At 34.8% G+C, this 71,161-nt stretch overlaps 5 protein-coding genes and 1 pseudogene across 6 annotated transcripts; 3 read left to right on the top strand and 3 right to left on the bottom strand.

The window, feature by feature from the left end:
- Positions 1–23,210: 23,210 nt before the first annotated feature.
- Positions 23,211–25,828, bottom strand: LOC132621869 (putative UPF0481 protein At3g02645). Its single transcript, XM_060336360.1, has 2 exons — positions 25,506–25,828; positions 23,211–24,760 (listed from the first exon to the last, which is right to left on the bottom strand). Exons 1-2 carry the CDS (start codon positions 25,724–25,726, stop codon positions 23,326–23,328), a joined length of 1,656 nt encoding a protein of 551 aa, XP_060192343.1. The 5' UTR covers positions 25,727–25,828; the 3' UTR covers positions 23,211–23,325.
- An 11,068-nt stretch (positions 25,829–36,896) lies between these two features.
- Positions 36,897–39,162, top strand: LOC132621739 (putative UPF0481 protein At3g02645). Its single transcript, XM_060336142.1, has one exon. The coding sequence runs from the start codon at positions 37,064–37,066 to the stop codon at positions 38,735–38,737; it is 1,674 nt and encodes a 557-aa protein (XP_060192125.1). The 5' UTR covers positions 36,897–37,063; the 3' UTR covers positions 38,738–39,162.
- A 6,913-nt stretch (positions 39,163–46,075) lies between these two features.
- LOC132621660 (uncharacterized) lies at positions 46,076–47,084 on the top strand. Its single transcript, XM_060336038.1, has one exon. The coding sequence runs from the start codon at positions 46,134–46,136 to the stop codon at positions 46,746–46,748; it is 615 nt and encodes a 204-aa protein (XP_060192021.1). The 5' UTR covers positions 46,076–46,133; the 3' UTR covers positions 46,749–47,084.
- A 7,253-nt stretch (positions 47,085–54,337) lies between these two features.
- LOC132621584 (uncharacterized) lies at positions 54,338–54,890 on the bottom strand. Its single transcript, XM_060335938.1, has one exon. The coding sequence runs from the start codon at positions 54,856–54,858 to the stop codon at positions 54,391–54,393; it is 468 nt and encodes a 155-aa protein (XP_060191921.1). The 5' UTR covers positions 54,859–54,890; the 3' UTR covers positions 54,338–54,390.
- A 1,322-nt stretch (positions 54,891–56,212) lies between these two features.
- On the bottom strand, positions 56,213–57,333 carry LOC132598878 (uncharacterized; annotated as a pseudogene).
- A 4,734-nt stretch (positions 57,334–62,067) lies between these two features.
- On the top strand, positions 62,068–69,575 carry LOC132598865 (proline--tRNA ligase, cytoplasmic). 2 transcript variants are annotated; one of them, XM_060312004.1, is made up of 13 exons: positions 62,068–62,220; positions 62,866–62,942; positions 63,053–63,180; positions 65,011–65,103; positions 65,528–65,644; positions 66,133–66,320; positions 66,559–66,625; positions 67,056–67,178; positions 67,304–67,456; positions 67,553–67,837; positions 67,996–68,214; positions 69,071–69,164; positions 69,349–69,575. In XM_060312004.1, the coding sequence occupies exons 2-13, from the start codon at positions 62,921–62,923 to the stop codon at positions 69,411–69,413; spliced, it is 1,554 nt and encodes a 517-aa protein (XP_060167987.1). In that variant the 5' UTR covers positions 62,068–62,220; positions 62,866–62,920; the 3' UTR covers positions 69,414–69,575. The 2 variants fall into 2 exon arrangements, with proteins under 2 accessions (XP_060167987.1, XP_060167997.1); XM_060312014.1 differs by having other exon boundaries at positions 62,106–62,220; positions 62,838–62,942.
- Positions 69,576–71,161: the final 1,586 nt, after the last annotated feature.

The following is a 71,161-nucleotide window of genomic DNA, read 5'->3' as shown; positions in this document are numbered from 1 at the left end:
CATGCGTAGCTAATGCACTTCTTCCTGAATTTGCCACACTTTTAAATACCTAAATGTGGATGTCTTGTCCCTTAAATTGTTATGGTTTGCTTTCTTTGTGTCTAGAAAATATGATGGATGTCTCTTGCCTTGAGCTGTTAGTGGCCAGTTTGCTCATATGAAAGTATGAAGCTTATAGATTTTCACATGTTAGGAACCTTGTATTATGAACCATGCTGAAACTGCTCCAATTATTTTGGGCCTACTGTATTTGTTTCTTTTGTTGCTTGGACACATTAACGGGCCAGTACTTGTTTTCCTTTAACTGTTTGTTGGTATTGGGCCTTACCGCCCATTTTTTTTATTTTTATATGTCATCGGTTCAGCTGTTTAGCTATGTTTTGGGGCTGGACATTTCCTTCACATATGATAATTATCTTTAAATTTTCCATATATGATCGCGTATCTTATAAAATTATGCTGCATTCTAATCCTACTTTTTCTTTTCTTTTCTTTTCTTTTGCATGACACACTGGAGTCGAAGAGTCTTACTTTAAGACTCGACGTCCACCGCAAAGGCTTGAATGCGCATCTACTCTACCATTCCAAGCTCTCATTCTTCGACACTCATCTGAACAGAAAACAAAGAGAGTGGCTAGCCAAGTGGCGAATCACCGAAAACTTCTTCCTCCTACGGGAGCCAAATATGGCTCTAATCATCTCATTTACATTCCCTGATACTTGTTTATATGTTTGGTGTGACTAACATTTTTCTTAGTTGTGTGACTTTGATAAATATTTAATTGCTTACTTTAACCGAGCTTATTTTCTATTAGGATGTTTTAGTCAGCAAATTTAGGTCTTAAATCGAGTGAAGTTTAATTGTCCCTCGTGAGTTTAGCACTTTGTTTAGTTAGAAAAAAGATTAAAAACATACTCAGATTTCCATTAATGACCCGTACATGCACATATTTATACGACGTGCATATAGTTTAGGAATATTGGAATATTGGGAGAATGAATTAACAAACCCTTTAAAGTATTAAAAAAAATAAGCTGTATACAGAGATCGGAATCGAAAAGGAAGCACGGTAGAATATATGAGGTTATATATTTTTTTTAAAATTTCCACTAGTCGTTTATCTATCTTATCTGGTCATTCAACATATTTTCTAAGCTGTCAAAATTAATTGAATTGTTTTCAAATATTTACAAAACATTGTACATTCCTGCACCTTTTTTTAGTTTACTTATAACTAAAGTCTTTTATGCAAAAAATATTATCTTTTCTATAAGCCTTGTTTTAAAATAACATATTTATATTTCCACTATAACCTTAGCTACACTTACGAGATATTTTCTTAAGTATTTAAAATATTATATTTGCATTTTTAGCCGTAATTAATTAACATAAGTCCGGTCGGTTAACCATTAGTAATAGATCTTAGAGGATGCCTAATACCTTCCCTCTAGATTAGTTGAACTCGTACCTAGAATCATTTGGTTTCGTAGACTTTAAAATAAAATCAACTTTAGATAATTACTTTAATTAACCTTATGTGCCCTAATTCACCATAAATAATTAGGTGGCGACTCCTAAACTTTAATTAACCCCAGAATTACCGGAATGTTATAAACTATTCTGACTTCGGTTAAAATAGGGTATAACAATCATCACCTAGTTCGCAGGTCCTACCCATTACTTCAAAGATGTTTACTGGAGTGAACGATATAACACGATTAATATCTCTAAATTGGTCAAAAAATGACATCGTAACTCAATTTTGTGTGGAATGTTGTGTTGGTAACAATTATTCGTCAAATTACGTTATATAAAGTTTGATTCGAATCATGACGTTTTTTTGTTTGACAGTTGAGGTGACAATATGATGTAGCGGCATAGCGCAGTAAAATACTGCGTTATACCAGTATAACACATTAAATTAGTGCATTATTCTGACATAACGCATTATTTTACTGCGTTGCGAGGCGCTGTGACAGAATAACGCAGTAATTTACTGCGCTATTCTGACATAACGCAGTTATTTCATGCGTTATGCAACACTCCATACTTAATTTGATTTGACTTAACATTGCAAGACACTGTAATTGCATGCATGCGTTGGTTCTATATTCAAACTTCAAATCCTATTAATACCGAGTTCATATAAGGCAAAAAAAAGCATAAAATTCTAAGTTTCAACTAGTTTTAGCATTTTGTATTCCTCCTCAATTATTCAAAATATGGAAGATGTTCCAAGAATTAGAGTTTCTTTATTCTGGGACGGACAAATTATATTCGAGGAAAATAATTTGCGCTATGATTCTCCCCCCAAATACCATGTTAAGTTTTCACTTGACTTAAAATTCTCAAAACTACTCCAAGCCTTATATAATAGACTACAAGTTAGTAGAAGTGATTTTGATCTAAATATAATTGGAAAATATCCAATGTCATTTACGCCGCAAGGTGTAACTAGTTATGGACAGTGGTACATTCAAGACGATGATTCTTTGACTGATTATTTGAAGGCGCCTTATGATTATAGGCAATGCATAACTTTAAACGTCCTTGAAATGTATATAGAGAAGGTTCCCATTAATCGACTTGAATTCATGGCTTGGGCTCCTCAGGAAGCCTGAAATAGACCTCGTCGGGAAGCCCCGTCTATAATTCAGGCCGAAGTCACTCAAGCGGAACCTACTTATCAACACAATTACCCTGACATGAGTACCTATGAAAGCATTTTGACTAGCTAAATGCTTCTGGATAGTTTAAGTCAGCAATTTGACGGGCAGTGGTAAATATTCATTTTTTACATTATTATTATTATTATTATTATTATTATTATTATTATTATTATTATTATGTGTAGTGGCACTTGAATGCTACTAATGATGTCGATTATATTATTTAGGGGTTATACACCTGATATGGATCATATCGGACGGTCTCCTCAATCGGGATGGGGGAATCAGGTTGGAACATCCTCAGCCTATCTAACAACTCAAAGCGATGGTCCTTCCTCAAGTTTCGGTGCAGTTGATTACTATCGGTACGTCTATTTTTTTAACATCAATAGTGTTATTTGATGTGTAGTAGTTAAAACACACTAATTTCTTATGTAGGGAGAATGTGGTGGTTGCACCAAATTATGGGCAAAGGACTTCTATGGATGGTCCAGATTATCCGAATTATATAGTGATATCATCCAGCGATAGTGAGGAAATACCTAATGCGGAGGAAAGTGACGATGAGCAAAGTGACGATGAGATTGAAGTTGGAACCAATCCTCAACATCAAGTAGAACTGTTGCAAGACATGATGGACAGTCCGGCACACGAGGAGGAACTGAATTCACAGCAACCATTTGAACAGCAAGAGTCGACTCCCGTTCAGCCGCAAAGCCAATTTCAACAGCAAGAGTCGATGCCGATTCAGTGGCATTCCGATGAGATCCCCTATCTTGATCATCTTCAAGATCGTCCAGATGCCTTTGTCTTTACTAAGGATGATGATCATATTCGGCGAAGTTTGTGGAAAGAGCCCGTGGATATTTTAAAACAAAAGGCTCATATTGAAAAAGGGATGATTTTCAGTTTGAAAAAATCATTGCAAAGGGTTGTTAAGATTTATTGCATCCAGGGGATAAGGGAGTTTAAAGTTGACGATTCCACACGAAAACTTTGGCGATTGGCCTGCAAGCGAAAATATCAAGGCTGCGAATGGCTGCTTCGTGGTAAGGAAACTGCTGAAAAGATGTGGACTATTTCAAAGTTCTACACAAAGCACACTTGTGATATCGGTGACCTCCCAGATGATCATTGTAATCTAGATACTAATTTGATTGCGCGTGTATTAGTTGGCAACATTGGAAAAAACCCAAGGTATCCCATTCGCCTAAGTTTATTTTATTTTTGGTGTTAATATAATGTTCCTCGTTGTTATATGCTGATATTTTAACTTTTTCAGGTTCCCTATTAAAGATTGTATTACAGTCGTCCTAAAAGTTTATAGCAAAACTGTTACTAGGAGGAAGGCGTATCTTGGGCGTAGGCGTGCACATGAGATAGTCTACGGCAATTGGGAGGGCCCTTTCAAGAAGTTGCCGAGATACATGGCGGCTCTACAACACTTCAATCATGGTACTATTGTTGAATGGAAGCTCAAATCGAAGTCTGGTGTGCCCCGTAATATTTTTGATTTTGTGTTTTGGGCATTCAAACCATGCATTGATGATTTTGCTCATTGTCGGCCTGTAATATCAATAGATGGAACACATGTGTACGGGAAGTATGACATAAAGCTGCTAATAGCAGTTGGAATTGATGCAAATGGAGCTATATTCCCTCTAGCTTTTGCAATTGCAGCTAATGAGAGCATTAGTACGTGGGGTATATTTTTGGACTACTTAAGGCAACACGTTATTAAGGATCTCATGGGAATATGTGTGATTTCAGACAGAAATGCTGGCATATTGCACAATATGTTCAATTTGCAGGGGTGGCAGCCACCCTTTGCCTACCATCGTTATTGTTTAAGGCATTTGAAGGAAATCGAATCCCAGCACTTTGCAATTAGATGTGGGCGGCTGCAACAGAGCATCAGGAGAAGAAGTTTAACCTGCAGATGGACATTATTAGGCGGGCGAATGAGGAAGCCTTCCACTGGTTGAATGCAATTGATAAAGACAAATGGACATTACACCAGGATGAAGGTAGGCGATGGGGTATACTGACAACAAACAGCTCTGAGTCATTCAATGGCTTGTTGAAATCTGCACGCGGACTACCCGTCACCACAATGGTGAGAATGACATTTAAGCAGGTTGTGGAGCGGTTCGTCAGTAGATCAAAAGAGGCCAAAGCACATGCAACAGAAGGTCTAAGATGGATGCCAAAACCGTCAAAACTGTTCGAGTACCACAAATATAAGGCTCAGAAACATGACCGGATAGAGTATAACCCTGCAGAGCGCATATTTGAACTCACAACAAGTGTGCACCATGGTGGTGGCACATCTCGCGGTGGTGGCGGAAGATAAACTCAAGGGCATTAATTGGTGAATGTTTTTTAAGCTTTTTTCCTACTTTGATGATTGTATTTTAAAAAGTTTGGCTTTCTTATTAATTAGTATGTTAAGTATTTTCATCTACTCAAGGTTATGAATGAATGATGCAATTTAATTAAGTTTATTTTTTTTTGTATGAATGTTGCCATTTTGACTAACTTTTGACTAATTATTAATGAACAAGTTTAAGTGAACTTCAAGCTAATGTCACCGAGCCTTCAAACGAAAATGGCGTTCGAGCACTTTTCAACCACTAAAACGGCCATCCGAACTTTTATGTATTCTTGATGTATTGATCCTACCTTATTAATCGCACAAAAATATGTAGGATTCTATATAAAATATTGAAGTTTCGGGGTCCCGAAGCATGATTAATCTATGGTCAAAGTACGTTAAAAAGTGTAATGGAAGAAGGGTTAACCAAAAGGGCCGGAAAAAAAAAGGGAGGGACTATAGCGCAGTAATTTACTGCGCTATAGCAGTTAACGGAGCCGTCCCCGCTAACTGCTTTAGCAAAGTAAATTACTGCACTAAAGGCATTTTGGTAACATTTTTTTTTTGTTGGGGTATTTTGATTCAAAATATTTTTTTTTTGGGCATTTTGGTTCCGGAGCCTTGGTGGAATGAAGGTGTTACTCTAATTATATCAAGATTAAGTGTTGTTGATCTTCAATTTGATCCAACATAAGCAAGTCAACACAAAAGCCAACAAAAATTGAATTGAGATACAACTTGATCCAATTGAACCACTAATGAATTCACTATAACAAAAAGTGTGTGGACTCCAAATTGATTCAATTATATGTTAAAGTAAAATAATTTTAGTCAATTAACTCAAAAATAATATGTTTCAGTAAAATCATTAATTTAGTAATATGTTACAATTTTTTAGTACATGATGTCATGACTCCAAATAAATCATTCATGATTTAGTCATAACAAACTTAATAAAGGTTGTAATTTATGATTATATTAAACTGTTGAGATTTCATATTTACCAACTTCAAAAAAAAAAAAATTAGACTATAACAAAAACCAGGGATAAAAATGAGCGGTTTTTTTTTTTTTTTAATTTAACCAAACAGTGCCTTTCTCTAATTCACAACAACTATATAAATGACATTCTTCCAACAAGACCACTCATTTCTAACTTTTCGAGTAAAGTACCTTTTAGAAGATACATACCAAGGTACTCTAACAGTTCATCTTCCACTTTTTTTGCCGATTAATAAACTTTATAAATTGCTTTCTTCTGTTAGTTAATCCTTTCTACTTGTTGTTTTTGCAGAAAAATGTCTTACGAAGCACAGTGACCTACATCAAGCATTTACGAAAACATCCTCAGGCCACCCAAATCTGTTTATGAGCGTCTTATAAACGTTCATTTTATGTTGGTAGACATGATGCACAAACTAGACAAGATGATGGAGGAGACTGCTGAGTTGAAAAGAAAACGGGAGAAAATGGAGATGATGAGCAATGCTACATGCGGAGGCATTGGCCTCGAAGTTAATGAGAACTTGCCCCCTTCACCCAACCGTTTTCTTAATTTTAGGAATGATTAGGGTTTCTTGTTGCGCCCCCCACCCCACCCCCACCCTGCATGTCAATGTTTAGGTAGGGTTAGTATGTATTGCGGGTTTGATTTTGTTGTTTTGGTTTCGATCGGAGGGGGATGGTTTGTTTATGTAATTGGGGGGGGGGGGGGGGGGTTAATTAATTTTATTATATATATAAACTTATGTCTTATTATGCCTAAATTTATGTTGTGCTAAATATTATTTTTTGAGTACTATTTGTTAAATACAACTATCACGAAAGTTACAAATATAAAGTATAAAATAAAAAACAAGATATTTTAGATTCTTTAATCGGATTAATACTCTTATTTAAGTTAATGGAATATTTAATTTCACATATTATATCCAAATGAACCTTTCAGTTTCCCTCTGAAGGAAATAACGTGTAAAAATAAATTTGCGAGTCAAGGGAATTAAAAAAAAAATCAAACTAAAAATTTATTATTACTCAATTTAATGATAAAATATTCAAACTAAAAATTTATTACTCAACTACTTTTGATTATTACTCAACTTAATGATAAAATATTCAAACTGAAAATTTATTATTACTCAACTTAATATAATACTTTGATAATTTCTTCATCTACTTGCATTTGCAAATAGTTTATGATTAATGGAATCAATTACATTGACAATAAATACGAATATATATGAACGGTTACATTAACAATAAGTATGGATATTTATTTCACAGATTTCGAGACTATTCAACTATACAACCCTTCATTTCCAACTTTTCATTTACATCGTTCCAGAATATACCTACCAAAAGGTATTCATAAATGTTCATCATTCTTTTTCTTTTCTTTTTTTCAGAGAAAAAAACAGTATAACTTGCTTTCTCCTTCTTTTAGTTAATCCCTATACTATTTATTCTTTGTGCAGAAATGGGTGACAAGCGGTAGTTTGGTGGACATAGCAAGTATGCAATCCTCATCAATCCGCCCAACAACATGAATGAGCGTCTTATGGACGTTCATTTTCTTTTGATAGAAATGGCTGAGAAACTAGACAAGATTATGGACGACCAGGCTGAGTTGAAAGTGAGGACGGAGAAGTTGGAGGCGATGGCCATGGCTACAGTCGGAGGCGTTGGCTTAGAACTTGATGAAATCTCACCCCCCCTCACCCCCACCTTTTCCCAAGGCTATGTGAATCTTTTGTCAGGGTTAGTATAAGTATGTTTGGGGATTGATGTTGTTGTTTTGGTTTGTATTGGGATATTAAATATAAAATTATGAAAATTTTAGTTTGTTCGCCAAAAATTCTTATATAAACAGATGTATTATACTCAAATATGGATTTTATTTGAACCATCATTTGAACTTATAACTTACACTGATAGAGATAACCTTATTATTATAAGAACTTATTTCTTATGACTTACAGTGTGATATGTTGACACCCGATTTTGTCCCGCCTTCCTCCAAAATATTTATTTACGCTTCTAGTATTTTTGGAACCTTAAAAAATAAATATTTTTACTTTATTACCGTTACTACTACCATTATTATCATTATTATTATAATAATAATAATAATTATTATTATTATTATTATTATTATTGTCCTTATTATCATTGCCGGTATTATGATAATTCGCATTTTTATCATTTCAGCATTTTTTTACCATCCTATGCACACGCATCGCATTTATCTTCGCACAATTAAATAATAGCGTTTATTTACTGTTGACTTTCAAAATATTATTTCACGGCTATTACGACGTGATATAATTTTATTTTTTATCTGAGCATTAATAATTACATACTTTTATATTAAATAATATTTGGGCACCCGTTAATATCTAATTAATTAAAATAGGTCTTTTACTTAAATTCAGAAGCCCAAATTATTTCTTTCATTCAGCCCATATTTTTAATTCATCTAACCCAAATCCAAGCCCAATCAACAACAATATTTTTCGGACCAGCCTACATGTTAATTCTTTCGCCCAGCCCATTATTTTAACCCAATACCCGGCTCACTACCCATAAACCGACCCGGCCCAGTCGTCTAATTCTTTATCCTAATACTAATGAACCAAAAACCCTAGCCGCACCCCCCCCCCCCCCCCCGCTCCTCTCTCTTCCCTTTCCCTCTCTCACTCCTCGCAAAAATAGTGTAGATTGCAGTCTATTTCGCCTTCCCTAGACCGTGCACGGTCGATTTGGGAAGGGAAATTAATGCCCTATACCCTCCCCCAGTTCAGATTCAACCATGAAAAGAGGTTAAATTTTTGTTCTCTTCTTCTCTCTTTTCTGTTTGTGATCTGAAAGGTTTTTAATGGATTTCGTCCATTTGTGAAACTTGAAATCTTTTTTATCAGCTCTTTTTATTTTCGGGTACAAGGTTTTAATGTGTTTTGTCCATTTCCCTTCTTTTTCTGATCTAGTGGGTTGGAATACCTACAAAAAATCTGAACGTTGAACAAAACCCCGCCCGATTTTTGAACCCTAGCAAAACCCTAGTTAATCCCCTATAAATAATCATTTTTCGGAAGTAGAACGAGAGTTTTTTTGGAGTTGCCGAAATCCTCTAAAAAAAAGAGTTCTTCAGCCGCAAGAATCCCCTACAAAAACATAAGTTTTAGCCGCCTAGAATACCCTAAAATATTAGTCCTTTTAGCAGTCGTAATATTGTTTAATATCGAGTCAAAAATACTAAATCAATTTTTTTTGTTTTCGTTTGCCTTGGTATTGCTTCGAATCCGAGCATCGCAAGCTTGGATTTGATAGTGTTCGAGTGAATCGAAGACCCCGCACCCACTTCGCTGCACCCGAAGAAGGTAAATTTCCTTCCTTTAAGTTATTTTAGTATTTGTTTGAGTGTTTGAAACTGTTTGTGTGATTTGTTTGCTTAGTTGTATTTCAGTTTTGTTTGTAGTTATTCTAGTTGTATTAAGCATGTTTAGTCCTGTTTAGTTTAGTTTTTGTGACTGCTTTAGCTTCATATGCAAGTTTAGATTATCCTTGTGCTTTAAGTTTACCTTGGTTTGCTTGTATGTCATTGGATTAATCATATGTTAGTATTGATTTAGGTGACCTGTTAATCCTGTTCGTGTGCATTAGCCTTTTCTATGATTAGTTAGCCTGAACAAATTTATTTAGGTTATGTTTTGATTTAGCCGTGTGTAGTTTGGGTCTACAACTACTTCGTTATGCTATAAAAGATTAAATTTATTTAGTTGCATTCTAAGTTAGCCCACAGCCTGCCTAATCAGACTTTCACATGCTTAATTTTCTGCTAAAATAGTAATTTGAGTCCATTACTGTTCTATATGCTTGGTTCTGGATCCTACTAGTAAGTTTATTGTTTCATGTGTTCAAGTATTGTGACCTGGGCTCAGAATAGGTGTGTTTTGATTGCTATGAGTTTGTTGTAGGCTAGCATAACCTTTGAAGTTCATTGGCACTTGCTTGTACTCGGTTTTAATTAGTTTCAGGCACCTATGACTTGTTTAAATGAAGTTAATATGATTTAACCTGTTATTAGTTAGTCCATGAGTCTTGTTTGATATTAGAGTTACTTGGGAATGTATGTTTCTTGAGTGTATTTTCTTTTTTTTGTTCCCTAATGTCCAGTTAGACTTCCTTTTCCTTTTTTTTTTTATTCAGTTCTGTCCATGAGAAAATGTGATAATGACGTCTGTTTGAGGTTGTAAATGTAGGCTAGGGAATCAATTTTTGTTTAAAAAATGTACATGGGTTGACTGTTATTAGAACTTTGGTAAGCCTGTGCACTGTAATATTTCTGCCCTTCTCCTGTCGATAGTTTATCATCTTGTGACCCTTGGATCTTTAGTAAATGAATGTACCTTTGCATAAGTTGGTCGTGGGAAAGTAATAATATGCCTAAAAGTCGTGAGGTGATTGTGTTATTCTGTGTTTTACTTAAATGATTTAAGGCCATCTCGGAAATTTAAGGTTTGACATGTCTGAGATACTATATGATCTGTTGTGTTGTATTGTTGGTGAGTCTTAAGTTGATAAGCATGCCATGTTTTACCCTTCCTTTTCTTTGTTAGCTCGATGTGCTTTCTGAGTATATGATGCCTCCTCCCTCGATATTTAGTGTTGGTCCTTACCTCATTCTTTTGGGTTTGCAGATTCTGATTTGGTCTTATTTCAACTTTGGACTGTAAAGAAACTGTTTTTTTTTTACCTTTTTAAAATCTACCTCAATTAAACTGAAAATTATTTACCTCTTTAGTTCATTAAGATAAGTAACTGAGCATGAATCTGCCTCTATATGTTTTGCTTTACAAATGCTTTCTGATGTTCTCTCGTTGGTCTAAAAAGATTGAAATCTAATTATGCTTGGCCTCAAGTTTTGGATAAAATGTGACAAATCTCATTGGACGACATTACCATTATATCGTAATTGGCATCTAGGCCACATCAAATGTACATGTGCCAACGTGGCCGACAAAATGATATACAAAACATGGGCCGACAAGGCCAGACATATCTAAACATATACACGTGACTACGAGCCTCTAAGAAGAGTATGACATAACACATGAGCGAGACAGGACCCCGCTATGCCCATAACTATATACACAAAAGAATGAGTACCCAAAAGCTATGGCTCCGGAAGAAATGGATCTTTGCTATGTAATCTCTGAATAAGCAGCTATGGATCAAGTTTGTCTCCCTGTGCACCTGCGGGCATGACGCAGCGTCCACAAACAAAAGGACGTCAGTACGAAGAATGTACTGAGTATGTAAAGCATGATCAACATCGATATATAAGCATAATGAACAACATATGAAATAGCATAGGAGGGGGAGACAATAATATCATCGTCATAGCACTTACTTGCCTTTCATAGGGACTTCCCATTTCTCATACGTATTTGTACACATACGTCATCATCCGTATTCCATAATAGTACTCGTACCATACTTGTGCTTGTATTCGTATACATGTCCTTATTCGTATTCATATACATAGTCTTATCACATTCATATTCATATTATATACATAGTCATTTCATATACATAGCATTTATATAGCATACCCGACCTCATAGGATCGGTGTCTCATACATACTTGGCCAACCAAGGCTCAAGGTTACTCATACCTGGCCCTACCAAGGCTTCAGGGTTATCTGTACCATCTGCAGAGGTGTGCGCGCGTTTCGTAATCGTATACATACTCTATACATAATCATATACATATATTCTACCCAGCATTATAAGCTCGGAGGGGGGGGGGGTTTCATTATAGCCCTTCATAGGCACATATAAGTATAATAGCCCGTAGGCACCTTTAGCATCATTATTATTACCATCATCATTACTATTATTATCATTATCGTTATTTCTATATCGTAGGCTTACTCGTCACATGAGGTGCGTAGTATAATCGTAGTACCTATCAAGGATCGTGAGCTTATGAGCTCGGAATATCAATCATTTGGAAACAGCATACTCATATAGAGGAATTAGGAAATTGGCCAAGAACCATGCCTTATGAAAGAAGGGTTAGCCTTACATACCTTTTCGTCGGACTATTCTACACTTGCACGTTCCCTTCCAATGTTAGCGTTTCTACCTTCATTAATATCATAACAATGGCCATTAGTTATTCACATTATCCACATTATCTAGATTTCTCAATTTGCTTCTAATTCACCCATATTCATGGTCATAACACCCAACTTCATCCATTCATCTAAAGTGTCTAGTTCATGATCTTAATACCATTTATAACACATTCTTATCACAACACAACAACATTCATGATTCAATTCAAATTATTCCTCAAAATGTCACTATTCATCATTCATGACCTACTTGACCATATTTTCTACAATCCATGTATTTTAATTCTCCAATACCTTAAACATCATGTAAATATCATGAATGAGAAAATACTCAAAATACCCCCCCCCCCCCAACGTTTGACCAAAATCCCAACTACACACCTAACCTTTGCGGGGGGTCCTATTACCCCCCTGGACAATTTTTTTCAGTAGCAAAATGACCCTTTTTTGCTGATGTGGCAGAGTGCGTGAATACACCGCCCAGTGGCGCGTAACGGCCTTCAAAAATCTGTATCTGACGTGTTTTGGACGCCAACTAAGCTGCCACATATGATGCCACGTAGATAAATTTGAACTCCCTCCATTTTTAAGCTACTTCATCTTCTTCTTCACCATTTTTAGGCCACATATATCCATCTCCATTTTTTTTTGTCAACATAATATCCATTATAAATTCATAAATTAAACTCCGTTGCTACTTGTTGCTTGGTTGGAGATTCTTTGAGTTGATTTGGGGAGAAAATTAAACTCCATTGTGGAGAAAGCTATGAAGAACACCAAGTGAGTTTCTTTAAATTCTTGATTGTTTGATCAAATTAACCTTGGTTTCTTTCACATTTGGGTTTATTTGGATTATAATCATTGTTTCCCAAATCAAATTAAAAATAAAAAAACTGAAGAAAAAAAAACGACAGATCTGGAAAAAAAAAAACCAAGGTTGAAAAATCTAATCTTGTTAAAGAGATTTGAGATTGGAAGTTGCTTGTTTGGAGTTGCTACTTGTTGCTTGTTTGGAGTTGCTACTTGTTGCTTGGTTGGAGATTCTTTGAGTTGATTTGGGGAGAAAATTAAACTCCATTGTGGAGAAAGCTATGAAGAACACCAAGTGGGTTTCTTTAAATTCTTGATTGTTTAATCAAATTAAGAGAAAATACTCAAAATACCCCCCAACGTTTGACCAAAATCCCAACTACACACCTAACCTTTGCGGGGGTCCTATTACCCCCCTGGATAAATTTTTTTCAGTATCAAAATGCCCCTTTTTTGCTGATGTGGCAGTCCAATATGACAACCCCCAATTTAGGACAGGCGCTTGTCTACACGCACCTGGCCCACCTGCCACGTCATCATCGTCTTCATTAGGAGTTGGAAAAAAAATCACACCAAATCAACTCAAAAAAAAATCTCAATTTTCCATACTCCATTTTTAGTAAGGATCCGAAAACCCATACCCAATTCTCCTTCATCTTCATCAACATCATCATCATCATCTTCATTAGGAGTTGAAAAAATAAAATCACACCAACTTCCTCAAATCTAATCCAAACAAACCCAAATGTGAAAGGAAGCTTCCTAACACCAAATAGAACAAAATTTATCCATTAATTTGATCAAACAATCAAGAATTAAAGAAACCCATTTGGTGTTCTTCATAGCTTTCTCCAAATTCCTGGCAATGGAGTTTAATTTTCTCCCCAAATCAACTCAAAGAATTAGTGCTTAAACAACTCCAACCAAGCAACAAGTAGCAACTCCAAACAAGTAACTTCCAAACATATTTTCTTTAACAAGATTAGATTTTTCAACCTTGTTTTTTTTTCCAGATTTTTCATTTTTTTTTCTTCAGATTTTTCATTTTTTTTTTCAGATTTTCGTTTTTTGTTTAACAAGATTAGATTTTCGTGGGGGTATTATTTTTTATGTTTTATGAATTTATAATGGAAATTATTTTGACAAAAAAAAATGGAGGTGGCTATTAAATAGGGTGAAGAAAAAGATGAAGTAGCCTAAAAATGGAGGGAGTTCAAAATTAATCCATGTGGCATCTATGTGGCAGCTGAGTTGGCGCTTAAAAACACCTCAGATGCTGTTTTTTAAAGGCTGTCACGCGCCACTGGGCGGTGCAGTCACGCTCTCTGCCACATCAGCAAAAGGGTCATTTTGATACTGAAAAAATTTGTCCAGGGGGTAATAGGACCCCCGCAAAGGTTAGGTGTGTAGTTGGGATTTTGGTCAAACGTTGGGGGGTATTTTGAGTATTTACTCATCAAATTAACCTTGGTTTCTTTCACATTTGGGTTTCTTTGGATTATAATCACTGTTTTCCCAAATCAAATTAAAAAAAAAAACTGAAGAAAAAAAAAACGACAGATCTGGAAAAAAAAAAACAAGATTGAAAAATCTAATCTTGTTAAAGAGATTTGAGATTGGAAATTGCTTGTTTAGAGTTGCTACTTGTTGCTTGGTTAGAGATTCTTTGAGTTGATATGGTGTGATTTTTTTTTAACTCCTAATGAAGACGATGATGACGTGGCACGTGGGCTAGGCGCGTGTGGACAACCGCCATTTAATATTTGGGGATTGGCTGATTGATCTGCCACATCAGCAAAAAAGGGCCATTTTGCTACTGAAAAAATTTGTCCAGGGGGGTAATAGGACCCCCGCAAAGGTTAGGTGTGTAGTTGGGATTTTAGTCAAACGTTGGGGGTATTTTGAGTATTTACTCTATCATGAATCTTACTTTAGAAGTTGTAGGAACAACCTTTAGTTGATAATACTCCACTTTGAGCAAAACCCTAGTTTATCTCCATTTGGATTTCTTGACTTTGAATGATCTTTGATGGTTTCCTTACCCTTGATTCACTTGTTTTTATGTTGTTGATCCTCAAATATCCTTGAAAACTTGTATAATAAATGTAGAGAGATGTTTTTGAGAGAAGGTGTGTAATGTGGAAATGAAATAAAACAAGTCTTGGTCCCCTTATTTAATGACTTGGAAAATCTGTGTTGAAGTGAACAGTGGTCGTAAACTGAGTTTACGACCCGTATTCCATTTTACGGACCGTCCATCGCAGTCGTCTTTAACCATTTCAATGACCAGAAACTTGGACTGCTTGCATGGTGATTTACGACCATGGTTTACGGGCCGTAAATCACTTTACGGTTCGTATTCCAGGTCGTATTATACCATTTCCTCGACTGGCAGACACTTGAAGTCTTGCATGCCAATTTACGACTGCCAGTTTACGGACCGTATACCATTTTACGGTCCGTATTTGCACTTTACGACCACTGGGCAGATTTCAAATCTGCAACTTTTCATATTTCTTAGGCTTTTCATTCTAATCACCCACATCCATGCACATGCATTAATCACCCCACCTTGTCTTATCTTAGCCAACTTTCTCGTCTTACGTCGGATTCCTTTGAAATCTCGCCTAAGGTCATCAAACGTCATTTCTTACTCATGGACATCATACACTCATACTCATCACTAGTTCATTCACTTGCGTACCAATGGAAAATTTCCGAGGTGTAACATAAAGCATGTTGAGTTTTCTGTACTTGTTTGAAATTTTATATGCTTTCACATTGTAAATATACCATGTTTGATTATGTATATATTTATGTATATTACTAGTATACTTTTACTGAAGCACGTTAATGGGGAGGTTAGATTGGTCATTATGGATCAAGCTTGAACCCTCCCCGGTGTTAGCCATGCCTGAGATTCATGAAATCCCTTGGAACTTGTGCAACATCGGGAAGACGGGGGCGAAAGCTTTCCAATATTAACCTTCTATACATCCTTATGAACGTGTATACATGAGGTATACTTAAATATACACAGTATATACATAATCTACTGATCTGTTTTAAGTTTGCATTTTATATGTTTAGCCTTACTTATGGTTTATGTACTAATCCTTTTTCTTTCATTTTATGCATGACCATCGCATACGAGTCCGAGGGACTCGTCTTCTTCCGCATTCGGTGTTTGGCTAAGGCCCAACGAAACATTACTTCTCTCTCTATCCAGCCCTGTCCGCAGCAAAAACAAAAAAAGAAAGAAACGAAATTCTGGGCCAAAGCCCAATAGCATGAACAGTTCGCAGCAGTCTTAAAAAAATGGGCTGAGCCCATTCCCAACAGCACCACTGATCGCAGCAGCCTTAAAAATGGGCTGAGCCCATTTAATATTATTTGCTCCTTTATTTTATTTTGTGCATTTAATTTGTATTATGCAACTAATACTTTACTTTGTTTGTTTTCTTAGCTAGAATGAACCTTAGCGGAATTAGTGGGTTAGTTTTAATATAATGGTTAGTTAATTTAAAGGAGAAATTAACAATTAGTTCCATAGGTTTCATTCCCCTTTTTTTTTATGTTAAAATTATTTATAGTATCTATAATGTTTATTTTTATTAGAATAATTGATTTTCAAAACAGCATGACTACATATTTTGAGCTAAAAGAATCATGATCTATTCTTACTATCTTCGAAATTTAAAAAACGTCACTAATACGCAAATATGAACTCAAGTACGTTTTATAAACAATTTTTCAAGAGTTGTCCAATTATACACATTTTTTTAGCCGAATATAGTTGAATAAAGTAATAAAAAGAGAAAGAAACTCACGCCCCCCTTTGCATCGTATTATAGAATAAATCTAGATTTTTCTACATCGCCATGTTCATATAATTTTATCCCAAGTTCAAATTTGCTAAGTCTTCTCTTAAAAGTTATTACTTATATGCAAATTATTATATTTTCTGTAAGTCTTATTTTGGATAGCATTATTATATTTTCATTTAAGGCCTTGGCAACATTTATAAGTTTTATCTTAAATAGAATTTAAAATCTTCTTTTATGCAAATTATTATATTTTCTACAAGTCTTATTTCAAATAGCATTATTATATTTTTCATTTAAAGCTTTAACAACATTCATAAGTCTTATTTTAAATAGCATTTAAAGTCTTCTTTTATGCAAATTATTATATTTTCTATAAGTCTTATTTTAAATAGCATTATTACATTTTCCTTAGCAACATTTACAAACCATCTTCTTAAAATTTAATTGCTATATTTGCATTATTTAGCCTTAATTAACTAACCTAAGTTTGACCGGTAAACCGTAGTTAACGGATTCTAAAGGATGCCTAACCCCTTCCCTTTAGGATAATCAAGAACCCTTACCTAGAATCATAAGTTAAGCAGACCATTAACGAAGGTTTAGTTAGGCTTTACCTTAGTTAATAAATTAGGTGTCCTAATTCACCGTTGAACTAATTAGGTGGCGACTCCTTAAAATAAACAAAATAGGAATCACCAATATATTGTACTCCTACTTTAACCCGTTTAAATGGGTATAACATGATATGTATAATTAGAGAAAGTTATATAAATGTCATATGAACTTATTTTTTAGACTTACACTAATATGTTTAAACTTACATGTATATGAACTTATTTTTTGATTAATTAATTACACTGATAGAGATAAACTTATTAGTAAGTGATATATAATAGTATTAAAAATTGTGTGAAGTTATTAGTATGTGATTAATTAAAGAACGTTATATACACAAAAAAACATTGAATTTTGTACGACTATTCGTTTACAATTTTGACAAATTTCCAAGAAGGATAATAATGTTGACAACACGGCATACAAGATGCCCTCTTGTTTATTTCCAATGTCCACCTCTTAAATTGGCCAATGAGAGTTTAGCTAATGAAATGGGTAACCAAATCTAATTGGTGAAGGGTTTAGGCGAAAGTAATTATATCAACTAATGCATGATCACTATATAATCACTAGATGGGTTGCATGCAAAAATTACCCTAAATACGTACTAAGCTATCAGTAACCTAAAAAAAAAAAGGAGAGAACACCTAAGAGAAGAAGACTAAGTTTAGGGTTATGTGCATCTCCGGATGTCATAAAGAAGTTGTACCATACCAAAAAAGAAAACTATGAAACCATGGAGGATGAACTAACTGAGCTAATACACAGGCTAATCAAGCTTAGAGGCAGAGACTTTTCTGAGATGATACTCTTGCTTGACCCCCTTCCCCTTACCAAATCGTATGAAATATACGAGAAGCTCCTGAAGAATAACCCCCCTCAAGTCTATGATACGGATGGTGACAATGAGTCATCAAAGGATAGCCCCTTACTTGATACTAGGGGCGTTGCTTTTGGTGATGCATGCACCAAGGTTCTTGATCTTTGAGGTGGTCAAGATTACTGGTAGGAATGGTTGGTGTGGGTGTTTTTGTCTAGATGCTATGTCATCTCTGTATTTAGTTTTGTTGTATTTTGTTTTAGCTTGTTTTATCTTTGTTTGGAATGAAATGTTTGTTTTGCAATTACAATTCGCGTCTCTTTTAATATTTCTATGCTTAATAGCTAACACAATGGAATAATTTAACTTGAAAATGCTAAGACAACACAAAATAATTAATTTTGATTTTACAGATTCTTATATTTTTTATTATTTTATGCATATTAGATAATTTGATTAAAAATTGGCGAAATGCACTCAATGTAAAAAAGGAAAAGAAAAAAAATAAGGTAGTAAAACGGAAAATGTTCATAAATATGAGTAAAAACTCAATTCCATTGATCAAAGCAGATTTACATAACAAAGATGAGTAAAAAACACTACTCCATAAATATGAACATGCACCAGTTAGGAACTCAAGGGAAACTGTAATTTTTTTTTAAAGGCGCGTAACTAGACTCGAACTCTGGACCTAAATGTTCTAAACTTAAGGCGAAATCATTATACTAGGGCAGATCAACCGCGTTTAAGAATCATGGTTAAATAGTTTTAGTCTCTACGTTAGGCCTAACTATCATTTTACTCTTCAAAATGGAAAAGGAAAATGTTTATAAATATGAGTAAAACCCCAATTCATTGATCAAAAACAGATTCACATAACATAGATGAGTTAAAAACACTACTGCAGTGGTTGAATACTCAACCATTTATAAAATGCACCCTTCAATAAAAGGCAAACCGAAAATCCACTAACAATAGGAAAAACATGTCTTACAAGGCCAACTAAATCACAATGACAATAAACAAAACACTACTACATTGGCCTAACTACTAAATTAGCAACATAACAGAAACTAGATACAATTAGACAAGGCCAAAAAGAATTTTTGCAACTAATACACATAGAACAACGATCACAAGCCTTTTGAATTTGACTTTTTCACAGTTCCTCTCTTGCTTAGTCACCTTCAATTTTTGTTTCAATGAATCAATCTTGTCTCCAACATCCTTCATTTTGAGTTTCAATGTATCCCTCTCTTCTTCAACTTCTTTAAGCTTCTCCTTCAAAAGCTCAGTCTCTAGAGAAGGATCAATCCATTCAAAATAACCACATCCACCCTTATCCTACATAAAATGATAAGAAATTATGAACTCAAACAAAACAGAAAAATCAAGGCCGAAAACCAGATTTTGAAAAATCACATTTTGAAAGTAGCTACTCACTTTTGGAATCTTGCAACCAAAAAATCTACGACCTGGGTTGTTTGGAGTCATTGAGGTTCTTACAAGACAAGAGTTACCGCAATTACAAATATCAAATTCCTCCATACACTATAAAAAATTGTGTAATTTGTGGCGGTTGAAAGTTACAATAGGGGTTTTAGCCTCCTCAAGCAATTAGCGGAGGTTAAAACCCCCACGAATTGCAAGTTTTAACCTCCGCAAATTACCAATTTTTTTATAGTGGTATTCCCTGAAAATTGTGGCATAGTTTGGGCTGGAAGGACGTTATATGATCTTTTACAACGAGAAAGAGAAAAGAAAATGAAGTGGTTGAGGCTGGAAAGATGTTATACAACCTATTTTATGACCAATGAAAAAAAAAAAAGGAGTATAACCAAAAAAAAAGTATAACAAAAAAAAAAAAAGGAGTATGGTTACACGTTTTTTCTTACTGATTGAAGATTGGGAAATTAAGTGTAATGATGAAAGAGTGTAAAATTTGAATTTAAAATAGGAATATACGTATACATATAGGTTGTATACTAAGTTCTACTTTTTTCCTTACTATAGGTAATTGGTCATCATCTATTTGATTACCAATAAAACAACAAGAAATAAATAAATAAATAAATAAATAAATACTAGGATTGTACGTTATATAGGTTGTATGCTAGATATACTTTTTTTTCTTACTATAGGTAACTGGTCAACACCTATTTGATGACCAATAAAACAACAAGGAAAATTAAATAAATAAATAGAAAATAGGAATATACGTATATATATATATATACTATATAAGAAAAGTATACATTAAAAAAAATGTACGATTTTCTCTAGTGATTGGCATTGGGAAGAAAAATGTAATAATGATCTTGGGTGAAGAGAGTAAAATTTTAATGAATTTGAAATTGGAAAAATAAAATTTTCAGAAAGGGCATAAACGTAAAAGACGACGATGGCATTTGTGTAATTTGTGCCAAAAGTCCACTTGAATTTACATTAATACCCCAAAAAGGTGAAGTTGTGTCAATTTGTGCCATTTTAGATTGTGCCAAATATAATTACCCTAAGTATTTACCATCGTTAAACGAAGTCACAAATTTAACGGAGAAAAAGAAAAACGAAATAGACTTATCCAAATCCCCATTTCTTGATTCTTGCGATTTGCATGCATTTACTATTGCACTCTGCATATGGTTGTCTGGTAGACACTTATTACCTGCAATGCATTTAAAAATCGTTTCTCAATTTATGTGCAAATAGTGCCAAATACCAAATTCTACTTACTGCACAAATGTTACTACTAATATGTGTATACCTATGATTCTATAAATTACTCCTATGCAATGAGTTCTTCATATGAGAACATGGAAGACACTGGCAAAACAATTTGAAGAGAATTAAAAGGCAACAATGTAACGTACCATAATTAAATAGAACCGAGATGAAACTCAACAATATTGTTATTCTGTTTTTTCTGGTGCTGCTCTTGATTATTTGTTCCAACCTGTTGGTGGAAGCCAGAAGTGACCCAAAAAAGGAACATCAAAGCCTAGCGAAAGATGAAGAAAAAGAAGAGAAGTTGATAAGAAGCCAAAGGAGAAGCAACAACAACATTGGTAGTAGAAGGAGAAACAATCACGGAAGAAGATCATGGCCACATCCACCTTTAGTTCCTTCCCCTCCACCACCAAAAAGACGTCCTCCGTTTATAATCCGTCCACCACCACTAGTTCCATCTCCACCGCCACCAAGACGTCCTCCAATTATAATCCGTCCACCACCACTAGTACCATCTCCACCACCACCAAGACGTCCTCCAATTATAATCCGTCCACCACCATTAGTACCATCTCCACCACCACCAAGACGTCCTCCAATTATAATCGGTCCACCACCATTAGTACCATCTCCACCACCACCAAGACGTCCTCCAATAATAATCCATCCACCACCACTAGTACCATCTCCACCTCCACCTAGACGTCCAATAATCGTTCACCCGCCACCACTAGTCCCTTCACCACCTCCACCAAGACGTCCTCCGGTTATAATATATCCACCACCACTAGTACCTTCACCACCTCCATCCATAATCTTCCCACCACTAGTTGCTTCTCCACCACCTCCACTAGTGCCTATATTTGATGCACCTCCCTCCTATACTTTTTCGCCACCAGAACAAGATTTAACCCCAGGAACACCCCTTGTCCCTATCTTTTCACCACCGTTAGTTCCTGTCCTGGTGCAAAAAGATCCAAATTTACCATAACCGTATGGATATTGTCGTCTAATAGTTTATATTCCAACATATATATCATCACAAAAATAAATTCAATATTTAAGGTGATATATTATAGTAGTAGGATTATATTCATGTGACCAGGGTGTTTTTCTTCTCATCTTGACTTTCGCCTAGTTATTTTCTTTTCGTTTTCCTGCTAGGTATTAACCATTGATATTGTATTGTACTACTCTGAAGTCTGAACGTACCTTTATATTAGTACTGTACTAGTATTTGTTTTTATTATGTCTTCTGGTTTATTAGTTTCATTAGTCGTCCTAAGTGTGTAAAATAGGATGGTGAGATCTAGTTAATGTTGGATCATCGATGGACGTGTTTCTTTTGAAACCTTGGATCGATCGATTTTAACAGTTCTTTATAGTCCGCCAGGACTACAAACTTTGTCACAGAAATGGAAATGAAAGACTACTTTGAAGATCTTTGTGCAGAATAATTGGCCGGATTCCCAAAAGTATCCTTTAGTCTCCAATATTTAGATTAGGCATTTAGATTACTGTTAAAAATGTGTGTGCAAAACCAGTTACTTGAATTTCAAATAAAATGTTGACCTGTTCTAGATTATCTTATGCACACCAACACAAATACTTCCTCGATTCACTTTTACTTTTCCAGTATTCCAAAAATAGATTTTCACTTTTACTTGTCACTTTTAGCATATCAAGATAAGACAATTTATTTTTTTCTGTTTTACCCATAGTATTAATTACTCACTTCAAATCATTTTTGAAATCCAATAAAAATATGCACCAATTAATATGGGTACATTGGTAAATTATGCACTTCATTTATTATTTCTTAAACAACGTGAAAAGTTCAAAGTAGATTAGTAAAAGTGAACGGAGGTAGTATCTAAATTATATGGTACGTAGACCATTTACAACGCTTATATACATTGCATCATTATTATTGAGGTTAGCAATAAAACGATTTGCTTTTCGGTGTAAGTATACCATCGTCCTGGAAAATAACTTAATTACTATGAACTTCCTTTGCATATATACTACTACAAGGTAAGGTATCAAAATTATTATACTAGGGCAAAAGAGAGGATGAAAAAATAAATCCAAGAATGTAGCATCTTGAAAAAGATCATAAGAGTCCATTGGCTGGAAAGTAAAGGACAATTAACAAATCATCAAATCTCTAAACAATAATTATGAAAGCAACATGCATCTTTTCGTCTAAACAATCGCACAAACCCACCTTTCATTTTAGCATTTCTTCAACCAACAGTCATCCCTGGCAGAACATTTTACACTATCCAATGTGCTTTTGCTAATCTTAATGAAATAAATATTACATTAAAATAATTAAAAGAATCAGTCATCAGAATTCTGAATATGAAATATACGAGCACACTTATAGACTGAACAAAATGCTTGTAAAGTCATCAACATTAAGAGCATAATAGCAGCCAGGAATGTGAGAAACTGCCATGATCCAAACACATAATGCTTCATCATTTTTCCAATCCTAATTTTCAATCTCCCATTGTAAAATCCATTCACATCTTCAATCACTTTATCTATGAATGGCACTTTCGTTAATCTCAACGATCTACTCATCCCGTTCCACAAATTCGCAACTTCTTTATCACTCTTCAAACGGTTCAATATTATCCCCTTTTCTCTAAGTAACATTGCGTCCTCTTCAGTATCAATAATGCCGTTCATTAATTCTGTGTAACGCGTAAAAACCAATGGCCCTGATGCATTACACGCTTCATATGCAACTAAATTCCTCAAAATGACCTCTGTGTTAACGTCTAGACTGACTCTAGGCAAATAAAATTTCATTTTTGTATGGTCAAAATTTATGCTCATGATTCCTGAATTGGTTGCTACAAAACTTACTCCGGATTTACAAAGTTCAGTTACTGATGGTATGGCTATTTCTTCAAAAAGAGGGGGCTTATTGATATTATTTTCAGAATTTGGTTCAGCTTTCTCTTGTGAGAAGAACAAATATGTAATGGGTTGTATAAAAAGTCTTATCCCAGGAAGATTAGAAAATAGTTTCCAAGGCAATTTCAATAGGAATTTCATCGGTTTGGAAAATACAATTCTCTTAAGAAGACGTAATGGTCCTCTATTTATTTTCACAAGGATCTTCCAAACTTCATTAATAAGTCGTCCAATGTGACTTGAAGTTCTAACGAGGTTACTATTTTCTCCTTGGGTCGCACTCGCACCAATTTGGTCGTGATCATCTTCTGTCATTTCAGACGTTACGTCCAATTTGGGCACGATGAATTGGTACAAAAAATCAAGCAAATGAGAACATTCTGTGACACAAACTTTTGGGAATTCATCCATCATTTGGAAAGGAGAAAGCTCTTTACAAAATCCCATTAGCACAGACATCAACATGTTATCTGACAACTCTAAAGATGAATACTGGACTTCCAACATTTTCCTTAATAAGAACAATGGGATTTGATTTTCGAGCATAATTAAATCTCTAAGGATGGCATTATGCGCGGATTTTCTCCCTGCAACATCAACCAAATGCGACATTCTTGAGGAAACTCTAGTTAGAATTTTACCTTCTTTAATGGCATAGATTTGAAGGAATTCAATCAAGAACGAGGCGTCCACAGCCATCATCCAGGCCAAAGTTTCTCCATTGAAATTCAAGTACTTATGATAGGAACAACGAATTCTGTGCTCAAACTTTATCAGCTGTTCCACAAGATGCTGGAACTTGAGGCTTTGGAGCTGTTTCTGAGTTCTCTTTGCAGCAGCAAGCTTGTACCTGAGGTGGAAAAAATCAACCGAAATTTTTAGGACATGTTCAGCCTGCCCAAATTTAAATAAATTGGATATGACCCGTTTGTTGACTTGGTCCAACAAATTGAACTCGATATATGACTCATCAAAACTATTGGATCAAAATAGAACCAAATAGTGTAACCCAACTGTAAAGAAATGGATCATGGGTCTAACTCAACTCCAAAAGCTAGCTTGTGGGGGAAGGATTGCCCAAATCCATATAAGGAGACCACTCATCTCATTAACCGTCGATGAGAGACCACATCGGGCGACAAGGGTCCTGCTCTGCTACCATGTAAAGAAATGAATCATGGGCCTAACTCAACTTATGAGGGGAGGATTGCCCAAGTCCAAATAAGGAGACTACCCATCTCATTAATCACCGATGAGGGACTTTTTTCATTCTTCAACACCAACAAAATCAAAATTCAACTTAAATTCAAAAATATAAATCAAATTTGGACATCAAAAATTATGTAAATATGAAAGAAGGCTATATTTTAAGAAAAATAGATTTCACAACTTTTGCCCAAAAGCAATAAAAATAGGATAGGAGGTTGGATCATATTGAGCTGGTGGGTCATAACGTGTTACTTGGACCATCTTATATTTTCTGAATTATTTGAACGCGATCTTGAAAAAAACTTAACAATATATGAACAGATTGAAACATGACCCATTTTAATCCTGTCAAATTCAACCCAACACGCCTATTTGCTACCTCTTACCTCTCCATATCGTGGATGTCTGAGCGCCAATAATGATAAGGGCCTATTGCAACCAGTTGTGGCACGTAAGAATCTTGGTCGCTCATCAGTAGTGCTTTTGGGACGTTGAAAATGCTAACTGGGATTTCAGTGTCTTCTTCAAGTTCTTCATCAAGTGTTCGACGGATTTGAATAACCCATCGATTCTCATCGAAGTTTGATGTGTTGCAGTTTGAGGCCATGTTGGGTGAAAAGAGGACAGTTTCAGATCCTTAGATCAAATTATGTATATATATCGGTTTCGCTTTATGAAATGGTGGAGTTAAGAGAAATGAAACTCTAAATTTATAGCTGTACGAATGGACGTAAATGTGACTACGATTGTTAAATTTCGTCTAATCTTAAATGCCTGAGATCGAATAAAGTGGTTCTTGGCCCTAGCAAAAAAGAATAGAATTTAATGTTTAAATAGCAATGTTAATTAAAAAAATAAAAATAACAACGTTAAAGATGTTAACTTCATCATATAATTAAGTCGATCTCCAAACCAATTATCTCTTTGTTCCAGTTCTCAGTCCTTCGTGAGTATCCCTTCCCCAACCCCCATGTAATAATAATAATTTAAAATAAAAATAAAAAGAGTCCTTCATGAGTAACAGAGTCAGCTTTTCATCAAAACACATGTTAAGTAGCAAGTGGTTGTAACAATGTCTGTCATATACACCTTTAGTTCTACCACTCCCTCCCTCACAAAATATTTATCTCAAAATATTTGTACTTTTATTTATTCAAGATAAAATTAAGTAGTTTTTTTCATTATTACCCTTATATTAATTACATCAATGGGCTGATTTTGTGATCAGTTCACATACCAACATTGAAGAGGTTTCATCATTAATGGAGTAAATATTTAATGAGGAGAGAGAACATGATAAATATGCTAAGGGGGTAAAATAGCACTATAAGAAAGTATAGAATTGACAACAAAAAATTTAATATTTGGCAACAACTTAGTTTTATTGTTGCCAAATGAACTTTTTTGTTGCCAAAGAATTTAATTTTGTTGCCATAGTATTGATTATTGTTGCAAAAAGTACTTTTGACAACAACAACAAAAAGTTGTTGCAAGTTGTTGCAATAACAGCCGTTGGGAAAATCTATGCAACAAAAAAAAATTATTGCCAAAAGTACTTTTTGCAACAATAATCATTCTATGGCAATAAAAAAAAATTGTTGTCAAATATATTTTTTCTTGTAGGGTAGTCAAAATATTATTCTTATAAATGCTTTTTTTCATGAGCGTGTAAATGAAAAATGTGACAAATATTTTGAGATGCTTCTTCTCTCTCCGCCGCCCCCGGAGCTCCGTTGCCGCTGTCGGTATCCTCTGGTCAAACTCAATGGAAAATTTTCCTCCTTTCTTATTCTCTTATCATGATGTTGCTTTATCCTAACTAGAATACTCCTATAAGAGAACTAACAATGGAAATACTTTCAGACAAAGACATCATAGTAATTAACACCATATCCAGATCCGTCATTTGGTTTTTGGTTAAAAAGACTAATATCTAGATCCGGTCATCTCTCTCTATCCTCCTCGAGATCCGTCCTTTTCCGGCGTCTCCTCACTAGATCCGGTCGTTTTCCAGCGTTGCCTCCTGGGAAAATGTCGTAGCTGATTTTTTTATTGTATTCATTTTTTTAGGGTGTATTTTGTTAGCAAAAGGGTTGTTGTTGTTGTTGTGAAATTTCCGGCAGGTTTAGCCGGAATTCATCGGTAGATCTGGCCGGAACTAGTGGTTGGTGCTGTTGTATTCACGAATACGGTGATTGTATTCACTTTTTTGAGCTTTTTTTTTTTTTTTGGTTAAATTTTTAGATTGTATTCATTTTTTTAGGGTGTATTTGTTAATTTTTTGTGTTTCTATATTTTTGTGTATTCAGTTTTTACTCGTTTTATTCATGAATACAGTCAGCCCGTTTATGAATACAGATAGTCATTTTATGAATACAATGAAAAAGGAGCTACAAATGAATGCAGTTGAGTTGAATACATTTTAGTTGAATACATTTGACTTGAATACAACTTAGTTGAATACATGTGACTTGAATACAGCGAAATCTGACTTAGCGAAATTTTGAATACAATCTACTGTATTGCGTGAATACAATCTACTGTAGTTACGAAATGTAATTAACTAAAGTGTAGCTATGCCAATTTTTTAACCCTCAAAATATAGTCATCCACTATTTGGGGGTTGCTGTGTCATGATATTAGAACAATTAATCTCAACATAAAAATTCTCAGAGAATATATAATATAGTGTTTGATGAATTGCATATAAGTAAAAATAATCGCCTCATTATTTACTCAACATTTGGTTGGCAGTATTGAATAGGAGTAATACATTTGTTAACATGTTGATATTCACTATTCAGCGATATTCCAAATTGATCAATTTATCCAAATTTTGACATGTTATATGACAAATAAAATTAAGAATCCATTTAGATATTTCAATTGCAAGTTCATATAGCAATCCAGAGTAGCGATTTGGACGTATATATAATTTAGAGTACGGAAAAGGGCCAAAATTAACCCTGAACTTTGAAAAATAGTTCATCCATACCCTTCGTTATACTTTAGGGCCAATTATACCCTTACAGTTATACTATGGGGTCAATTATACCCTTATGTCTAACTGATGCCACGTGGCATCATCTCAGCCCTTCAAAATTATTTTACCCTCAAATAATTTTTTACCCACTAAAATAACTCAAAACGACTCGAATTTTTTTTTTCCAGCAAAAATAATACGGAATTATTTTTATATTTTTTTCTGGAAAAATTATCCGTATTATTTTTGCTGAAAAAAAAAATTCGGGTCGTTTTGAGTTATTTTAGTGGGTAAAAAATTATTTGAGGGTAAAATAATTTTGAAGGACTGAAATGATGCCACGTGGCATCAGTTAGACATAAGGGTATAATTGACCCCATAGTATAACTGTAAGGGTATAATTGGCCCTAAAATATAACGAAGGGTATGAATAAACTATTTTTCAAAGTTCAGGGCTAATTTTGGGTCTTTTCCGTTTAGAGTATAGTCTTAGCAGCCATTAATTAGTTGTTGCTCTTAAAAGAAGTAAAAGAGAAAGCACCAATTGTTTATGGTTGCCGGTTCTTTTTTGTTAATTAAAATAAAAAGAAAAAGGAGAATCGGGTAAGCTGTTATAGGACCACAAAAGCCAAAAAAAGAAACAAAATCTAAGAAAGCTCAGTGTTCTATAAGCAGTTGCAATATAAAAATTAAACCTCCTTGGTAGGAAAAGGACCACTTGGAAAATAATTATTTTAAACCAAGAAATTAAGATGAACGACAATTTGTTTCCTTTTTCTCTGCTTGCCAGTTTTGAATTATAAATACTGATATAGTAAAATATTTTGCCATAGCTTATGTATTCTTTATTTTCTACTCAAGAGGCGATTTTCTACATTCAACTCTTTTCATCAATCAATAGATAAAAGAGATAATCAGTACTGAGGAATTATATGATTTGACTAGCTTTATAATGGTTACATGCATTTTATTTGTTTATCTCAAGAGAAATTCAGAAGGTATGAGTTAGCTCCAAAGAATTGGACATCGTAGAAATCGGTGATAAAGATTGTGCCTGCATCTAATTACCCTCATTAATTCTATAAATTCAACCTTAAAAAAGGTTAGTTCTTAATTCTTATAATTAGCTGAAGTCGCTTATAAGTTATACCTATCCAACTTTGTTGAAAGTTGCCCATGGTATGGTTGATAATTTTAGGTGGCTCCACAAAGAATTTCAGCATCAAAAGGAAGATCGAGATCTGCGAGCATAAATTTAGACTTCTTATGAACGTCCACCTCTTTAGGACAACAATTTTCTAGCAATGATGACCACAACGAAACATTTATGTGGTATTGGCCCGAAATCCCATCATATGCTATAGATGTTGTACCTCTCTCATTTATCTGCTTCTGTTGCAAATCAAGCGGCAGGAAAAGAACAATAATTTCTAATCGTTCTCTTAATAAATCAAGATAACATGGTAAAAAGAAATTTTGCTCTCTCTTAATTGGTGGCTGGACATGTATATCAAGAGACTACAACATTACTTAAACATGACGGCAAACTCATTTAATATAGATGTACACTAGAGATACTTCCTTTTCTTTTTCAAAAAATTAATACGAAAAAATTGAAACTAGCCAATTTAGGCACCACAGATACCGACTCGAAATGGTATTGAACCCTTTAGTATCTGATAAATAGTGTAAATATGTAGTAAAAGAATATTTTGTAAATCTTCTATTTTAGGTTAGTATAGTTTGTATTCTAATAGGACATTGTAACTATGGTATATTTACCAACTCAATCAATGAGAATAATCACGGAATTAATCTCTTTCATGGTATCAGATACTAGGGTTTCTTTTCCTTCTCTTCCGCTGCCCTAATTCTCCGACGTCCTATACCCACTTTTCCGACGTCTTCTTCTTCTTCTTCGATTTCCATCCATTTTTCTTGCCTTCCATCAATGGCAGACACCAAGTTCCATCCTGCTTTGGCTGTCTCCAACATTAAGAATCACATCCCAATCATTCTTGAGATGGAAACGGATCATTATTCGGCTTGGGCCGAATTATTCAAACTTCATGCCCGGTCTCACCGTGTCCTTTCCCACATTCTGCCAACCGGAAAGGAGAAGGCTCCTACCACCGACGACGAAAAGGAGTTGTGGTCCACTTTGGATGCCACGGTACTTCAATGGGTATATGCAACCATCTCCACGGACTTATTGCATACAATCATCGAAGAAGACCTATCGGCAAAGGAGGCCTGGGATCGCCTCCGTAATCTTTTTCAAGACAACAAACACTCTCGTGCTGTTGCTTTGGAACATGATTTCTCTCATGTCAAGATGCGGGATTTTCCAAACGCTTCGGCGTATTGCCAACGTCTCAAGACCTTGGCCGATTAACTTAAGAGTGTGGGGGCTCCGGTGACCGACAACCGCCTCGTTCTCCAACTGGTGGCTGGACTCCCAGAGGCATACAAGAATTTGGGTGCCTACATCCGCCAAAGTAAGCCTCTTCCACCATTCTCCGAAGCTCGGTCAAGTTTGTGCCTTGAGGAAAAGGTGTTGGCTGGAATGCACGATGACTCGCCCGCGGCTATGTTGGCTAATTCCAAACGTGATTTTGATGACTCTTCTCATCTGGAAAATTCTGGTCGTTCTCACCATCATCGGGGCAAAAATAACAACAAAAACCGCGGCTCTAGCGGCGGGAAAAATAACGGCGGTGGCCGTGGTTCGGGCGGCGGCAGTGGCAGCCGACGCCGTGGAGGACTCCCCTCAGGTGACCAGCAGCAGTGGCAACAGCCCTCCTCACCGTGGCAGTGGGGTTGGATGCCTCAGTGGGCTCCCCCTTGCCCGTATCCTACCACGCAGTGGGCTCGGCCACAGCAGCAGTGGCAGCCGCCATCTTCTTCGTCTGGCCCGAGGTCGCTGGCCCAGCCTGGCATTTTGGGCTTACGACCACAACAGCAGGCATATGCAGTCGCGGGCCCTCCGACGCAATGGACTCCGACGGATATTGAATCGGCCATGCACACGATGACGTTGAACCAACCCGATTCGAATTGTTATATGGATACCGGCGCCACGTCCCATATGACATCCACAAAAGGTACTCTCTCGTCTTATTTTAATTTGAGCAATCGTAATACTGGCATTGTTGTTGGTAATGGTAATTCAATTCCAATTCGAGGTTGTGGTCATGCTAAATTGCCTCCCCCGAACCCTCCTTTATTGTTAAACAATGTCCTTCATGCGCCAAAACTCATAAAGAATTTGATATCGGTTCGTAAATTTACTACTGATAACTATGTGAGTGTTGAATTTGATCCTTATGGGTTTTCTGTGAAGGATTTCCGGACGGGGATGGCTCTCATGAGATGTAATAGTAGGGGTGCTCTCTATCCATTGTCCACCTTCAAATTTTCCACCAATTCACCGTCTACTTTTGTTGTCTTGTCTTCTACCCGTTGGCATGATCGTTTGGGCCACCCGGAAGCTTCTATTTTGGATTTTCTTAGGCGTAATAAAAGCATTGAATGTAATAGTTCTAGTTCATCTAGTATTTGTCATTCTTGCGTTCTTGGTAAACATGTTAAGTTGCCATTTGCTAGTTCTATTTCCGAAACTTTGTTTCCATTTGACATTATTCATAGTGATTTGTGGACTTCTCCAATTTTGAGTTCTATGGGCTATCGTTATTATGTTCTGTTTTTGGATGATTTTACCAACTATTTGTGGACTTTCCCTTTGGCTAGAAAATCTGATGTTTACTCAAAATTCATGGATTTTAAGACCCATATTCTTACTCAATTTGAACATCCTATCAAGAATGTCCAATGTGATAATGGGAGGGAATATACTAATAGTCAATTCGGAAAATTTTGTGCATCCAATGGGATATCTGTTCATCTTTCGTGTCCTCATACATCCTCTCAAAATGGGAAAGCAGAAAGAAAAATTCGTTCACTAAATAATGTCATCCGGACTCTTCTTGCTCATGCCTCCATTCCTCCGTCTTTTTGGCATCATGCATTGCAAATGGCGACGTATCTCATTAATATTTTACCAAGTAACCTATTGGGTCACAAATCACCTTTAGAGGTCCTTTACCAACGGAAACCATCTTATTCTCATGTCCGAGTCTTTGGGTGTTTATGTTATCCCCTTTTTCCGTCTACTACTATTCACAAGTTGCACCCTCGGTCAACTCCATGTGTCTTTTTGGGATATCCACCAAACCATCGTGGCTACAAATGTTTTGATTTATCCTCAAATAAAATCATTATTTGTCGTCACGTTTTATTTGATGAGACTCAATTTCCGTTTTCCAAAATCCATACTCCGGCTCCCACCTCTTATGACTTCCTTGATGATGGCCTCTCTCCTTACTTGATCCATCATATAGCCGCCAGCCCTCCACCGCTGCCCTGTCCCCCTCCGTCGTTGCCCGTGACTCAGGACCACGCCGACCCCTCCCCACCTGGGCAGCAGCCTCCATCGTCCTCTACGCAGGACCAGTCCGCCCCTCTCCCCCACCAGCTTCCCACCACCCCGCAAAACTCGACCATTTCTCCACCTGTCCAGCCCAATACCCACACACGCATGGTCACTCGTAGTCAGCGCGGGATTTTCAAACCCAAGCACCCATTTAATCTACATGCGGCGGTTACCAAGTCCCCCATACCTCGTAAACCGTTGGATGCGCTACGTGACCCGAATTGGAAATTGGCCATGGATGATGAATATGATGCTCTTATTAAAAATAAGACGTGGGATTTGGTACCCCGTCCACCTAATGTGAATGTTATTAGGTCTATGTGGATTTTTACTCATAAAAAAAAGTCTAATGGTGATTTTGAGAGGCATAAAGCCCGTCTTGTAGGTGATGGCAAAACACAGCAGGTTGGCATTGATTGTGGTGAGACTTTTAGTCCGGTCGTGAAGCCAGCAACGATCCGCACTGTCTTAAGTCTAGCTCTATCTAAACATTGGCCCATTCATCAGTTGGATGTCAAAAATGCATTTCTTCATGGCGAGCTCAAGGAGACGGTTTATATGCATCAGCCTATGGGTTTTAGAGACCCATCTCGTCTCGTCCCGATTATGTGTGTTTGTTGCGCAAGTCCTTATATGGGCTTAAACAGGCACCGAGAGCTTGGTATAAAAGATTTGCTGACTTTGTTTCTTCCATTGGTTTTGCTAATAGCAGGTCTGACCACTCCTTGTTCATCTATCGCAAAGGGCACCACTTGGCTTACATTTTACTATATGTGGATGATATTATTCTTACTGCTTCTTCAGATGCTCTCCGATGTTCTATTATGGGCCTTCTTGGCTCAGAATTTGCTATAAAGGACTTAGGTCCTTTGAACTATTTTCTTGGCATTGCGGTGACCCGTCACAAGGGTGGTATGTTTCTATCACAACGAAGTTATGCTACGGACATTATTGAACGTGCAGGAATGTCCTCGTGTAAGCCTTCTTCCACTCCGGTTGACACTAAACCGAAGGTCAGTGCCTCTTCTGGCAATCTGTGTGACGATCCCACTCATTTCCGGAGCCTTGCAGGTGCTCTTCAGTATCTTACCTTCACTAGACCGGATATTTCTTATGCCGTACAGCAGATTTGTCTTCATATGCATGCTCCACGAGATACGCATATGCTTGCTCTTAAGCGGATTATTCGGTATATTCAGGGTACTCTTGATCATGGTTTGCATCTCTACTCATCTTCAGTTACTGATTTGGTTTCATACACTGATGCTGATTTGGGGGGGGGGGTGTCCAGACACCAGACGCTCGACGTCGGGTTATTGCGTGTTTTTGGGAGATAATTTGATATCCTGGTCATCTAAGCGCCAACCTACTCTTTCCCGCTCTAGTGCGGAAGCAGAATATAGGGGGGTTGCTAATGTTGTCTCTGAATCATGCTGGATACGTAACCTCCTCTTCGAACTACATGGTCCGATCCCTAAGGCTACTTTAGTTTATTGTGATAATGTCAGTGCCATTTACCTGTCAGGAAATCCAGTCCAACATCAGCGCACCAAGCACATTGAGATGGATATACATTTTGTTCGTGAAAAGGTGGTGCGGGGCCACGTCCGTGTCCTTCATGTTCCGTCCCGATATCAGCTCGCCGATATTTTCACTAAAGGACTGCCACAGGTCTTATTTGAAGATTTTCGAGACAGTCTCAGCGTTTGTAAACCTCCCGTTTCGACTGCGGGGGTGTGATAAATAGTGTAAATATGTAGTAAAAGAATATTTTGTAAATCTTCTATTTTAAGTTAGTATAATTTGTATCCTAATAGGACATTGTAACTATGGTATATTTACCAACTCAATCAATGAGAATAATCACGGAATTAATCTCTTTCAGTATCATATTAGGTTTCAGACCATTCTTGTTACAGCTGCACGTCGCAAAAAAACAAAACAAGAGTAAAATTTCAGAGAAAGCTTTATTTGAAAAAACATGTTTTTCAAGAGGGAACAGATCAAGATAGACTAGGAACGGATTCCACGGTTGTTTTTCTTCACATACTCTCGGTATTACCAAATAAAAAAAAATTCTTTCGTCCTATAGAGCAGAATTTATTTGTCTCTTCGTCGACATCATCGTAATTTTGAAGAAACGAAGAACAAGATTAGGAAACAAATAAAATCCTAGGTCTGATACCAATGAAGGAAAACATAACAATGTTAGAACACATAGTTCTCCCAAAATTCTCAAATATTTGTTTCGTTGATCGATAGTGTAATCACATTAAGAACATGAGCTACACCATATATAAATATTTACAGTCTAAGGTCGTACCTTAATTACAGAGATTGCTCTAACGAATATCGTAGAAGACCGCCTACGTCTTCATGGAATCCTCCGCAAGGAAGAAAGGAGTTTTCTATTTGTTTGGAGAAAGAGGCAGATGAGAAAGTTGCGTTGGTTTCTTCTGCAGAAACCTTTTTATTTTACTGAAGGGATACAACTTTTAGGGATTTTTCTCAAAAGTTATGTCTTTTCCCTCTTCTCAATTTATTTAGCCAACATATATATAACATATTATATATATTTACTTATTTGGATATGGATCTGGGTTGACCCGCATGGGTGGCCCGAATCCCAATTTCCAACATGGGTTAACTTGAATCACGGGCCAATCAGAAGAAGTAGTGACAAGATCTCATTTGATCGGTCGGAACATGTTACTTGTATATTTGTGCATTTTTATTGGTCTTTGATTTGACCAGGCGACTCTACAACATTTTGTTAAGTTCAAAATGAAAAATCTAAAGTTAAAACTTTTCGAGACTCCAAATATTGGCTGTTATTCGAATTGTTGTTTATCTATTCAGTTGAATACAACGAGAGAAAAGCAACGTGCAGCAAAAAGATGGATAAATTGCACAATAACGCACAAGTTATCATCCTAGCGTAAGATGGAGGGTAACTTTGTGGTGCTTGCAGACTCTTCTATCCTCTCTTCTTCTTTTCGGGCAAATTGAAATTTCACCATTATTTTCACCTTCTCTGCCCCATTAACAATTAACAAAAGAACTGCTGTTGCCTTTTCTTTTCGCAACTTTGGGCAGAGTTATAATGATAACTAAAGAACTTGCCCGCGCTTCTTGTGATTTAATAAATATATTAAATTTAATCTTATTATAAATCTATCTATATTATATATAGATAAATAGATTTTGCAAGAGTTATCGAGGAGGTTTAACTTTTTAGTGCAAATGTTCGTATAACAATTGGCCTTAAGATTTTTGGACTTCTCTGATCTATCGTTTCAGATGTAAAATACTTACTTGTTTTGTACTGGCTTGACACATCCTTAAGGGGCCATAAATAAAATGACAATTCTATTATACCGCCCTTAATTATTACGAAGTCATCTAATGATTTGAAATCAATAAAACATACTCCCTCCGTCCCTTATTAATTGTCCACATTACTAGAAATATCTGTCTCAAATTGCTTGTCTATTTACAAAATCAAGATAGAATTAATTAAATCTTTTCCATCTTACCCTTAATATTAAGTGTTCTTGTAAATAATCAATATTCTTTTGGAGTGCAGTTTATTTGAGAGATAAGGGTAAGGTTGTAAAAATACACCTTTCATTTATGATTTCTTAAAGGACGTGAAAAGAGGAAAGTGGACAAGTAATATGAGACGGGGGGAGTACTTTAAAAGTTGTGCAACCACTAACAATTTCTTGAAGTTTTCAGCCCAATAATTAATAATAAGGGTAAAATATAAACAAAATGATAAATTATTTCTTGATTTTCCAAATTGGACAAGTAAAAATTGACAACCATTTTTAAAATACAGGAGAGAATAGTACTTAGCAAACGCATAACCACTTTGTGCTTTCTGTTTTTGTTTTAATACTGATTACTGGGTAGTATCAATATTTTTAATGTTGTCTTAAAATGCTTTAGACTCTATGCAAAGAAACCTCAACGATTTAAAAATTAAACTTGGCCCATTGGATGGTCCTGTTCGTGATAATTGGCTCTTCTATCCTGACAGAATCAATTTTCCATAGTTTAAACACCAAAATCGTTTCCCCGTCAAAGTGAAAAAGAAAACTGCCAGCTGGGTCCAACGTTGTGTATGTCGAACATTAATACAAACTTTGCTGTTAAAATATGTTTTGCAGTGAAGTTGACACTTTTACAGGGCGAACAAATGGATAACTGAACCTGAACTATTAACAGGGTGAAACTTCTGCTTATGAATGAAGTTACTATCTGTGAATTTAAACAATGAAAAAGAACACGTTTTATTCTTTTTGCTAGGGCCGATAATCTCTTTATTCAATGTTACGCATTTAGGATTAAGTGAAATTACACTTTCCTAATCACATTTATGTCCTTCATTCTCACCCATAAATATGAAGTTTCAATTCTCGTAACTCCATCATTCAATAAACCAAAATCCGATACATTTAGCAATCATGTCTTGTCCATCCAACATGCCGTCAAATTCCAACACTTCAAACTTCGATGAGCATCGATGGATTACTCAAATCCGTCGAACACTTGATGAAGAACTTGAAGAAGACACTGAAATCCCAGTTAGCATTTTCAATGTACCAAAATCCCTAATTTTGGGCGACCCTGATTCGTACGTGCCACAACTAGTGGCAATTGGTCCTTACCATTATTGGCGCACAGAGCTATACGATATGGAGAGGTACAAAGTATCTGCTGCAAAGAGAACTCAGAAAAACTTCGAAAATCTCAAATTTCAGCATCTTGTGGAAAATTTGAGAAAATTCGAGCATAGAATTCGTTGTTCGTACCATAAGTACTTGAATTTCAATGGGGAAACTTTGGCCTGGATGATGGCGGTGGACGCTTCGTTCTTGCTTGAGTTCCTTCAAATCTATTCCATCAGAGAAGGTAAGGTTCTAACTAGTGTTTCCTCAAGAATGTCTCATTTGGTTGATGTTGCAGGGAGAAAATTGACGCATAATGCCATCCTTAGAGATATCATTATGCTAGAAAATCAAATCCCATTGTTTTTGTTAAGGAAAATGTTGGAATTCCAATATTCATCTTTAGAGTTAGCAGACAACATGTTGCTGTCAATGCTAATGGGATTTTGCAAGGAACTTTCGCCTTTCAAAATACGGGTTGAATCCCCAAAATTTCAATTCACAGAATGTGCTCATTTGCTAGACTTTCTGTACCAATTGATCGTGCCAAAATTAGAAATAACTTGTGAAATAACAGAAGATCATCAGGAGCAAATTGGCACGAACCAAGGAGAAAATATTTCCTTCGCAAATTCAGGTCACGTTAGACTAGTTGTTCGCAAAGTTTGGAAGATCCTTGTAAAAATAAACAAAGGCCCGGTACGTCTTCTTAAGAAAGTAGCATTTTCCAGACCTGTTAAACTCATGTTTAAGCTGCCCTGGAAATTACTCGCTAATCTTCCGGGGATTAAGCTATTAGCACAGCCCATTGCATACATGTGTTTTTCAAAAGCAGAGGAGATTAATTCTGAAGACGAAAGTGAATCTAATATCAATAAACCCCCTCTTGTTGAAGAAATAGCCATACCATCAGTAACAAAACTTTCTAAATCCGGGGTAACTTTTGTAGCCACCAAATCAGGAATCATGAGCATAAAATTCGACCGTAAAAAGATGAAATTTTATTTGCCTAGAATCAATCTAGACGTGAACACAGAGGCTGTTTTGAGGAATTTAGTCGCATACGAAGCTTGTAACGCATCAGGGCCAATGGTTTTTACGCGTTACACGGAATTAATGAATGGGATTATTGATACTGAAGAGGATGCTGTGTTGCTTAGAGAAAAGGGGATAATTTTGAACCGTTTGAAGAGTGATAAAGAAGTTGCAAACTTGTGGAATGGGATGAGTAGATCGGTGAGATTAACGAAAGTTCCATTCTTAGATAAGGTGATTGATGATGTGAATCGGTTCTACAATGGAAGATGGAATGTCAAGATTAGAAAAACTATGAAGCATTATATGACTGAGTCATGGCAATTTCTCACATTCATGGCTTGCATTATGCTCTTGATGTTGACAATGTTACAAGCATTTTGTTCAGTCTACAAGTGTGCTCGTATATTTCGTATTCAGAATTCTGATGATTGATTTTAAAGTTTTAAGGTATATACATGCTGAGTGTATATAACTTAAGTTCTTGGTCAAATTCCCACTCGTGCGATAATATTGTTTTTTCTTTTTTTCTCTTCTTTGTGGTATTTGCTGTGATTTGATTTCACTAGGATTAAAAAAAGTGCAAAAGGATTGCAATAAAAAGGAAAAAGAGTGGTAGTTTTTGTGTGATGGGCCGTTGGGCGAAGAAATGCTGAAGTGAAATGTGGGTTTGTGCATTCATCTTGGGAAAAGATGGTGCTGTATAATTTATTTGAGATTTGGTTATTTGTTTATGGCGTGATGCTTTCCAGAAAATTAGACCTTGTCTTATTCAAGGCGCTTACTGTATTTTTTATTTTTTTTGGTTAAATGTTTTGTGAATTAATTTAGTATTTATCCCTCTCTCTCTTTTCCTTCTTCCTCTTCTTGATCTTTTTCCTTGGGTTTACGAGATTGATGATGTGTATATGGCTAAGATACGAGCATCAACAATTCGATTCAGCTGGTTATTCTAAGAAAATTGTCATACCAACTTTTCGTTTATACGTAGTAGTCTCTAGAAAGTGTTAGAGAGAGAAGAAAGTTCGTCGACGTACATTTTATTTACCATGATAATTCCATTTGAGTTTATTTTTTTAAAAGAAAGAAAAGTTAATGGATCACCGCCCAAGCAAACTTGCAGATATACAACTACTACACCTGCCACCTAATATCTGCATTAACTAATTATTTATTCATTAGTCATCGACATTCATTTAAGATAAGTCAAAAAAAAAAAAATAGAAAGCCTGTACATGTAAGTCGTGTACGTGTTCTCTATCTTTATTACCTAAATATTTTGAATTTGGATTCGGCGCAGTCACTTTAATTTGTTAGGAAATGCATTGCTCCTAAAGATTTAAAAAAAAATTGTAGGAATTCGAATTAATGGAACCTAAAAATTCTGAATACCAGGGTGCGAAACAAAAATTTGTACGTGTTTCTCTATTCGTAAGTTAACAGTATGTAGAAGTCCTTAATTATATTGAAGAGTCAATTCCTCGAATGGTCATTGAACCTGTAGAAAAGTCTCAGTAAAGTAACTTTTGAATTTTTTTGGATAATAAGGTTATCAAATTATACTCATCTTTCCAAAAAGGTAAAACAGCTCATTTTTGGACATAAGACCCCTTAACCCATTTTAAATTATAAAATCCATTATCTAGCCACAGTTTTTCGATACTCCAAAATTCTTGTTCAAATTAATATTTTTCATGTTGTAATAATAAAATAGGAATTAACCCATTTTGATATTTTATATTGCTCAAGGCCGGAAGTTAAATAATTTACTGAATGAAAGCGCATTGACATAATTGAAACACTTGAGACGTTATATAGATGCATAATGCATGTAATTTACTTTATTGGTAGAATATTTAGATAAATTTTCTTAAGGAAAAGATTCGTGTTGGATAACTACTTTGTAAAATAAAACCAATTTTACAATTAGTTGTATATAAGTTTTTTTAAAATATAAAATGTTTATATTAATTGTAATCTACTTTTATAAATTAAACTTAAACAAAATCAAATATTACAAGTTCATCTCCAAGAAAATAAAAATAGTAACCAATTTTTTGATAATTGAAAATTTTATATATCAAGAAAAATTATTTACAATCAATTAAAAAATATAGTTAAGCGTTGTGCTCATTTCTACTATCATTAAATTGTATCCTTTTATTGTCTGCTTAAACACAATTTTGCAATATTCTGAAATATTTTTCACATTTTGAAAATAAAATAGAAATAGTCAAATGGATTTTATAATTTAAAATGGGTTAAGGGGTCTTATGTCCAAACAATGGGTTGTTTTACTTTTTTAGAAAGATAAGCATAGTTTGATGACCTTATTGTTCAAAAAAAATTCAAAAGTTACTTTAGTGGGATTTTTCTACCAGTTCAATGACCATTTAAGGAATTAACTCTTACATTTAAGGCACGAGGAAGATCAATAGACTTATTTCACCAATTTATGTGACTTATGAGAGCTCACGTAAGCACCATTTGTTCTATAAAAAATAAAAGATAAAAATGACATGACAGAAGAAAGAAAATCGAATCAGAAGATTATTTTTTCCCCAAAGTTTCGTGGAAATAGACGAAAATAATTTTATGATTCCTGACTTGCCACTTGGTGTATTATGGCAGATCGATTTTAGGTGTTAAATGGGCCGGTTAGTCAGGACTAAGGACCCAGGGATGGGCTAGTCGGCGCCTATCACAGAATGGTCCCAATGTCCCATGCCTCACTATTTTGGACCCAAAATATATAGGAAAATTTACTTGTCATAGCTACCTCTAATACTTATTTATGAATAAATATCTTATTTTTTATTTATTTTTTTTAGCTTTATTTTTTCAAAATTACATTTCATAACTGGTTCAATAACTTTTGAAATACATGTACCTCTCTATTCTCCCTCACTACACATTTAAGATTTGTCATCTTCTCCAAACCCTAAAAAAAATTCTCTCTCCTCTCTCCCCATCCCCTCACTACCGCCTCTCTCCCTCCCTTTCTCTATCTCCGACCTCTCTTCTCCTTCAGCCAAACTTCGTGAGGCAACTGAGCGTTAAAGCTCATAGAAACTGTAGCAACATCGTTGTTGCACAAGTTGTTGTTGCTTCCTAGTCGAATAACAACCATGACTTTACTCCGCGGCTGCTAAAGCCGTCAATGCCGCTGCCATTACTCCTGTTGTTGATGATGATGAGGTGGCAGCGACAGTGGTGGAACGACCCCAAATCTGAGAATACACTCAGATCTGCAAAAAAAAAAAAGGAGAAGTGGGTTTCACCGAAACCACCACTACCACCAACACTATTACTACCATCTCCATCTCTAAACTCGTAAAAAACCTTAAGGTTCTAGTTCTACAGATCTGAACTCCATATGCTTCATGTATTAATGGTTTTTGGTGATGGTTCGGTATGGTTTTTGGAGTGGAGAAGGACAGTGGTGGATCGAAGAAAGGCGGCGGAGGAAGGAGGAGGTTTTTTCCAGTTTATTGTGGTGGTTCGGTAGGAGTTTTTTGGAGTGAAGCAGGATGGTGGATCGGAAGAAAGGCGGTGGAGGAAGGAGGAGGATTTTTCCAGTTGTTGTGGTGGTTCGGTAGGGTCAGTGATTGTGGTGCTTCAGTATATTTCTGTGTATTTCGCTATATTTCAATGTACTGTTTCAGTATATTTCTGTATATTTCAGTGTACTGTTTAAGTATATTTCGCTATATTTCAATGTATTTCTAATTTACGAAACAGTTTCTAATACATTTCATTGTATTCCATTGTATATGCGCATACTACAATTTTATATTTCTTAAACAATCAACCATATTTTATTGTATTCCGGTGTATATTTTTCTGTATTTGGAAATATTTCTAAAAGTTTGGAATGGAGTAATTTGGAGAGAAAAACATGAGTTGTTATGGAACTTCAGTCGTTATGCGTGATACATGGTTGATTTAATTTAACTTACCATTTAAAATGAAAGAAGAAAATATGTTCCATAAATACAGCCTATTTTTACTCTGTCAAATTTTATATTTTCGTGTATTTCAAAAACGCGAAATACAACCGAATACAAAAAAAACAGCAAAAAACTTTTGAATGGAGTGATTTTGATAGAGAGACATTAGCTATAATGGAACCTCATGAGGTTTGCGTGAATCATGGAACCATTAATACAAATTACCATATAATTTGAAAAAGATTTTTATTGCCATAAATATAGCTTTTTTTTTATTCAACAGTCACGCTGTATTTCGCTGTATTTCACTGTATTTAAAAAACATGAGATACAACCGAAATACAGCCAAAAGCAGCTACGAATTGCAAATCTTCAACTTATAGCTATAACTTGTTAGAAGTTATTAAAAGGTAGTTATTTGTGTAAGTTTTGCAAATATATAATAGTATATTTTTTTTCTACTATTAAAAAATATTTAAATATAAGTTTTTCAATTTTTTCTTAATAAACAAATTTTATAGCTATACAAATACTAATATCACAAGTTTCAAAAAATTAAAATCAAGCAAATGCCATAACATATTTATTGATTACAAATTTAAATATCTCATTTTTTTTAACTAGTACTTCATGTCGTGTCAAATTATATCATACAAATTGAAAACAAAAGGAAGCAAAAGCTTATTGGTCATGATGTTGTGCTTAGGAAAGAATAGTGACATCCTTGGTGAAGCAACAACTGAAAAGCGTTTTTATCATCTACATTGAGACAACTAAAAGAAAATGCAACATTACTCTTATTTTGTTTCAATTTAGTTTTTTACAAATATATTTTTAGTCTTAAAAAGGATACTAAGATATCTTTTTTCTTCGCACCTCACCTTGTCCGGAGAATCAATAGTGCTTCCACTTACCCTTTATCGTTACTCAAACTCTCGATCTACATGTTGATGGTGGAGATGCTCAACCAATTGAGCAAGCCTCATTTGTCGGATACTTGCTATATCGAAATTACTGCATGCGAAAGAATAAAATAGTTCAGTTAACTGCTCAACACTCTTATAAATTACTCTTACCTTTCAAATAACTCGACATTCTTATAAGTTGAAATGTGTTCCACCTATAAATTTGGTGTAAAATCTACATTAAAGAGCATTAATAATTTAATAATTACATATTAAAGCTAGAGAATTATGGAGATCTGACAATTACTGCTTGAGAAAGCATCTACACGTGCCTTAAGCATTTTGTGTCAAGTATATCAATAATCTTAACTTAAAATCGTCTCACAATAATTGTAGTACTACGTTTATGCTCCAATCCATCTTCTAGCAATCGATCAAACAGTAATAAGTTGTAATGCTTCTTTTTTTTTTTCATCTCTTTTTTTTTCTTTTCATTTTTTTCTTAACTTCTCACGATATGGAAAAAACAATTCTTTTCCATCTAGAAAAAACAAAATTAATTGCCAGTTTTACAAGGTTTGGAAATTTTGCCGTGTGTATCGTAAGAAGACAAATTTACCATATTGCTTACAAATTTACCATATTGCTATGCCATGAATTTAAAATTCTATTCTCATTCAAATTTAAGTTAAAACTCTTTATTTTCAACGTAAATACCAGCCATAAATAGAGAATATTCTCGTCACTCCAAAATTATGCGGAAATAGTAGAAGTTGGTATTTCTGTAATTCCCTCCAACAATTGGGGCAAATTGAAAGCACTTTAGATGCGTGTCAGATTCTAAGCGACCCCTATAATCTAGTGACAAATGCTGGCAAATTCAGTGGCTATGTCTTTTCGTCACTGTTCCAAGTACACCATGTCTAAGGAAAAGAAAAAAAGAAGTTCGACCCCCTTACACTAGGGGTGGGTGTTCGGTTTTTCGGTTCGATTTTATCAAACTTCGATTTGGCTATTTCGGGTTCGGTTTTTTGAAGGTGGACACCAAACACCAAACCAAACTAGTTCGGTTCGATTCTTTCGATTTCAGTTTTTTAAAGTTCGGTTCGATTTCGGTTTTTTCAATTCGATTTTTTTGATATAATATTAGAAGAGATTCCATTGACACTAATTTATATTCTCAAAAGTAATAAAACATAAAACTGATAAATTGAAATCAAAACTAAACAAACAGGATACACAAGAACATAAAACTATAATCATGACATAGGATTACTAAGTGTTATATACATACAGTAAGAATAATTAAGAAAACACATAAAGGACATACATTAATCCTAAAGAGACATCCTAGTTACCTTTCTTTGTTAAGGATATTTAATTTTTTTCAATTGAAGTGAAAAATTAGGGATACAAATGCAAAAGAGGACTTATTACAATTGGTTTTTTTTTGCTTTAAACTTAATGGGCCTGGACTAGTTTAATTTTTTTTGGGTAATGTATTAAATTTCGGTGCGCGTTCTGTTTTTCGGTTCGGTTTTATCAAACTTCGGTTTGGCTATTTCGGTTTCGGGTTTTTTACGGTGGACACCAAACACCGAACCAAACTAGTTCGGTTCAGTTCGGTTTGTTGAAGTTTCGGTTCGGTTCGGTTTTTTAGTATTTATGCCCAGCCCTACCTTACACACGTGGTAAAGCGTACGCGCCATAGTTGATAATTTCTTATTTTCAAATAAATGTTCGTTTATCCTTTAGTACACCTTTTAAGAAAGACTTATTTCAAGAAAAAAATAGGTATTTTGACTAATCATAAGAGGTAGAGGTAGGCCGAAGAAATATTGAGGAGAAGTAGTGGCTGGCGGATCTAGGATATTCTCTGAGGGGGTTTGAAAAATAAAAATGTAGTATCCGAGGCTTGAACTTTGAACCCCAGGGTGAATTTTGAACCCCCTAAACCATTGAACAAACCCCTACTCTCATGTTCAGGGCGTTCAAAATCTATATATGTACATAAAATATATAAAAATATTTTATATATTCAGTATAGTTTTTTGCCAAGGGTGTTCGGGTCAATGGACTGTAGATCCGCCCTTGAAGAGAAGTGATTAGATAGGATATGGTGCAGTTGGAGCTTACCAAGGACATGACCTTAGATATGAGGTTGCGGAGGAAACAAATTAGGATAGAAGGTGAGTACGTAGTAGAGCATTGTCTTGCGGATTGCTGGTCCTTCCATACTAGTAGGCGTAGCATTATCCCTGCAGCTTATTGCCTTTCTCTTATAATTTGTTGTCTCTTGTACTTCGATTATCGTATTACTTTGCTGTGGTAACTGTTTCTGTTTTATATAATGTTTTGTTGTGCTTTCTATTGTATTTGCGGTGACCATTTTACATGTGATATTCTTGTCTGGCCTTCTTTGAAATTCCTTTTCTTGAGCCAAGGTCTATCAGAAATAGGTTTGTGTACACTCTACCCTCCCCAAACTCATTTATGGACATATTTTGGGTATGTTGTTGTTGTTATTACTCTTAATTAAAATTTTCATATTAATATTAATGCGACACATTGGTATCTGATGACTTAGCATTTAATAAGGATGAATTTGGAAAACTAAAGTTAATTACTTCTCCATTACATAAATAGTCACTTATTTTGAATTAAAATAAAAAAGAATAATTGAACACTAGTTCAAAATCGCAAGGAGTTGTACAATGTGCATAACGCGTCTGAATCACTGCTCTCATGTCGCGTGGATTACATTATGCGGTTGCGGTTGCATTCGGAATGTCATAGGTTTTGGAAGCTCTTCTAATTCACCCTGACCCATTAGAAAAGTCTAACCGACTTCCCTTTTATATTCACCCTCAAAATTCCCCAAAACCACAGTTATGCCATCCCTTTCAATTCCTATATAAGCCTCCCCTCCATTGTTTCTCAGGTTTGCAAAAATTCAGTCAAGAAACCCCATACACAATGGAGTCATCATCCTTCCGGAAAAAATCACATAATTCAAATCTCCACCACAATTGTCAACGATCCGTTTCACCATCGGGTCGGTTCTGTTCTTCAACTATTTCTTCATCCCCTGTTAATTTCTCCAGCTTCACTACTCAAAGCTCCGATTGGTTGACCCGACCCACATCTCCAACCCGGGTCAATCTTCGTCGATCAGTTTCCCCATCACCGTCCGTTCGATTTTCCAGGAATCCTAGCCGTTCAATTTCCGTGTTCCCACGTCAGCAACAGAATAATAGCCGTCCATTATCGTCTAATCAGAAGAAACACTGTACGTGTTCGCCAACAACACATCCAGGTTCATTCCGTTGTAGCCTTCACAAAAATAAACTTAAGAGTGGCGGTCAGTCTCATACTACGTCGTCGTCGTCGTATCATTCGAGTCATCAATTGAATACGAGGAGATCAGCTATGACGAATTCACTTGTTAGAATTGGAACTGTTGAAGGTGAATTGGTGAAAAGAGCACTTGCTGCTTTGATTCGGCCTTCTTCTCATCATCTTAGGCGTAGAGATGATTTTCAGGCTAGGCCCAGTAGGCTCTCCATCATGTCAAAGGCCCAAGATTTGTGATGTAATTGGATCATGTCAAAGGCCTAAGATGTGTGATTGTGATGTACAGTTAGTGTTGTTGGGTGTTTTTGTTCCCCCCCCCCCCCCCCCCCCCCCCTTTTTTTTTCAGGGGAAATTAAACCCCGGTAAAGTTCAAAAAACAGAACCATATTTTTGTACTGTTTGTTGATAGTATACTTAATGTATAATGCTAGTTTAATTCTGGAACAGTAGAATGAGTGTAGCCATGTATACACTGTATTTATTATATTAAAAGTTAAGAAGTGTGTGCAAACGTTCAGTTGCCAATATTTTAGCGAATGTGCAATGTGCTTTCTAATTTTTGTTTTTCTATTGACCTTTTTAAATTCTGAGAAAATTGAGATTTTGGTTGGTTTGGTTGAACTTTGGCAGAGTAGATGCAACTGTTACTTACTCCACTGATGGAGGTGCGTTTTGTTACAACTAAGGAGAGGATTAATTTTTTCTTTATTTAACCTTCTGTAGCAGTTAGCTAGTGATCATAAACCTGAAAGTCAAGTATTTTGGTTGATCAATAGATGCCAGCCAAGAAAGTTCTAAAATTTGGTCGTTGATGTTTGAACAGTTACTAGTAATAAACCTGCGGAGCGCGGACATGGACAGCAAGTAGTTGAGGGACTAAAGATGCTTTCCAACATAGTGAATGCATATAACTTTGTACTTCCAAATACAACAACATACTCACAATTGGGGTCCGATAGGGTAGGATGTTCCTTACCCCTACCTTTGTACTTTCAAATATTAAAATAAAAAAAAACGGAAACAAAGCCAAGCTAATAAGTACTTCCCATGAAAGATGAGCTGATTTTTATGATTGTTCTGGCTTGCCAAAAGATACAGAAAGTCTTCCAGCAGACAAAGGAAAATAATTTGTGTGGAGCTCGGGCGTTAGTCGGCGATTGTTTGTTTGTTTTTCACGTCATCTAAATCTTCTCAATGATACTACTATTACTACTTATTAGAAGCATGAGTTGGGGCCATCTTCGTCGTCGTCCGTTGATGGGCCTCATTTAAAAAAAAAATAAAAAAAATTGGGCTCCATATTAAACAGACCCTAAAAAAAATATTATAAAAAAAAAAATTAAAAAATTATGGACCCCATATATTTTAAACAACAACTAATATTTAAAAAAAATATTGTGGATCCCATATATATTAAACAATAACTAATATTTAAAAAAAATTGTGGGTCCCATATTAAACATCAACCAGTATTATAAAAAAACAAAGTAGAACCCACCACATCCAAACTCACGGAAAAAAAAAAGTGGACCCTATATTAACAAAATCAAGCAATACATGAGTTGGGGCCATCTTCGTCGTCCGTTGATGGGCCCCATTAAAAAAAAAACTTTTGGGCCCATATTAAACAGGTCCTAAAAAAGAAATTGTAAAAAAAAATTAAAAAATTGTGGACCCCATATATATTAAACAACAACTAATATTTTAAAAAAAATTGTGGATCCCATATATATAAACAACAACTAATATTTTAAAAAAATTGTGGGCCCCATATTAAACACCAACCAGTATTATAAAAAAAAAGTGGAACCCACCACATCCAAACTCACGGGAAAAAAAAAGTGGACCCACATTAATAAAATCAAGCAATATTAAAAAAAAAAAAAGTGAATCCCATATTAAAAAAAAATAATGTTAAAAAAAATTGTGGGCCCATATTAAACATCAACCAGTATTAAAAAAAAAAAAAAAAAAAAAAAGTGAAACCCACCACATCCAAAAACAAAATTGTTAAAAAAAAAAATTGTGGACCCCATATATATTAAACAACAACTAATATTTTTTTAAAAATTGTGAGCCCCATATTAAACACCAACCAGTATTTAAAAAAAAAAAAGTTGAACCCATATTAACAAAATCAAGCAATATTAAAAAAAAAGTGAATCCCATATTAAAAAAACAAACAATGTTAAAAAAAAAAATTGTGAGGCCCATATTAAACACCAACCAGTATTAAAAAAAAAAAAAAAAAAAAAGTGGAACCCACCACATCTAAACTCACGGAAAAAAAAAAGTGGACTCCATATTAACAGAATCAGGCAAAAGAATTGTGGGCCCCATATATATTAAACAACAACTAATATTAAAAAAAAAAATACGGGCGCCATATTAAGCACCAACCAGTATTAAAAAAAAAAAAAAACGTGGAACCCATCACATCCAAACTCACGGGAAAAAAAGTGGACCCCATATTAACAAAATCAAACAATATTAAAAAAAAAAGTGAATCCCATATTAAAAAAACAAACAATGCTAAAAAAAACTTTTGGGCCCCATATTAAACAATCCCATAAAAAGAATTGTAAAAAAAAAATTGTGGACCACATATATATTAAACAATAACTAATATTTAAAAAAAAATTGTGGGCCCCATATTAAACACCAACCAGTATTAAAAAAAAAAAAGTGGAACCCACCACATCCAAACTCACGGGAAAAAAAAAGTGGATCTCATATTAAAAAAATCAAGCAATATTAAAAAAAAAAAAAGTGAATCCCATATTAAAAAAACAAACAATGTTAAAAAAAAAAAAAAAAAAAAAAAAAGTGGAACCCACCACATCCAAAAACAAAATTGTAAAAAATAAAATTGTGGACCCCAAATATATTAAACAACAACTAATATTTAAAAAAATAATTGTGGGCCCCATATTAAACACCAACCAAAATTAAAAAAAAAAAGTGAAACGCACCACATCCAAACTCACGGGAAAAAAAAGTGGACCCCATATTAACGAAATCAAGCAATATTAAAAAAAAAAGTGAATCCCATATTAAAAAAATAAATAATGTTAAAAAAAATTGTGGGCCCATATTAAACACCAACCAGTATTAAAAAAAAAAAAAAAAAAAGTGAAACCCACCACATCCAAACTCACCAGAAAAAAAAGTGGACCCCATATTAACAAAATCAAGCAAAACAAATTGTGGGCCCCATATATATTAAACAACAACTAATATTAAAATAAAATTGTGGGCCCCATATTAAACACCAACCAGTATTAAAAAAAAAGTGGAACCCACCACATCCAAACTCACGGAAAAAAAAAAGTGAATTAAAAAAAAAAAAAAAAGTGGGACCCATCACATCCAAACTTACGGGAAAAAGAAAGTGGATGCCATATTAACAGAATCAAGCAATATTAAAAAAAAAGTGAATCCCATATTAATAAAAACAAAAAATTTTAAAAAACAAATGCTTAGAATATCAAACAATTAAATCAATAATGATGGACTCATTGCCACATGCGTATCAACCCATTAGTGGAGCAAATGAAATTATTGTACAGCAACATACTTAAAATACTTATATATTAAAATAAGATAGAATTTAAATACTTTTTTAATTTTTTCCTTACTCTAATAAATGTGAAAAGAGATTAATGTCATAAAAGAAAAAATAATATTAAATGGAGATCAAATAATTAATAAGCTAAATTAGTGAAATTATAATTCTAATTGACGTTTCGTTAAAATCATGTAAAAAACAACATGACAAGTAAAATGAGTTAAACAAAAAATATTTACTAAAAATTAAAAAATAGAAGTTCTTCATGACCCCATATTAAACACCAACCAGTATTACAAAAAAAAAAAAGTGGAACCCACCACATCCAAACTCACGGGAAAAAAAGTGGACCCCATATTAACAAAATCAAGCAATATTAATAAAAAAAATGAATCCCATATTAAAAAAATAAACAATGTTAAAAAAAAAAAGTGCTTAGAAAATCAAACAATTAAATCAATAATGATGGACTCATTGCCACATGCGTATCAACTCATTAGTGGGAGCAAATGAAATTATTGTACAACAACATACTTATATATTAAAATAAGATAGAATTTAATTACTTTTTCATTTTTTCCTTACTCTAATAAATGTGAAAAAAGATTAATATCAAATGGAGATCAAATAATGAATAAATTAAATTAGTCAAATTATAATTCTAATTCACGTTTCCTTAAAAAATCATGCAAAAGACAACATGACAAGTAAAATGAGTTAAACCGAGAATATTTACCAAAAATTAAAAAATAGCATTTCTTCGTTTAAATAGAAAGTTAATTTCTACTTTGTTTCGTTTCAAACATGTAAAATTAATTTAATAATTTGAATTAGAATTATCCAAATCAAAATTTGATAAAAAATAATAAGTATTTTACACTTTTAAATTAATCGAATTAAAATTGAAAGTATCAACTGATGCTTAAATATTGCTATTATTTTATCTCAAACAGAGGAAAATAGTTTTCTTTTAAACAAGTCTTCTGTTTTAAAAAGTATTAATAAATTTTCGTAGCAAACATGAATAAAATAAAATTTTAGATACGGAGCACAAACTACAATGTTATATTAATCGTATTTTGAACATAGAATATATATATATATATATATATATATATATATATTATCACTATCTAAACACAACTACATATACATAGATACACTATAATACGAAATGTTGGTGTGCACGGGCTTAAGCCATCTAGTATTATATATAAGAGCCAATGTGGGGCTTTTTGTATATATGTTTAGTCCCATGATGCTGAGCGTGGCTGATTTTACCCTACATATTTTTATTTTTGCTCTCTTTCCTAGCCATGCCCACTTGGGCCTTTGTAATTGGACCATATATCTTTTTCTTCTTCTTTTTTTAATCTCTTGTTGTCCCTTATTAAATTATTCCTTCCATTCGTTTTTACATCATACAAAAATTTTATTTTTACTTATCTATTCTAGCAAAGCACGAAAGGTTTAATAATTCTTCCTATATTACCGTTATCATTAACTATATAGAGTATTAGTAGTCAAACTTAAATTTTAATTAGAATATTTTACTCCTAATAAATAATTTCTTAAAGAAAGTGACAAGTCAACAAGAGACAAGTAAAAAAGAATCGAGGGAGTACCTTTTACATTATTTGTTATTATAAATTTCGCTAAAATTTATGCAACTTTGGAGTCACTGTTTCATTTTCAACCAGAACATTTATTAGATCTTAATACTTAATGCCCCATATTCTTCTCTTTGGGCGTGTTTATGAAGGAAAAATATTATTTTAAAAATATTTTTCGAGAAAATTAGTGTCTTCTTTCTTATTTTCTTGTGTTCAGTAAGTAAGCAAAATATATCCTAAAATCAATTGTATATAATCTAGACAAGTACTATGGGAGATGGGGTGGGGGTGGGGATGTGATGGGTGGTGGGGATAGGGGCTACAAGGGTGGGGTATTGAAGCTGAGGTGTATTAGAGGGCTGGGAAGACACAATGAATGTGAAATGTCATTTGTGGAACTTGATTTTCCTGCTTCTACTAAGGGAGTCATTTTCCTCATTTTGAACGATCTTATTTGGGGTCATTTGCACGATGGCCTTTCAAAGGCACTGCTTTTTAATTTTTGTCCTTCGCCTAATATTCTGAAGTTTTGGGTTTGAATCCCGATTTAGTAAATAGAATAAAAAATTCGCAAGGCAGAAGGTTGCAGCAAAATTAGGCTTATTCGAACAAAAATTAGGCCATAAGGCAGAAACTTTTGCTCAAAATTAGGCCTATGCCTATTCGGGCAAAAGTTAGGCCTTAAGGCAGACTTTTGCCCAAACTCTCCCTTATAAGGTTCAAACTCTATCTTAACGTCCAAAATTTTTTCTTGTGATTTTTTTTCAATTTTTAACTGAGCGAGAATTCAATTTTGGAACCCATAAATTTTTACGCGAAAGATAAAAATTAAAGACCAACAATTTGAGGTGCCTTGGAAGTAGGGGTGGGCATGGTATGGTAGATACCGATTACCATACCGAAATCGAAATTTTTTATACCGCGGTTTTCATATTATGGTATTTGGTACGGTATTCGATATTCATAAAGAAAATACCGAATACCATACCGAAGCATATAATTACATATACAATTCATATATCTTAGTATTATAATACTAACAAATATATAAACTAGTATTATTAGAAAATTAATTGTTTAAACGTTGGAACTTTAACTACTCTATCTTGATTTAAATGTCTTTTTGTGTAATTGATTTATGAAGGGAATTGTTTGTACTTTCTTTTAAATATTTTTACATGTGTAAGATGTTTAGTACATAATAATTGAGACATTTCCCAAGTAGCAGAAGTCATAATTCTCCACGATATGAGTATATGTAAATCGAGGTCAAACAAGCTATGGTACCGATTTACCGTATCGTAAAATATCGAAACCGAACTTTAAAATACCCAACCATACTGAATTAATTTGGTACGGTAATAGCATAGTATTTTTAGAAATCAAAAATCGAAATTACCGTACTAAAGTTCCAAATACCGTACCGTAATTTCAAATACAGTACCATACCGTACCATGCTCACCCCTACTTGGAAGGACATTTCGCGCAAAAAGATGAATGATTTGCTGTGCTTATTCTCCACTCGTTTTTTCCTTCTTTTTTTTTCTTTTTTTTTTATCAACACAAACTCTGCCTTTGTGATTTTTTTAAAAAAAAAAATTCACTGAACGAGTGTTTGAATTAGAAACCCTAGAGTTTTAAGCGAAAGGGAAAAATTAAAAAAATTCAATTTGATAGACAAAATTAAAGACCATCCCGAAATGAGGACAATCCTGTGAATTGCCCCTTCCAAGTTAACTCGACCCAAATGGTTGTGAAATGCCCACCTTTTACCTTGAGCAGACCTGTCAACTTGTAATAGGGCAATTTGCAGGATTACCCTTCGCTGGGGTGGTCTTTGATTTTTATCCCTCAAAATGGTAGTCTTTAAATTTTACCCTTCAGACAGAATTTACACCTCACAGGCAGAATTTCTGCCCAAGCAAATTCTGTCTGTGGGGCCCAAATTGTGCCTTAAGGCAGACTTTGAGGCAGAATTTTGCAAAGTCTGCTTTGCGAAATTCTGCCTAGCGATTTTTATTTTTTTTTACCTGAGCTGGGGTTCGAACTCACAATTTCGGGGTGTTAGGCGAGGAGTGTAAATTAAAGATTATCAATTTGAAGGGCGAAAATTAAAGACCACCCCAAATGAAGGGCAAACTGCGCAAAAATAAAAGCCTGTGACAAAGGAAAAGTTTTTTAAAAATTAATTATTGTCATTTCCCTTTCCAGCTACTATACGAAGCTGTTTCCAAAATTTTATAGAGGTGGTGCAATTTATGGATACTATTTGTAAATTCTAATAAGTAATTTTGTTGGTTGGTTAATTGATCATGTTTTATTCATGAAATGGCTTGGATTAGTGTTAGTTTGGATGCAGCAAAATCATTCTATTAGATCGAAAGAGATAAAGAGGAATCTCTCATGAATGACGGGAAATCTACTATTTCTATTTATTTGATAAGACAACTAAAATCTACCAAACATGGTGAAGTACTAGTTATGCTCGTTTTAATACATAATTAACTCCTTCCTAACCAACAACCAAGTGACCCCTAAGAATTTGAAAGCATTAGGACAAGCAGTAAATCCAGGACAACAAACGTCATTAGAGTAAAGAATCTGAAAGCATCTGAAGAAGATGGAAGAAGACGAGGATCAATTATATTTCAATTGAAGTAGCTAGAGATCTATATTAAAATGTTCAATGGAAGGTACTCAAGTCTTGAAACATTGCATACCCTTTAATCTCTTCAACATTCCTTCATTGTGCACAACTCTTGGAGTTTCTTGTTTAGCAGTGGCCAACTTAGTGTTCCTCTTCAACATAGCTGCCTTCCATCTTGTACTGTAATTTCTCAACGGCGCAACGGCAAAATTACTAATTGAACCTTGTCGACATGTCCACATATTCAGGCGCTCAGGAAGTAGCTTCTTTGCTTGCTTGATGGCTACTATTAACCCTAAAATGTGATTTCTTGAACTTCTACTCTTCTTCTCCTTCTTTGCAAGCTTAAGTATTTCTTGCCTATGCTTGGCTATATTTATGCCCATGCTCTGCAGAAATTCGTGGTTGAAATAAACTATGTCGTCTTGTACAAGTTCATTGTGTGCAAAAGTAAGGGCATATTCATGAACAAGAGAATGCTCCAGGCTAGTTTTGGAGAGCCATGAACACCAGTCCATGACCAAATGTATATGTTAATGAGTTTTGAATGTGCTAGCTAGTAGCTAGTGATAAGTGTTGGAGAAGAAAATTGAAGGACTTATATTATTAATAAGTCTTGTTGTTTGAAGGACTTATATTAATAAGTCTCGTTGTTTTTATGTTTCACACCATGTGCTTAGTACCCGCTGCGGAGCTCAACTAATCTTGACTTCTCGCCGGAAAGTCCACTTTGAAGGGTAAATTACATACCAAAGATGATTCTATTATTAGGACTCAAATTTTTGAACTCAAGACGTTTAATTAAGAACTCAAGGCACTTATCGCCCGCCACAATCTTTGATGGTATATCTTGATTTGATTAGATGGTAATTGAACTTTGAGAGTGACATAGGAGGAAAGGTGTTGTTAAGTGTGTGTAAACAAAGTCTCACATGGAAATTAGATAGGAAAAAAGGTTATATATAAGGTGTTGAATATTCTTAATGGTGCGAGATTTTTTGATAAAATCGTGTGAACTTGGCCAAAGCAGACAATATCATCATGAAAAAATATCTTTAAGTTGTTTTCGCCCAACAATTCTAAGCTAATTATAAATACTCCAATTCATTGTTTTCAAGAATTGACCAGAAGTTGGATCATACCTTTTGAAATACTTGCACATATGAGGCCCAAGAAATTTTTCTTCGCCATCAGTCACGGCTTTGAAGAGGGTCTATTATGGACTTCTTGGCAACACTAGCAGAGATATTTGCTGTCAGCTTCCAGATAAAATAAGGGATAATTTATAATCAAATTCTAATTAGATAATTATCGTCTGATCTAAAGTCCTGTTTTGGGTGGAACACTTTCCTATATGATTCCTAACAAATTCATAATTTTCCTCGTCAGCCACCTAGGTTGCTGGACTTCGTTTACTTTTATTTCAAAGTTAATGGATTAAGGATCAAAAACATATCTCAAGTATGACTTCTTCTTTTTTTAAATTTTTTTTTTTCTATCTGAATTGTGTGAGAGTTTCTATTTAAACTATCTTTAACTAATTTGTAAAACACGCCTCAACTATCAGTTATTCACCTTTCCTACCTGAACTATCACTAACTAGTTTGCAAAACATACCTCAACTATCACTTGTTCACTTTTAATGAGGTGTGTTTTGCAAACTAGTTGATGATTGTTCAGGTAGGAAAAGTGAACAACTGATAGTTGAGATGTGTTTTGCAAACTAATTGGTCATAGTTTAGGTAGGAAACTCTCACTCATACGATAGTTCAAATAGAAAACTAAAACAAAAAAGTGAGTTTTTGACCATTGATATTTTTTCTTGTTTGGACTTTTTTTTTTTTTTTTTTTTGGACCAACTAATTTCCATTGCAAATGAGACGAGATTAATTAATCAGATCATATATCTACAAGGAAAAAGACATGGTTTTAGACCACCAAAAATACATTACACGTCTTGGGGGTCATTCATCCTTCCCAAAATCCCAACAAGTTGAGGTAGGTGGTGACTTCACATTATTAAGTTATTTCATGTCACATTCCACTTGAAATTCACCATTCTTGAGATACACGGCAAAATTTGCCTGGGCATCGGCTTCGGTGTTGAATTCTCTGTCCATATGGTTGATTTGGAATGACATAAACTGATCTTTAAGCTCTTTGACAATCTTGCATAGGTCAGTCATATTCTGGTTCTTACATTTCCAGATTCCTTGAGCCTGCATGCAGACAAGTTTTGAGTCGCCCTTAACTTTTATGTGTTTGAAACCTTTCTCAAGAGCATATTTTAGCCCTAAGATTACGCCTCTATATTCAGCAACGTTGTTAGTTGCGTGTCCCACACCTTCACGCAACCGGAAAACCATACTTCCATCTGCAGCACGTAGCACAGCCCCAGCCCCAGCTGGTCCAGGATTCCCCTTTGAAGCCCCATCAAACTCAAGAATGCATGAGCACTGCATGTGGCGGGGACAATATGACGAAATTGGGGGCAGTTCTAGGAAATTGTCTAATTTGGCATGTTTTTGCTGACCAGCAGCTGAAAACGAAGGAGATGGCACCACCTCCATCTGAATCCTCTTTTCCTGAATATTCTTCCCGATTATTTTATCTTTTGAAGAGCCAGGTTACCGAAAAGGGCATGGGATGAGTATCCCAAAGAGATCATCACGAACATCGCTGAAATCCATAGAATACATTGCATTTTTGAGTCCATGAGAGGCCAGATACTCTTCAGATTGCTTAGCCAGGTGATACCCTTTATAAACATTTATGGTTGGTTCACCGACAGATGTTCGTAGCAGAGCTTGCAAATCACTCAGGTTCTTATAGACCGCGATCACATCCCCTTTACACACCACATAAAAAGCGTCCTTTTCGTCCCCCATTTATGTGCCCCAACTCCAATGCCTTTACTTGGCTTTGCAAATTACTCCACCACGAGCAGAGGAGGAGAGTCAAGTGTAATGGAGTTTTGTCAGCACAGCATCTCTCGACTCTCTTGTTTGGACTTGTGTCGCATGGAGAAAAAAAAAAAAAAAAACAGAAGTGTAAATCAATTTTCAAACAAAAAAGAAATCACTAGTTGATGTTTAGATCGAGCTAAACAATTTAACTTTAGTAGTTAAACTAGCAAACTATGCTCGTGCGATGTACGAAGCCCAACATGATTAATTTGATTACTCAATTTAGTTATTCTTTATGGTTTGTATATTTTGCAAAGGATATTGCGATTTTCCGTAGTGAGTCTTCATATTTTTTTTCTTTTCCTCTTATTTGTTGTTGTTGTGTTCGTTCCTCTTGGACACTTATATATATTAGAAATTTTTAGCTAGTAATGTGGCCAAGTAATATGGAACGGAGGGAGTACTTCATTTATTAATTCAAAAGAACGTGAAAAGTCAAAAGTTAACAAGTAAAAGTGCACGGGGGAAATAAATGTGTCGGAAAATTAAAATTGAAGTGCATACGTGTATACATTAGAAGAGAATAAATATTCACTACTATGCCATATGTCCACATGAGATAAAAAAGTAGTTGGTTAAAGTGTACAACCAAGTAATATGAGATGAAGGGAGTACTTCATTTATTAATTCTTAAAGAACGTGAAAAGTCAAGTATAATAATGTGGTCAAGTAACATGAGACGAAGGGAATACTTTATTTATTAATTTTGAAATAATGTAAAAAGTCAAGTAATGTGGCCAAATAATATGGGACAGAGGGAGTACTTCATTTATTAATTCTTAAAAAACATGAAAAGTCAAAAGTGAATAAGTAAAAGTGCACGGAGGAAATAAATATGTGTCGGAAAATTAAAATTGAAGTGCATACATATATACATGAGAAGAGAGTAAATATTCAGCAAGAACGTGAAAAGTCAAAAGTGAACAAGTAAAAGTGCACGGAGGAAATAAATATGTGTTGGAGAATTAAAATTGAAGTGCATACGTATATATATGGAACAAGTAAAAGTGCGCAGAGGAAATAAATAGGTGTCGGAGAATTAAAATTGAAGTGCATACGTGTATACATGAGAAGAGAATAAATATTTAGTACTATGACATATGTCCACGTGGGATTTATTAATTTTTAAAGAACGTGAAAAGACAAAAGTGAACAAGTAAAAGTGCACGGAGGAAATAAATTTGTGTAGGAGAATTAAAATTGAACTGCATACGTCTATACATGAGAAAAGAATAAATATTTAGCAAGAACGTGAAAAGTCAAAAGTAAACAAGTAAAAGTGCATGGAGAAATAAATGTGTCGGAGAATTACACGTCTATACATGAGAAAGGAATAACTATTAAGTACTATGACATATGTAAATATTTAGCAAGAACGTGAAAAGTCAAAAGTGAACAAGTAAAAGTGCACGGAGGAAATAAATATGTGTCGGAGAATTAAAATTGAAGTGCATACGTGTATACATGAGAAGAGAATAAATATTCAGTACTATGACATATGTCCACGTGGGATTTATTAATTCTTAAAGAACGTGAAAAGTCAAAAGTGAACAAGTAAAAGTGCACGGAGGAAATAAATTTGTATAGGAGAATTAAAATTGAACTGCATACATCTATATATGAGAAGAGAATAAATATTCAGCAAGAACGTGAAAAGTCAAAAGTGAACAGGTAAAAGTGCACAGAGGAAATAAATGTGTCGAAGAATTAAAATTGAAGTGCATACATCTATATATGAGAAGGGAATAAATATTAAGCACTATGACATATGTCCACGTGAGATAAAAAAACAGTTGGTTAAAGTGTACAAGTTATATAGCTTTTGGTACAAGCATTCATTGCGTGTACAATTTGTAAAGCTTTTGGCACAAGTAGTTATTACGGTGTTGGTCCCTCTTAGCCACTTATATATAATAGAAAAGAAGTATATAATATAATATATATAATATAGAATAGAATATAATAAAAATAGATGGGTACAACATGAAATACTCTATGTACAATTTATTAATGCTATGTTGGTCCTCCTTTGGTACTTATATCTAATAGAAAAAATTAATATTTCCTCGATAGGTACATGGAAGGTGAAAATAGTGAACTAATTGATGACCAGCATGACCTCCCCTCTCTACGTTCTTTTTCCTTACGCGAATGATCAAAATGCTGCACTTTGTTTGGCAAATAAAACAAGATAGTTCATTAGTTAAAAGAGAAATTCAATGACTTCTAATAAGCAAATTAGAACCAAGCAGAGGCGAATCCAGATATAAAAAATGGGTCACGTAAACACATGGTCATCCAACTAAACTCGGTATATTATATATATACTCCGTAAAATATATCAAATATTAACTAAAGAAACACATGCTTTAACTAGACTGAATGAAGCAATGGCTAAGTGCTACCTTTATTCCCTTAAAGTTGTGGGATCAAACCCTACTAAATGCAGTCTTTTAAAAAAAAAAAAATCTAAGATGAACTTATCCTCTTGAAATCCTGGATTCGTCTCTGAACCAACAATAACGTAGAAATACTGGCTTTAGTTTGGATGATATAGTCCATAATCACAATTACGTGTGGTAAGCAATTACTAATACGTATGAATAATTTAATTGCACGTTCAAGGAAATAAATTACAGGATGTATCTATCCATAGCGTATAAATAAAATGTAAGCGAAACATAAAAAGAAAGGTGGAACACTCAAATTGACCGAAGCAATTAATGATCTCCGTTATTAAATATTCAAAATAATAACAGAAAATACGATACAAAATTAGATTTGCGCCATTAGTGGATCTTGCAGAGAGAATTATATCTCAAAGTAAATTAAAAGTTATCATAAATCTCACTCACTGTTTGCTTCCATTTTTTTTAATCACTTTGGTATAATAGGGTAAAATTAATTGATTATATTTCAATTCTTAAATTATTAGTATACTTTGGTAAATTTTTCACATTATTTTTCTTTTTGTTATAAGTATTAGTCCGTTTGACTAAGCTTTTGAGAAGTAAAAATGTTTATATTTTTATTTTAAGAAATGCTAATTTTAGATAATTGAGATGTTTGACCAAGCTTGTAGAAAAAATTAAGTGCTTTTGAGTAATATCCATTTTTTTTCTAGCTCAGAAAAAATAGTACTGCCCCTATCCCAAAATAACTGTCGTTTTTAACTCTTTTAACGTCCACTAAGAAAAACACTAAATAGCAGGTATAGTTTACTAGGTTAACCATATTTATCACATGTTTTATAGAATTAGCAATCTAATACTCCCTCCGGATAAAAAAAAGTGTCCACTTAGCCTTTTTTTCTTGAGTCAAAGAGAGTCCACCTATCAAATCAAGAAAGAATTAACCTTATTTTTTCAGATTTACCCCTATGAAGTATTATGTGATCAAATCCCAATACCTATTTAATTAGGGGTAGTTTAGTCAAATTACTTCTTTTTATCTAGGAGTTAGTACTTTCTTAAGGGGTGTGCAAATGACTAAGTGGACACTCTTTTTGATCCGGAGGGAGTAGAGGACTGCTTTTTTAATATTCAAGGGCATAATAATTGAAAATACTTGCAACTTTAATCTTGAATTCCTAAAATAACAATTATATTGGGATAAATTTTTTAAGCTAAAGCGACACTTATTTTGAAAAGGATAGAGTAGCTTTTTCTCAAAAACACTTTTAAAACCTTAGGCAAGCATAAAAATTGCTGCTTAATATTAACAAAATGTTATTCTTCATAAATACTTTTCCAACAAGCGCTTCTGATAAAAATCATTTTGTAAAATAAAATTATTTTTTATCCGCAAGGGTGGCTCAGTTGGTTAATCACGAGACTTCCATAATGGAGGAGGTCTCATGCTCGAAACCCCTGCATACCACAACAACGATTTGTCTTCTAGTCGAGCTTGTCGTACGGGGCTTGCCTAGTGGTAATTATCTTTCCGATGTGATTTACGGGCTATTGCATAGAAGCAAAATTCATTTTTTCTGCGTGGATTGTCCTTCAGAGGCATTGGTCTTTAATTTTTGCCATTGGCTTAAAAAAGTGACTAAAAATACCCTAAGGTTTTGGGTTCGAACCTCGCTCGGTCAAAAAAAAAAATTGCAAGGCAGAGGTTGGATTTGCAACGCAGAGTTTGCCTGCATGATAAGGCAGAGTTCTACCTTATTGATGGCAAACTCTACCTTATGAGGGAGAGTTTCATGCAAAATTTGCCTTACGATTTTTTAAATTTTTTTTACTAAGTGGGGTTAGAACTCGAAACCCAAAGGTTTTTAGGAGAAGGACAAAAATTGAAGACCAACAAATTTGAGGGGCAAAAATTAAAGAGCACCCCTAAATAAGGGCAATCGTGCAAATTGCCCACTTTATCCTGTGTGCACCCAGCTAACGGCTGCGCGTTCCTTGTCATAAAAAAAGAAGAAGGGAAAAGGTGCAAATATACCCCTCAACTTTGTGATTAGAGCAGATATTCATATACCCCTCGTTATAAAAGTGGTATATATATACCCCTGCCGTTACAAAATAGTGCAAATATATCCTTTTCGCTGACGGGGTTTTTTTAAGAATCATTTAGGTTATTTTTTAATTAAAAAAAAATGTCACGTGACTTTAAAAAAAAGTCTACCTATATTTTTTTAGTAGACATTTTTCTAAAGCCACATGATAATTTTTTTTCTGGTGTGTCGGGTCTGATTCGTTAAAAAAATATCTCCGTGAGGAAAAATCAATTTTTAGCATATTTACCGTCTGGTGGGAGTGAATTCTGTGATTTTCAATAGAGGGGTGAAAGTGAAATTCCAGTCGTACGTCAAAGTGGATATATTGCTCATTTTCCTTTACTCTTTCACAGCGAGCGTTGACACTCTCTCTTTCTCCTTCACTCTGCGCCGCCTCGCTGTTCATTGCCTAGGTCTGTCGCCCATCTCTTTTCTCTGTTATGGCTACATTATATTGGCTAATTTCATATGTTAATGGGGTTTCTTGTGTTACATTGCGTCAAGCCTTATAATATGTCTCACTTTGCCTGATGTACGGTTATATAGCTCACTGAGTTTATTATGTTGTTTTTAGCGTATACCCAAATCCATGTCTTTCATTCTTGTCATGATTTGTTTCTCTAAGTCTCATGCCTGTTTATGGGCAAAGGTTAAAACTTTTGATATAGCACCGTCTTAAAACTACTTTTTTTCGGGCATTATTACGATTCAGGTTATTGCAGCTAGTAGCTTCTGTTTTTCATGTGTATGCGGGTTCTTATGTAATTGAGTAATTGATAGTGTTGAAATTCAGATTATTGTAGCTAGCAGCTTCTGTTTTTCATATGTGTATGCAAGTTCTAATGTGATTGAGTAATTGATAGTGTTGAAATAGTTTAAAGGCTGATCTGGATGAAAATTTTGATGCATCCAGTAAAAAAGGGTGCAAAACTTTCATATTCTTAAATTGATTGATCAATCAAATTCACAAGAAAAGAGATAGATGATAATCGTATGCTTCTGCAAGTTGATCTTTTTTGAGATTTATCAGTTGTGGCACTGTTTTGCTGTTAAAATAGTACCCTGGCAATTTGGAGGGAGCATTCTTAGCTGTCGTTTGAGGTGTTTGCTGCCATGGCTAGTAAAGATTCAGATAGTAAGTAATTATCACTTCTCGATTGCTTTTAACACAAGTTTTCTGTTCTCACTCTTCAATTTTTTCAGTTTGCACTTTGTCTAATATTATCCCTCTTGTCCTTTGTTTAGAGGGAAAAAAGAAAGAAGTCAAAGTCAAGAAAGAGGTAGTTCATGGAAAAAAGAAAGAAATCAAGAAAGAGACAGGTCTTGGTCTCTCTTACAAGAAAGAGGAGAGCTTCGGGGAGTGGTATTCTGAGGTAAGCTTGAAATTTTCAATTATTAGAGATGTTAAATGTATCAAGGTGTTTCTGAATCTGAGGTTATTTTGCTTTGTGCAAAAAAAGAGTTGGAATGAGTTCCCAGACACTTTTAGCTTCTTCTTTCTTTAATTCCTTTGTCTGGTGTTTTAGGTCTTCTTACGCAAGAGTACACTTTAATCTTGCTTTAAAGAGGCTCCAATGCTTATTCTTGCCTTCTAAACTACTTTATATCAGAAGAACCATACTATCCTGCATTCCTTGAACTAATGAAGTTGTGTAGGTGGTAATTAGGATTATACATTGGAATTCTTTCCCCCTCGTCATTAGCCAGTTAGGATGCTATCTCTCTTATTCTTCGTCGCTCAGCCATCAAATGGTATATAATTAACATTATATTTTTTTTAATATATATTTACTTATAACTACACTGAACCACCTATGTATTCGTTTGTTGGCGCTGTCCTGACACTGATGAGTGTCAAATTGGCCTTCATTAATGGTCCTTTGCTAGGGTCTGCAGCGCTTCTCTGTTGGTTGTATATCCTTTATCCTTTAGTTTACATGTCAAGACTTTTGCTTCCTGCTTCATTTAGATGTGAAATGAAACATAATCTTGTCATAGTAATTATATCTTCTATGTTCAAGTTAGTGTTGGAAGACTTATACCATCTTATTTTGACACAAGGTAGCTGGACAACGGGATGGCAAGTTTGATCTTCTGAATCCTTTTTTTTTTTTTTTTTTTTTTTTTTTTTTTTTGTGATTGTTAGTTTAAGTTTCCAATTCTTTGGGACCATTGTGTGGAACTCTAGTACATTAAACCTTGTGGCCTAAGTGAACTATCACATGTAAAAGATGTAGAACTGAATTTTATGGGTCTCAGTGAAAACGGTGTGAACAACATATACAAATTTTGTGATATAAATATTGCTAAACATAGTGGGAAGAAAACCATGAGTTCTCATGTTCTAATCCTAGTAGAGACAAAAAATGCTAGTAGTTGATTCTTCTGGATCTGCCTAAGATTTGGTGGGCAGAGTTACTCGGTGCCTGTGCTGGGGGGAGGTAGCAAGTTCCGGTGGAATTGTTGAGGAGTGCGCAAGCTGGCCCAAATAAAACTGTCGAGGAAAAAAGGCTAAACATAGTGAAAATACACATGAATCATAATCATCAAAACTTGTAGACTGGAATCAAAAACTGGAATCCACCATCTCATTGGGTTGGAAAGAGCACAGATCTTTAAGAAATTCTTTCAGGAATTCCGTTATCTTATGTTGTACCGCTTCTTTTTTGGTTTCATGTTTTCTGTGTGAGATTGGCATAAGCCTATTTTATACAGTACTTTTTTTTGTGATAAGGAGCTTACAAGTTACAGCCTACCTATTTTATACTAATATACTCAAAAGTTGAAATTCCTGGCTCCCTTTATATATGTCAGAATGCCTCTATTGCCAAATGAGTTTTGCTGGATACAAATGAAGTCATAATGAGAAAATGCTGAGTAGCAAAAGGAAATTTAAGACACGGGGAACATAATACTTCGTTATGCTTTAACCTGCCTGTATCTCCAGCTTTTTAGAAAATTTAATGTGCTCTACCAGACAAGTAGTATAATCAAAAGCTCAATTTCATATACACCTTCAACTGCCGGTGACTTTGGTATTTGTCTGCTCATTAGCATTATGCATTTGTTAAGATTCCTGCTTTTTCTATGCACTTCCTCTCTTATCGCATTTGCAAGTTCCTTCTTATCACATATCATTATTTTTTGGTAAAGCTTCTTATCACATATCATGATATTGACTTCTCCTTAACTAATAAATGTAGGTGGTTGTTAGTGGTGAAATGATTGAGTACTATGACATTTCTGGCTGTTATATCTTACGGCCATGGGCAATGTCCATCTGGGAGATATTGCAAGTAAGTTTGCTCCTTAAAATGATTGTTTGTTGTCGGGCTAATTCAGTATTGAATTCTTTTTTCATGTCAGTTATGTTGACAATTCTTTTGAAAAAGAAAATTTTATCTACGTGATTGACGTCTTATTTTTGGACCAATTTCGGTCCCTTTTTTTTTTTTTTTTGGATAATGGTAACATTCTATATATCCACAGGTATACTATACCATAAAAGTATAGTCCCCCAACCAAACTATTACAGATTATAGCAAAAAAGCGCCTTCCTATATTACTAGTTACATATTGTCCAAAACATCAAAGATATCTTCTGTTTTCACTAGACATTCCTGCTTACACCAAAAATAATAAAGAGCTAAACAATTTTGGTCCATTGTCAACCCTTTTCATCATTAAATTTATAATGCATTCTTAATTCTTTGTTTGTAGACTTTTTTTGATGCCGAAATTAAGAAGATGAAGATAAAGAACTCCTACTTCCCACTTTTCGTGTCCCCTGCTGTTCTACAAAAGGAAAAGGACCACATAGAGGGATTTGCTCCTGAGGTGAGGCTTTACTCTTGTTTGGTAAACTCAAGTTTGTTTTCTTCCTGAAGCACTAGGGAGGCTTTAAGTGCTTCTTTTATACCTCAGTGTTTTGTTTCCATATTCTGTCCTTCCGTTTTCTGACATCTTGATTTGTGAAATTGGCTTATCGTCCAAATATATATAATTTGTAACTGCTGCTCCTATTCGTCTTTCTTCAAGAATCAATAGTAAAAGGTGAAAAGGGATTTTCCATTTTCAATTGTCTCAAATCTCCTTCAAAGGCATATAATTGGAAAGTTAGCACAAATTTGGGCAATATATAAATTCGTAGATGTAAGAGACTTCCTCTAGTACTGTTGTTAATTTCAGTAATGGTAACTTCAATCACGGTCTTCAGTTAGTAGCATCCTCTTAAGCAATCTAATATTGTATAGAATTTGTTCATCAATATTGTATAGAATTTGTTCATCAACTATGCTCTATAATCGGGTCTCTTAATTCTACAGGTTGCTTGGGTTACAAAATCTGGAGAGTCTGATCTGGAAGTGCCCATTGCGATTCGACCAACAAGTGAAACTGTGATGTATCCTTATTTCTCTAAGTGGATAAGGGGACATCGTGACTTGCCCTTGAGACTTAACCAGTGGTGCAACGTTGTGCGATGGGAATTTAGCAACCCAACCCCCTTCATCAGGTTCGCTTTTTGAGTTTGTCTTTTTCTCCCGTCTCTCATCAAAAGTTGGTGTGCTGACTGCAAACATTTGTTTTGCAACTTATTTAAGTCTTTCTGGGGAGGATGGACCTAACTGTTATCTCCTTCCTTTTACTGCTTCTAATTTATAGTCATCTTATACATTATAAACATAAACCATCTATTCATTTGAGGTCTTCAAAGCTGTGTGTAACACTTTTTGCATGTGTTCCTTACTCAGGAGCCGTGAATTTCTTTGGCAAGAAGGACACACTGCTTTTGCAACTAAGGAGGAGGCAGATGCAGAGGTATTTGGTTATATGTTAGAGTATGCAATTGAGTAATTTATCTCTTATAGACAAAACTGAATTTTTTCTTAAGCTTCTTTCCTGTTAATATTAATCATTAGTAAATGGTATTTGCTTTTTCTGTTTGGGATGGTGTGAAGAAGCATTAGAACTATAGTACTTGGAGATTGTTATCATCTACGTGCTCCCAACGTCAGTGAAAATTCTTAATTGGTGTCTCTGATTTATGCATCTTTTGTGCGCGGTGATTTTCTTTTAATCTCGTCAATACCTGTCTAAGCAAATTCTGTAGTATTAAAGGGCTTTTGAGAGAATTGGTTGCTTGAAGCTGAGGTGCCTTGATTTATCCTAAAAGGATCAAGAATTGACGTGTCAGAATCTATATTTACTTACTTTTTAGTAAGTGCTGATGTTCTGACGATCTTTTCAGGTTCTTGAAATCTTGGAGTTGTATAGACGTATATATGAAGAATTCTTAGCTGTTCCAGTAAGTAAGGGAAAGAAAAGTGAGCTTGAGAAGTTTGCTGGAGGACTCTATACGACTACAGTAGAGGTATAGAAGAAGATACTTTTGTCGACATTATTTGGCAGTTCCTGTTACTGCTGGTTAAATTGTTCTTGTCTTTAAATTGTTCTTATCTGTCATTCTTTTACATGATTCATGGCTTTGTTTGCTAGGCTTTTATCCCTAATACCGGCCGTGGTGTCCAAGGTGCAACTTCACACTGTTTAGGCCAGAATTTTGCAAAAATGTTTGAGATAAATTTTGAAAATGAGAAGGGAGAGAAGGCTATGGTATGGCAGAATTCCTGGGCCTATACTACCAGAACGGTGAGCATTCCATGCTACTGAGCAACTCTGTATTGTGCATTTGATAACTTAGATGTCAAACTAACTCTCCCTTCTTTTTTTCCGGTACTTTGACAGATTGGTGTGATGATCATGACTCATGGAGATGATAAAGGCCTGGTCTTACCTCCTAAAGTTGCAACAACACAAGTAATTGTTATTCCTGTGCCGTACAAGGATGCTAATACTCAAGGAATCTATGATGCCTGTGCTGCCACTGTTAAAAGCTTGAACGAATCAGGTATTCGTGCTGAGGCAGACTTCAGAGACAACTACTCGCCTGGCTGGAAATATTCTCACTGGGAAATGAAGGGGGTTCCTCTTAGGATTGAAATAGGACCAAAAGATCTTGCAAATAATCAGGTAAGAATTATAGTTTACTTTCTACTAAGTTTATGAAAACAAAAAGTAGTTTTGTTGGTGCTATGGTGTTAAACTTTTGTTTTATGAAAGCAGCCAAATAAAATGCTGTACTTACGTTTTATGTTTCTTGACCCAAAACTCTGAAATAACTTTTCCAGGTACGAGCTGTTCGACGTGACAATGGAGCCAAAACTGATATTCCTGTGGCAAACTTAGCCGAACAAGTAAAAGATGTGCTCGACTCTATCCAACAAAACCTATTTGAAACAGCAAAACAAAAGCGGGAAGCTTGTGTTCAGGTTGTAAAGACCTGGGATGAATTTGCAGAAGCACTGAGCCAAAAGAAATTGATCTTGGCTCCTTGGTGTGATGAGGAGGTAAAATCCTATCCAAATAGTTGCATGAGATGAATCTTCTAATTTCCTCCTCAATTTTCTTTAAGAAGACTGCATCAGGCAAGTCTGATTTTGAAATGCCACATATTGGAAGGGTTGATTTATTAGTCTATCAAGAAATTCAATGGATTGCAATCATTTAGCAACTCAATATCTACTGATTATATATAATATAGGCATTACTTAAGATTCCTGATCCCTGTTTAAAAGATATAGCAATAAAAAGACTCAGAACTAATGCTTATTGGTCAGATCTGATAACTGGTTTTGCTTATGCCGATGGTCGAATATTCTTCTCTTTTGTGTAAAGGAGTTTAAAACTCTTTTAAGCTTTAACTTCACCTTAACAATCTTCAAGAAATCACTTCCATTCTTGATCGAAAAATACCCTCATCCATTATCCAAAACAACTAATGAAAAATGGATGCTCCTATGTCTGGTTAGACAAATCATGCACTCACTTTTATGAAACAAGGAAAGATTGTGCTAGTTGCTGTTCATGTTTCAATACCTGAGCTGGTGAATAGACTATTTTGGCTACCCTGTTAAAAATGCCACCTTCTTTTCCCAGACAAAAAATAATGAAAATGAGAATGAACTTAAACTAAGAAATCCTTCCAGAACACTCGAGTGCTAAAAAAAAAAAAAAAAAAGATCGTTCCAGAGCACTTTGTTTCATGGTGAGTGCAGGTTCTCCCTCTCTTGTGATAATAATATGAATTTGCATAGTTATTCCTGATGCACATTCCTCTGGAACTGAGGTGATCAATTTGTTTCCTGCTAGCTTATCATTTCCTGCTTGAATTCATTTCACATGAACTTTGGTACCTTCTAATAGGATGTTGAGAAAGATGTAAAGACACGCACAAAAGGAGAGATGGGTGCAGCGAAGACTCTTTGTTCTCCATTTGACCAGCCTGAGCTGCCTGAAGGTATTATCTATTCTTGCTGTATGTATAACTATTACCTAAAGCGCATCAAAGTTAAAGTAAGCATTACCAATGCAGCATGTATGTGAACTTGTCGATTTTACTGGTTTTTTCGTGGTATTGTAATTTCAAATTGAATATTACTGTCATGATATATTTTTAATCATAATCTCCTGCTACATCGTAGGTACATTGTGCTTTGCCTCGGGTAAACCTGCTAAAAAATGGACATACTGGGGCCGCAGCTATTGATGATTCATTTTGATATCTTATATTTTTCTGCGATTTGGTGATTTAGAAATTGAATTCCAGAAGTTTTAATTGTAACATGAGTCTCTCTCTTAAAAAGTGATCTTTGTTCTAGTTCCCTGGAATTTTTTATTAACTATCTATACAGAATTTTGTGTTGGATAATTTGTCAGTTGTTTCTTCTGCTGCAACACCACCCCCCTGCCCCCCCACTTTGTCCCAATCTTATACTATTGGATTTTGGTAGTTCACAAGTCAAAGAGCAGCTATTGATGACTCATTTTGATATGACTTAATACATACAGAGGCCCTTAAACTTATCATAATTTTTCACTCAGGCACCTGAGCTATACATTGTTCATATTGAATACCTAAACCACTGATATAATGTGTCAATTGAACATTTCAAAAACACCCAAGCAAAAAAGTGTAGTGCGTGCACTTCAATCAGTGCCAAAGTGGCAACATAACAAATAAAATAAAGACACGTGGGAGCCTAAAAAGAAACAATTAAATGAGTTTCTTCTTCTTTCTTCCGGTATTACCCCCAATAACCAAACTAAAGACGAGAAAAATCTTGGCCATATAACAGAAAATTAAGATAAATAAACTCTTTATGAATCCTTAAATCGAGAATACAATCTTTAATTTATCAAATCTCTTTGGTGGCAGGGAATGCCCACTGTAGCTTTTTCGCGGTAATTCGGAGCCAACAATAGTAAATATTTTGAACTACAATCATTTGGATTTGTGGGATTCATAACTTAAAATCTGGAGTTTTGTTATGCTTAAACTAAAAAGTTAACAAAATAATGAAATATTAAAATGTAAAAGATGAAAAATCGTCACTGTTCATAATTTTTTGGTGTCAAGTCCTTGCTAGGTAGTTTGGTTGTATTCATCATGCTAATTTCGCGGACGATTGTGGTGGATGTTATTGTGAGTACAACTCAATGTTTCACACTAAACATTGATTGTGAATTTCTGGTCTCATGGTATGGTAACTGTGGTAGGGGTCTTAAAATTGAAGGAGGCAGTGGGCAGAAAATGCAGCAAGAGGACGAAAGAGAGAGATTGGTGGTCAAAAAAGCCCTATTTGTTTTTCTTGTGTATTTTTCTTTGATGGTTTGGTCTATTGGTCAATTTTATTTGTCAAACTGATATTTTAAAAAAGAGAAAGCAAGCAATGGTAGAAAGAAGAATGAAGGAGATGAAGGGGGAAAATGAAAATTAAGATCATTTTTTGATGCCTTTCACACTCCAAAAAGAGGTGTGGTGCACACACTATGCTATGTTTGCAAAAAGTGTTCAATTGACGCATTATTTTAGTAGTTTAGGTGCTCAATAGGAATAATGCACAGTTCAAGTGCCTGAGAAGAAAATTGTGACAAGTTTAAGGATCTCTATATGTATTAAGCCTTTTGATATAAGAGTGACAAGTTTAAGGATCTCTATATGTATTAAGCCTTTTGATATCTTATATTTTTCTGCGATTTGGTGATTTGGAAGTTGAATTCCAGAATTTTAAGTTGTAACATGAGTGATTTTTGTTCCAGTTCCCTGGAATTTTTTATTAACTATCTATACAGAATTTTGTGTTGGATAATTTGTCAGCTGTTTCTTCTTTTCTTACCCCCCCCCCCCCTTTCAAATCTTATATTATTGGATTTTTTAGTTCACAGATCAAAGAGATGCACTTAAAACATTTTCCCCTTCCCTTTCTTGTAATTTATGAGTATTTTCAAGAAATG

This window comes from Lycium barbarum, chromosome 1, assembly GCF_019175385.1.
Source record: "Lycium barbarum isolate Lr01 chromosome 1, ASM1917538v2, whole genome shotgun sequence".
NCBI lineage: Eukaryota > Viridiplantae > Streptophyta > Magnoliopsida > Solanales > Solanaceae > Lycium > Lycium barbarum.
The sequence above is the reverse complement of the archived record's forward strand: the minus strand, read 5'-3'. Positions and strand labels throughout refer to the sequence as shown.

Coding starts and splice junctions, on each gene's coding strand:
- LOC132621660 (XM_060336038.1), top strand. CDS start 46,134: ATGGAGTCATCATCCTTCCGGAAAAAATCACATAATTCAAATCTCCAC.
- LOC132598865 (XM_060312004.1), top strand. CDS start 62,921: ATGGCTAGTAAAGATTCAGATA. Junction 65,645..66,132: donor TAGAGGGATTTGCTCCTGAG/GTGAGGCTTTAC, acceptor TTAATTCTACAG/GTTGCTTGGGTTACAAAATC. Junction 69,165..69,348: donor CCAGCCTGAGCTGCCTGAAG/GTATTATCTATT, acceptor GCTACATCGTAG/GTACATTGTGCTTTGCCTCG.
- LOC132621739 (XM_060336142.1), top strand. CDS start 37,064: ATGTCTTGTCCATCCAACATGCCGTCAAATTCCAACACTTCAAACTTC.
- LOC132621869 (XM_060336360.1), bottom strand. CDS start 25,726: ATGGCCTCAAACTGCAACACATCAAACTTCGATGAGAATCGATGGGTT. Junction 24,761..25,505: donor GACATCCACGATATGGAGAG/GTAAGAGGTAGC, acceptor TTTCCACCTCAG/GTACAAGCTTGCTGCTGCAA.
- LOC132621584 (XM_060335938.1), bottom strand. CDS start 54,858: ATGGACTGGTGTTCATGGCTCTCCAAAACTAGCCTGGAGCATTCTCTT.